Genomic DNA, 72,089 nt, shown 5'->3' on the forward strand with positions numbered 1-72,089 from the left:
AAAGTATCTTGGCACGAAATCCGAATCCCAACAGGAAATCAGTTATTTCGAATTTTCTCTGCAAAATTTGTGTTGTTTTGGCCATTTTCAGGGGTTGTACTTTAACGAACTCCTCCTAGATATTTATTCAGATCAACACCAAACTTGGTCAGTGTAATCTAAAGCCCTTTGCGATAATAAATTGCGAAGATCTTGAGGTTTCGTTAAAGGGCGTGTCCATGGCGGCCTGACAAATTTCGATGTTTCACCATGAAATAGGATGTTGTTGTAACTCAGGCATAAAATGTCCAATCCTCCCCAAACCTCACATGTTCGATAAAAGTCCTGCCCTGAACACATCTGAAGGCCAATATTCCATTATAATGATAGCGCCACCTGCTGGCAACAGGAAGATTGGCACATATATGGAATAAACATTGATATATTCTACTTATATTTATGAGTTTAAACGCATATTTCTCACCATTCACCTATTAACTAAAGCCACTCGCTGCCGGTGAGCCCGGGTGCAATGTCCCGTTCATCGCTGCTTGCAGCTTTAATTATAAATGTAATTACATAAATTAAATACAGATGTAATTACATGTCGTTTTTTTTAAAAAATATGAGTACAATGTAAAAACATGTATGTACACAAAAAGTACATTGAACTAAATTATTAATTAAAATGTAAGTACATAGTAGTTAAGGCCACTTAATATAAAGTGGGTCCTACTCTTCTCACCATTCTCACCAGAATACAATACATGGTCTGCGGGATTTGCATCGTGAGGTCCGCCCCACTGTGTGTGTAAATAACGAGCAGCATGAACAACTCACATTCAAGCTTTCACATTGAGCCAAGCACATCTCTCTTCTTGCTTCATTGGTGTGTTTTCAGCATTGAATCTTCAGTGATCTTGGTGTGACAGCATGTTTCAGAGGTTCGTTTTGGCTTCCTGCTTTTTCTCTCCAGCTCTACATTCCCCTGAGCACTTCAGCACCTCTGAAAGAGCCATTTCTCTAAAAGAGTTTCACAAGTTGTGTTTGCGTCTTTTTAAAGGATAAATGGCTCTTCGTAATGGCCACGTTTGCTGTCTCACATTAATGGGCTTTCAGCACACTGAGGCTGAATTCGTGGATGGTTAATGTTCTCACTGCAGGAATGGTATAGAGTCCCCTCTGCTACACCCCAATCTAGTTTCTCTTCCTGTGAGAGGACTACTATGGCTGGTGGCCAGGGTGATCTCAGGGCTATGGTGTGGGCTACCCCGATAATACAAGCTTCCCAGCATCTCATTTGTGGCTCCCAAATATGACAGCATGTTGATTGCTGAATCACAAACAAGATTGAGTCCTCTGGAGATGAGGATTCTGCTGTGTTGCCTCCCTCTGGTATGCTAGCATTGCCCGAGTCTGATCCTGAGCTGACAGCCATGCTTTTCAGGGCAGCTGAGAGCAGCGGGCTTGAGTGGAATCCTCCACCCTGTCCCTAATGCTCGAGGCTAGACGACTGGTTACTGTGGGCTGCACGTGCTGACCAGCAGCATCCCTTTCTAGTTCCTTCCTTCCCGGAGGTGTATCAATAATTTAGCAGTTTGTGGAAGGCAACTTTAACTGCCCGAAACCATTCTGATGCTTCCTCCGCCAAGGCCAAGGTGCTCAATGACCTGCACGAGGGTGGTGTTGACCTGGATGTCTTGCTGGAGGCACACACTGCTACCGACCTTGCTCTATGGGTGACAAAAGTTACTGTGCGCTCCATGGATCAGGTGATGTCCACTTTGGTGGCCCAGTAGTGCCACCTATGGCTCCCCCTTCAGTATCCTCCACTCTCGCTCGGCCACAGGAGCAGCCTCCACCTCAGCCGCAGCGAGGAGATGGCAGCAGGAGGACGCCTCACCACTCCTTCCCCAAGAGGAGGGCCAGGGGAGAATCCTTGGTTTTAATCCTTTTTTTTTTTCCATCACTGGCCATACGGCCTTCATTAAAGGAGCTGTTACCTCTACCTCTGGGTCTCCAGATACCGTGGATGACAGTAGGCAACGTGATACCTCACCGCTCTTGTACCCCTCTTCCCTTGCCAGTTTCCAGGCAGAGCTGGCTCGAGATTGCATTGCCTTCTCAGTCCCACTTTGCCATGTCTCGGAATCAGATGAGTGTACGCATTCCACCCTCACTAAGAAACGCTAAGCATCCCATGTTGAGGCCATCTGTTCCGCCTCGCTACCCCACTGTGGGTACACCTGTAGTTCCTCTGACTCTGCTGGTTTGGTGTCTGGGAGCCTGGCAACAGCTCTTCAGTCCATCCCGCTGGCTTATCTGAATGATCAGGCTTGTCTATGCGATCCAATTTGCCCAGCGTCACCCCAGGTTTCAGGGTGTTCATGCTATGATGGTGGGCAAGGATGTTTCTATAATGTGCACAGAGTTCGCAACCTTACTGGAAAATGGCACGATAGAGCTGGTCCCTCCAACTGACATCAAGTCCGGCTTTTACAGCCCCTAATTAGATTAGATTAGATTCAACTTTATTGTCAATGCACATGTAAGGTACAAGGCAACGAAATGCAGTTAGCATCTAACCAGAAGTGCAATAAGCAGTAAGTACAGAATATACAAGGTCTATAATATGTACAATAACTATACAGATAAGTAGTATGGACATAATTTACAGATTTTAAATACTATAAGCATGATATACAGGTAGGTGTACTATGAACATACTATACAGATGGATTATGTAAAAATGTATGTACACTATAGGCAGAACTATGAACATAATTTACACTAGTGCAATGGACAGTACAATGCATAGAAAATATTTCAGTGTGCAAATGGATTACTCAGTGTTTCTGGATGAACAGACAGTAGTGCAAGTAATAACAAGTTTACTGTTTTTTTCTTGTTGTAAATAAATAAATAAATCAGACAGACACAGTGGTGATGTGGGGGAGGAGTCTGTGTGTGTGGTGGTGTCAGAGGGCAGAGTTCAGTAAGGAGACAGCTATAGGGAAAAAGCTGTTCCTGAATCTTGTGGTCCTTGTCCGGAGGCTCCTGAAGCGCCTCCCGGAGGGCAGGAGGTTAAACAGTCTATGGTCAGGGTGAGAGGAGTCCTTAAGAATGCTGCGAGCTCGACGTAGACAGCGTTTCCTCTGGATGTCTTCAATAGCAGGAAGTGGTGTCCCTGTGATGCGCTGGGCAGTTTTCACCACCCTCTGCAGTGCTTTGCGGTCAGCCACTGAGCAGTTTCCATACCAGACTGTGATGCAACTGGTCAGGATGCTCTCGATCGCACACCGGTAGAAGTTCACCAGTATGGCTGAAGACAGCTGGTTCTTCTTCAGTGGCGCTGGTGAGCCTTCTTGACCAGGCTGGAGGTGTTTGTGGTCCAGGACAATTCCTCCGAGATGGTGGTGAAGCTGGAGACACGTTCAACAACCATACCATTAATGTGGATGGGGACATGCGTGCCTCCTTTTTTCTTCCTGAACTCCACAGTGAGCTCCTTTGTCTTAGTGGTGTTAAGGAGCAGGTTATTGTCAGTGCACCATTTGGCCAGGTGCTGTACCTCTTCCCTGTAGGCAGTCTCATCATTGTCTGTGATGAGGTCAATCACCGTGGTGTCGTCTGCAAACTTAATGATGGAGTTGGATCCATGCACAGGCTTGCAGTCGTGGGTGTAGAGGGAGTAAAGGAATGGGCTCAGCACACAGCCCTGTGGTACGCCGGTGTTAAGTGTGATGGTGGTGGAGTGGGTGTGGCCTGACCGAACATGCTGAGGCCTGTTGGTCAGAAAGTCCAAAATCCAGTTGCAGAGGGAGGTGTTAATGTCCAGGTCTCCAAGTTTTGTGGTCAGCTTGGAGGGAATGACGGTGTTAAATGCTGAACTGAAGTCAACAAACAACATCCTAACATATGTGTTGTTATTGTCCAAGTGTGTGAGTGCAGAGTGCAGCACTGTGCATACTGCATCCTCTGTGCTCCTATTTCTGCGGTAGGCGAATTGGTGTGGGTCCAGTGTGGGTGGGAGGCAGTCTTTGAGGTGTGCCAGGACCAATCGCTCGAAGCACTTCATAAAGGCACATTGAAGAGGAGTTTTTTGGTACTGGCACAATGGATGTGGACTTAAAACATGTTGGCACAGTTGCTTGGGTGAGGGACAGGTTGAACTTGTCTGTGAAGACCCCTGCAAGCTGCTCTGCACATGCCCTAAGCACACGTCCAGGAATGCCATCCGGGCCAGCAGCCTTGCGTGCGTTGATCCAGCTCAGTGCAGTGTGGACATCTGTGGAGGTGAGTTTAAGGGGTTGGTGGTCTGCTGAGGGTGAGATTTTGGTGGCCGTCTCCTTGCTGTCACTGTTGAAGCGAGCATAAAAGTAATTTAGCTCGTTCAGGAAGGAGACGTCTGTGACCGTTGGAGTGGAGTTGCTTGACTTGTAGTCACTGATGACCTGGATGCCCTGCCACATGCGTCGGGGTCAGAGTTAGAAAAATGTTTCTCTACCTTCAGCTTGTAGCAGTACTTGGCCTTTTTGATGGATTTGTCCTTGGCCCTGGATTTACTGTAGGCCTGAGCGTCATCTGACCTGAAGGCAGTTTGCGGGCTTTCAGCAGAAGTCGCACCTCCTTGTTCATCCATGGCTTCTGATTAGGGTATGTTGTTATCTGTTTTTCTGTTGTAACACTGTCAATGGTGGTGTTGATGTGATCCAGTACAGAGGAGGTGTAGATATCAATGTCAATGTCCGTGTGAGAACCACAGGCAGCCTGAGAAGCAAACATACTCCAGTCAGTGTGTTGAAACCTGTCCTGAAGTAAAGAGTCTGCTCCAGTTGGCCACACTTTGATGGTCCTCACTGATGGCTTCACACGATTGATGAGGGGTGAATACTTAGGGGTGAGAAACAAAGAAAGGTGATCAGACTGTCCGAGGTGGGGGAGGGGGGGTCACGATGTAAGCTCCATTAATGTTTGTGTATACATGATCCAAAGTTTTGTCTCCTCTGGTGTGGCAGGAAACATGCTGGTGGAATTTGGGGAGCACTGTCTTTAATTTGCAGTGATTAAAATCACCCGCGACAATAAAAGCAGCCTCTGGGTGAGCAGTCTGTTGTTTACTTATGGCTGCATGAAGTTCGCTCAAAGCAAGCTTGGCATTAGCATCCGGTGGAATATAGACTGGGGTTATTATGGTGGAAGTGAACTCCCGTGGCAGATAAAAGGGTCTAAATTTAACCATTAGACACTCTAGGTTAGCTGAGCAGTGTCTCCCAACAATGACAGTGTTCGTACACCAAGCTTTGTTGACATAAATGCACAATCCACCACCACTTGTCCTACCGGAGTCATCTCCCATTCTATGTGCCCGGAGCGTGTAGTGCCCGGCTAGCTCAATAGCATCATTGGGTACGTCGCTGTGTAGCCATGTTTCTGTGAAAACCATGACATTGCAGTCCAAAAGTAATTTACTGTTGGTGATGCGAAGTCGTAACTCATCCATTTTGTTCACCAGTGACCGCACATTAGCAAGGAAAATGCTGGGTAAAGAGAGCCGGAGCGGTGTTAGCTTTAGCTTAGCTCTTAGACCTCCGCACTTCCCCCGCCTTTGTTTACGATCTCGACGCCGCCTGCGAGCACTTCCGCCCGGCCGGGTAGAGTGCTTAGCCTCGGGTGTTCTGACGATCTCAGGGATGAGTCGAAGATTGGTGATAAAACTGTTGGAAAAGTCCTCACCGATATCCGAAAGCTCCTGTCGGGTGTAGGATGTTAAAGCAAAACTGTTCAGTACGAACAGACCCGAGATGAGCATGAATAATACTGCAAAATTGCAAAAACTGGAGAGACGCTGAGCCTCGCGATGTGTACGCGCCGCCATCTTGGTCAATTAAATTCATAGTATCCAAGAAAACTGGTAATCATAATAATAATAATAATAATAATAATAATAATAATAATAATAATAATAAGGATCCTGAGCTGACAGCCATGCTTTTCAGGGCAGCTGAGAGCAGCGGGCTTGAGTGGAATCCTCCACCCTGTCCCTATTCTGAACATACTGCAGTCTCTGCAAGCTTTTGTTAGGGATCCCAATGAGAAGTGCGTTACAGTAATCCAGTCTGGAGGAGACAAAGGTGTGGACCAGCTGTTCAGCATCTGCTAAGGTTAACATTGGACGGAGTTTTGCAATATTTCTGAGATGGTAGAAAGATGTTTTACATAGGTTTTTGAAATGGGCTTCGAAGCGGAGTCGTGGATCAAATCTTACACCAAAATTTGGTGACAGGTGTGGAGAGGGGAATGACATGATCAGTGATAGTTATACCAGTAATGGAGGAATACTTGGTTTGACGTGGTGTGCCAACTAGAATTGCCTCAGTTTTAGAGCTGTTTAGCTGGAGGAAGTTGTGCTTCATCCACACCTTTATCTCCTCCAGACAGGCAGTGAGTGTTGAAGATGAAGATGATGTTGGTGAAGTTTTCATGTACAGTTGTGTGTCATCAGCATAGCAGTGAAATGACACTCCATAGCGGCTAATGACATGGCCAAGATGGATCATGTAAATGATGAAGAGAATGGGGCCAAGGACTGACCCCTGAGGGACTCCGCAGGTAACTTTGTGTGGCTGGGACCTTGCACTTCCAAGTGAAATGTAATCTGTTCTGTTAGTGAGATATGATTTAAACCAGTTAAGAGCAGTGTCAGTAAATCCAATAGTGTGATGCAGCTGGTTTAGAAGTATGCCATGATCCACTGTATCGAATGCAGCAGACAGATCGAGGAGTATGAGCAGGGATAGTGAACCTGCATCAGCTGTCATCCATAGGTCGTTTGTGACTCTAACCAAAGCTGTTTCTGTATTATGTGCAGTGCGGAAACCAGACACATTTTTTTCAAAAAGATTATTGTGTTTGAGATGATCCTGGAGGTGGGAAGCTACAACTTTTTCCAATACTTTGGAGAGAAATGGGAGATTGGAAATGGGCCTGTAATTTGCAAGCACATCTGGGTCAAGGGTGGGTTTTTTGAGAATTGGTCTGATTATCGCAGATTTTAGGGCATATGGCACAGTACCAGTTTGGAAGGAGTGGTTTATTATAGTGGTAATCAGAGGACTTAGGACAGAGGTGTTTATTTTTACTAGAGCTATAGGAAAAGGGTTACGGGCACAGGTGGTAGGTTTCATCCGGGTTACGGGCACAGGTGGTAGATTTCATCCTTTCAATTATTGTCTCAACCTCTTGCTGTGAAAATTCTGGAAAACGATGTAGGTGCTCCAAACTTACAGGCTGTTAGTGGATAGTCAGGGTGGATAGTGGTGAAGATTCAAAAAAGTTAGAGTAAATTGAGTCTATTTTTGTTTTGAAAAAGTCCAGGAAATTATTACAGTGCTCTTCTATAGTTTCTGTAAGTGAGGGGGTTTGTGGTTTGAGTAGATGGTTTATGGTGGAGAACAGCTGTTTGGAGTTTCCGGGATTATTTCTGATGACATTTGAATAGAAATTTGACCATGCCTCCATAAATGACTTTGATTAGTCCTTTTGATGTTCCAGAAAAGCGAGCTTGTGCACAGTGAGACCTGTGCTTTTAATCTCCTCTCAAGGGCACGCCCGGCTGCCTTCATTTTTCGTAGATCACTGGTATACCAGGGTGCTGATCGGGTGAAAGTGACTGTTCTGGTTTTGGAAAAGGGTTAAGGGCACAGGTGGTAGATCCAGAATGCATGAAGGGCATGAAGATCAAGAATGCTTCTGAGGGTGTTATTATAATAGTCCACTGAGTCCATGTGTGGTAGACAGTTTACAGAAAGGAGATGCTGGAGATCGGATGCCATAGTTTCTTGGTTGATGTTTTTCAGATTTCTGAAACAGATTTGGCATTTGGGCAGGGCCGGCTGCCAATTTGCTGCCCTAGGCAAGATTTTACCTGGCACCCCATGCATCACAGCCCATATCACTCTGTCATTGTGTTCATGATTTAGCATATATATATATATATATATATATATATATATATATATATATATATATAAACACACACACACACACACACACACACACATTACAGCAGAACTGTTTCCAACACTCATAATAAATCATCATATTAGAATGATTTCTAAAGGATCATGTGATAGACTGGATGTCACATGTGACACTGAAGAATGGAGTAATGATGCTGAAAATTCAGCTTTGCATCACAGAAATAAATGATCGTTTAAAGTATAATTAATTGAAAACAAATTATTTTATTAACAAATAATATATTACAATATTACATTTTTTCTGTATTTTTGATCAAATAAATGCAGGCTTGATGAGCAGAAGAAACTTCTTTCAAAAACATTAAAAATAGTAATGTTTCCAAACTTTTGGCCTGGACTGTATCCCCCCAAAACTGCACAACTGTAGAGTAAAACATTAATAAAAAAGTGATAACAAAAAATGTGTCTTAAAACTGACATGATTGTACAAAATCACAGTCTGGGGACTCAGAACTCAGAACAACTGCTAACATTAAGTTTAAGGTAAAAATAACTGCCATGAAATTATAGTATCTTACTCCTATGCAATAAATTGTTCTTTCACTACATCTCTTTACCTCTGTCTTTATCCTCTTCTCTTCTTTTTGGCACTGTATCTATCGCAGACTTTGCTCATTTATAATGTGTCATGTAAATTCGGCCTTCCCTCACAATCAGGAAACTTTCACCGTGTCTAGAACTGGCGCGAGCTGCCAGGCACGTTTCTATGAGCTGTGTGTTAACAAAAGCAGTGCTGTCTACATTGGATGCGGCGTCGGGCACGCTACACAACAAATTACCAACAACTGATCCTGCGCGCGCTCTGTTTCTGACGCACTTCAAGCACTCGATGGGCGGGGGAAGATTGAAGAGCCGGACTTTTTTTTTTTTTTTTTTGCTTTATTTGGTAGTATTTCGAATTAATGGTTTTTAAATAGTAGCCTATTATAAAAAAAAGAAAAAAAAAAAAAATCACTCCTTCACTCATTCTGGCGCCCCTATGGATGAGTGGCGCCCTTAGCATTTGCCTATACCGCCTATGCCGCAGGCCGGCCCTGCATTTGGGCTTGATGAAGCTGGACAGTGAAGACATCTTCATGGAGATGGCTTTATGATCAGAAACTCCCAGATCATACACAAGAAGATTGCTGATATAAACAGAGTTTGTAATAACTAGGTTAAGAGTATGCCCCCTGGGATGAGTTGGGGAATCGACAAGTTGTGTCAGATTAAAACAGTCGAGTAATGGAACAATTCTGCTGCAAAACGACAGGTTGAAGAGTTGACATGAATATTCATATCTCCAAGTATAATCATATTAGCAGACATTGTACAAAATGTTAAAAAGAAGATTGGACATCTCTGGGATGAATGATGGGTTTGGTTTGGGTGGCCGATAAATGAGAAGTATCATAGTGAAAAGAGGGTGCTTACATTTAAATGCAAGGCATTCAAACGAAGACAGCTCAGGCAGGGTTATAGAGGACAAGGACAAGATCAGATCACTTCAGTGGATGACAGCCAGACCACCACCACGCCCTGTACTGCGGGCTTTCTGTAAATAGCAGTAACAAGTGGGACAGGTCTCATTTAAAACAGAATAAACATCTGGTTGATGCCAGGTTTCTGTAAGGCACATCATATCTAAACACTTTTCTAGAATATGATCATGTATTAGGCAAGATTTATTTGTGATGTATTGCGCATTTAAAAATTCAATCTTGATATTCGTTGCAGCAGTGTGTCTCTGTATTGGCTGAAATAGAGATCCACTCCACGTTTTCTCCAGTTTCCATCCAAGTCAGTGCGTAGCATTGTCATGGGAACTTCAGTGCTACTAGTCCTGGGAGTGACGGCGCTCTGATGACGTGTTCGAGATGCGACAGTGCGCACGCCAGACCAGATGGATGAGATGTTATGATCAGACCGGGAGAAAACAAACTTTCGTCTGCAACTTCTGTTCACATAACGGGGTCGGCGAAGGAGTCCAAGTTGTTTAATGAGTGATGTACACGATGGAGTGGTATAGTTGTTGAATTTCTTAGCCACGCTTGTGATGCACAGAGAAAAGCCAACAGACACAGCAAGCAAACAACCGTGACCATGGGTGAACACCTTGCGATCATCGGCAGCGATCTCAGACGAAAGCCCCATGGCAACAGGCAGTGACGGACAGACAAGGGAATCCACAGGCGATAGCAAACTGGTAGGTGAACAGTCACTTGAGTCGGTGGAATCCGTACAGAATACATACAAATCCACATATAATTTTCTGAACGTCTTACTAGTCGATAAACATTATGTTATAGGTTATACCATAACAACAACTGTTGGTTAGGGAGAACGAAGAAGCGGCGAACAAACCACGCCAGCGTCCTCTCCCTCTCCATCAGAGCCATCAATCGACATCGACAATTGACCTAATTCATAGTATCCAAGAAAACTGGTGGGTTATGACCAATCAGGGGATATAAATAGGGAGACTAATAATGACATAACAGGTGGCGCAGGTAAATCAATAATGACCAAGACTAGGATAACAAGGGGGGGCGGGGCAAGGAAACGAGACAACACAAGCACATGGCCCAAAGACAAGGCCATGTACACAAAACATGGGCCTGTCATGATCCTGCCTCAAGACTAGAGGAAAATCAGGACATGAAGGCAGAATCATGACAGAACCCCTCCCTTAAGGAGCAGCTTCCAGACGCTCCTAAGACTTCCATGAGTCTTAGGAGGACGGGACGAAGGCTGACGACGAGGGTTCAGGGCAGGTCTGGGTGGTGTAGGGTGGGGAGTGGTCTCTGGACACTTGACAACATCTGTGGACATGACAGGAGTAATCACTGGACACTTGGCAACATCTACTGGACACTTGACAACATCTGTGGAGACAGAAACTGGCTCTGGAACTGCGCTCACTGCGGCTGGCTCGGGATCTCTGGGAACAGGGTCTGGGGACAAGACAGGACTGGCAGGGACTTCCAGGATCTGAACTAGACGTGACAAATAATCTGACAGGGTCTTGGCAGCAATGACAACAGGCATCTCTTTACGAGCCGAAACAGACTGCAACACCGCTTCTGCAGCAGAGTCGGCCGCGGCTCTCTCCTCAGCACTCATGCCTGCTGACTTAGACACAGTTCTTTCTGGAGCCGGTTCAGGATCAGCGCTCACTGCTGCTGGTTCATTCTGTTATGTGGAGGGTAGGGAGGAACTCAATCTCAGACAGGATGCACAAAACACAGGGTTTTATGATCACAAAAGGGGAAAACAAAACCCACGAGGGGGAAAACAACGACTAGGGCAGAGACTAAATGACTTAACAAGACTGGGTTGACACGATAAACAAAGACTCTTAACACAAGAACACTAACTTACAGATAAACAATCACAGGTACCACAACGTCTTCTTTTAAGTTCAACAAAGAGTAACAAAATATAACAATGAACCGCACAAGACAATGAACACAAGGGGATATAAATAGGGAGACTAATAATGACATAACAGGTGGTACATGTAAATCAATAATGACCAAAACTAGGATAACAAGGGGAGGCGGGGCAAGGAAACGAGACAACACAAGCACATGGCCCAAAGACAAGGCCATGTGCTTGTACACAAAACACGGGCCTGTCATGATCCTGCCTCAAGACTAGAGGAAAATCAGGACATGAAGGCAGAATCATGACAGTATATTGTCATTCCTTACCCCACCTATTTGTACTTTTTTATTTTTGTATTCCTTATTGTGTTTTGTTCTGTCGCTGTTATGTTGCACTGCGGAGCTTCTGTCACGAAAACAAATTCCTTGTATGTGTGAACATACCTGGCAATAAAGCTCATTGTGACTCTGATTTTTCAATGATTATTAAACTTTATGAATTAATTTGCTGAAAGCATGTCTGTTTTTTTTTTTTTTTTTTTTTTTACAGTTTTTAAAGTCTTAAAATGTCATTATTAATGTCAATATTACATCTGCACTCGACAAAATATTTAGACCTACCTTGCTTAATTTGAAATCTCCTAAATACATTGAAGTTCTAAAAATATTAAATAAATATCATAGACAGGATACAATTTTAATTTCTAACACATGTTGAGACGTTGTTACAACAAGTTTATATTTAATGTTCAAATAATGTTTTGGCAGATAGAACCTTATAATTCTAAGTGAAAAGTGTTTTTTTTTAGAATTAGAAGGTTATATCTGCATTTGTCCTCTCAGGGAACAAGGTGTCTGTTTCCTAAATTACCTTGACAACTGGTTGATTCTTGCCCACTGTCGATTACAGTTATGCAAACACAGGAATCTGGTGCTCAGACACCTCACCCATCTTGATCTTTCGGGTCAACTTGAAAAAGAGCAAACTCCCCCCTGTGCAGAGGATCTCTTTTCTCGGTATGGAAATAGTTCCCACACAGCTTACAAGCGTGTGCGCAGAGTCACTTCTGCATTTCCTGAGCCAATTCAAAGGCAAGAGATGGTTCCACTGAAACTAATTCAGAGGCTCCTTGGGCATATGGCATCCACAGCGGCAGTCATACCGCTTCAGTTGCTCCATATGAGACTGCTTCAGCACTGGCTTCACAGCCGTGTCCCCAGATGGGCATGGCAACAGGGCATGCTGTGAGTGGCCATCACTCCAGCCTGCTGCCAAACCTTCACCCCGTGGTTTGACTCATTTCACACAGTGGTGCAGAGCTCGCAATGCAAATCCCACAGACCAAGGTACTCAGTATACCATTGGCTCGTTCTGTTACCACTCTCAGGTGAGACCCCATTCATATCATTGCTGTCTGTTTTGACGTAATGTCTCTGTTCCCTCATTCAGGGAAGAAGGGTTAAATACGTAACCTTTTTTTATTGTAACAGTGATTTGAATTGATCTCACTAGTGCTCTCTAGGCAGTGATGGTCAAAGTTTGAGTCTGACAAAAGAGAAAGTTTTTGACTCAAGTATTTGATTTTTGACCTGGAAGCTTTAAGTTTGCACACGTTGGTGTGTAGTTTTGAGATTGTATTTATAGTTGTAAGAAAATGCTGAATTGTTTCATGAATCATGTGTTAGCAATTGAGAAAAACGGTGCACATCTCTACCTAGTAACAGAGAAATGTTTACCTGAACAACTGTGTGACTATGCTGTCAAGGTTAGTCTCTGTCATTTTTGATCTCTGGAGCCCATATGCTTTAGAGCATAAAAACTAAATGAAAGATGAAAGAGAAGTAAATCAGCACAAACAGCAGAATTCCAGATTCTTCAGTGCTTGAACTTCTAAACATGTTTAAAGCACATTCCAGTACAAGCAAACATTATTAGTAGTCCACCAACCACAGCAAAACTGTTTTTTTGTTTTGTTTTGTTTTTTACACCCTTGGGATATAATGACAAAGCAGTTGCTGTTGTGACACACATATAAAATTGTCAAGTCAACTTTGCTCAAACACAAAAAGGATTTGCCATTGAATCTTAAGTTGAAGGGAATGCAACAGCTGTGTGCCACTATATATTAACAAGTGACAACAATTTATATGTCAATCATCTACCTTGGTAAGTATATGAGCATAAATGGGTAAACCAATTCAGATTGTAATTACCTTTTATTTCTAACTCATCAAATAAGAAGAAGAATGTATGGCAAATATTGGTTTATTTATTTATTACCACAAATTATTATATATATATATATATATATATATATATATATATATATATATATATATATATATATATATATATATATATATATATATATATTTTTTTTTTTTTTTTTTTTTTTTTTGCTTTTGTGTCTGTGTAGTAATTTGATATTATAAATGTGTTGCATTAAAACCCTTTAACTGCCTGATCAACCAAATGGTTGATATGTCACTTTATGGTAAACGTAGAAAAGCTAAGCTAATGTTTTCAGATAATCCTTTCTGCTGTCAGAATGTACTATTTGCTGAGAAATATAACTTTCTGTTCATTCATTATAGTTCATATTTTCTGATTTCCATAGTATGTGTATGAATTCCGGTACTTTTGCCATAAAGTGACATATCAACCATTTGGTAGAGGCCAATATTTTAAAAATTATGGGACGTGTTGAAAAAAAATACATTGAGTGTGGTAACTAATGACATAAGGAGATAAGAAATGCAAACAAAACATTTTTCAAATGCTTTTTTCTTGGTGGGGCAGTTAAAGGGTTAAGTCCTGTTCTGACACTTTGTTCTGCCTGGGCTGTGTTTCCCCAAAACAGCATAGGCATAAGCAGATCGTAGAAACCACAGCCTACTGTCTCTGTGATCTACGAAAGCTTATACAATGGTTTTGGGAAAGCATGGCCCTGTATGTTTCATCTAGGTCACAGATGGACAACTTGACATTCAGATACAGCATACTTTTAATGGAGGGGCTGCAAGTTACAAATCAGTCCAAGCATCTTGCATTCAGTCTTTTTTTGATTGTTTACATGTTCATTATTGTTTCTAACATTGGGATTTTGATTCAGATCTCATTGGAAAAGAGCTTACACCAGCCTATGCACATCCTTTTCTGCAACTTGCCGCTAAATGATGTATTAGGGACAGCCATTCTTTTGCCGTACTGGATGAGGACTATTTTAACAGACCCCTCTGAGCGTTACATCACATATGTGGAATGTGTTATGCAAGCTTATATTGGACATGTATATGGAACAACATGCCACACTATTCTAATGATCATGGCCTTTGACAGATATTTGGCCATATGCAATCCACTGCGATACCCAACCATAATGACCAATAATATGGTGGCTAAATTGTCAGCAGGAGCCTGGGGTATTGCATTAGTGCTGGTAGGAATTCTAATCAGCCTCAGTGTTCGTCTTTCTCACTGCAGATCATTTATTCCAAACCACTTTTGTGACAATGCTTCATTATTTAAACTGTCCTGTGAAAGTATAGTGATTAATAATGTATATGGATTAACATTTACTGTGGTTTTACTAACAACCTCATTGGGGAGTGTTGCATTGACATATCTCAGAATAGCGATAGTATGCTTCAAAAGCAAAAACAAAGCAACTAACAGCAAAGCCATAAAAACATGTAGCACACACCTAACTGTTTATGTAATCATGATGGTTTCTGGATTTGTCACCATTTTTCTTCATCGTTTTCCTGACCTCTCTGAACAAAGAAAACTATCTAGTATAATGTTCCATGTTATTCCTCCATGCTTGAATCCCATAATATATGGTTTGCAATCCAAGGAAATAAGACGGGGACTATTTAAAATTATTTATAAACGTAAAGTTAACACCATGTGAAAGTAACTTTAAATGTGCTTAGGATTTAGTGCTAAAGTAAATTTAAAAATTAAATCCTTAGAACACCCGTTATATTTTAATAATGATTTAAATAATATACAGCAGTAATTTGTTTGTGACCACATATTCACATCAGAAAAATAAAGTTAATCCTAATAGCAAGTAATCATGATACATAATATATAAGGAATAATTGATGTAGCATATCTTATGACTATGAAATACATGTAACTATAATGTGAGTCAGTATAATAAAAGAATAATGCAAAAATAAAAAAACAAAAGAAATAAAATAATAAAAAAATAAAAATAAAAGAAAATGACCTGAATTACTGAATTTACTGAATTACCCTCTCGGTCCATTTGACACAGGGCCCCCTCGACCAAACCAGTTGCACCACCCAAAGCAAGGCCCTAACATCTTCCATTATCACATTCGTTAAATTAAATACAGACTTGTAAAAGTTACACAACATGCATCTTTAATCCAAAGACATTTTTTCAACACTTTAAAAAGGACAAGAAGGGCTAGAACCCAGAAGGCACTTTCCTGCATGAACAGACAAACAATAGGACATTTGAAAAACTTTTAAAAAACTTTTAAAAACATAATGCTAAGTAATAATTCAGAATTGTGTGTGTGTCTTTGTGTGTGAATATATATATATATATATATTATATATATATAAGATGGATCTTAGAGCTTTCATGGGTTCACCAGACACCCAGTCACCAGCAGTCAGCACTCATAGTCATCTGATTACGAATGACCAGTACCTGTTCTTGAGTAACACCTCATTATCAACACTACAAAAGCATACGCCTCTCAGGTATTTCTCGTCTGGCCTCGAATGTGAATACAGACTGTTAAAGTTTGAATTGTGTGTTCTGCTTGGATCCTGTCACATCTTCCACTATCACCTCCAATCTCTGGTACCCACAAGACATTAAAATTAGTCACTCATCATTATACATTCTGTTTATATTCATCTATTGCTCATCCGTATTGCTATCTTCCATATTCTGTCAACAAATACCTATTTGAGTTCTCACACATATGTGTAGGGACCCCTTAAGTATGATTTGCTTATAATAATACAGAATATTAAAGGAGTCCTATGATGTGATTTGAAGTTTTCCTTTTCTTTGGACTGTTACAAGCTGTTCATGAATAGATAAGATCCCAGTTGCAAAGACTGGTGAGACGCTGGTTGAGAAATCGAAAGCGATATCGCTTCAAAAGACCAATATATTTTGATTATAAACTAAATGAGTCAGTGCACATTGGCATGCAATTATTGCATCCAGCTGCAGCTGATCACAGCGTGAGTATAAGGCAGCAGCAGGTGCAATGCATACCAGGTGTTCGCTGAGGAGCTAAGCCAGTTACCTGGCCAGCTCAGTGGTGGTACAGCAGCCGTGGCGACAGGACGTAACGTTTCCATTCCCTCCTTTAGGGAACAATGGTTACCATATGTAACCAAGACGTTGCCTTTCAGAAATTGGGATTCCCTACCAAAGCGCCATGGATGCTGCCTATTCCAGTGCCCTTTGTGAGTCACTTTTGCTCTTTTTTTGGTTGGGGCTTGTAACAAGTAGTTCCATTCACTATTGTCAAAGCACTTCCCACTCAGTGAGAATGGATAACACTTGGAAAATATACCTGTTCCACTTGAAACAGGGAAGCTGTGGAATCGCCATCTTTCCTGCAGGAGGTATCAGGAGTAAATATGAACATCCATTTAGGTACATAGGGAAAATTGGAGGTGATTGTAACCCCCTTGGATATGGCAGAAGTCTGCCGGGGAAACACGAGGCTATACCCTGAGGTTATACAGGTGCTTCTCAATAAATAAGAATGTCAAGGAAAGGTTCATTTATTTCAGTAAATCAACTCAAATTGTGAAACTTGTGTATTAAATAAATTCAATGCACACAGACTGAAGTAGTCTAAGTCTTTGGTTCTTTTAATTGTGATGATTTTGGCTCACATTTAACAAAACCCACAAATTCATCTTAAAAAATTTGAATGTGATGGCATGCCAATCAGCTAACCTGAACTTTCAAAATGGTCTCTGACAATCATCGACACTTCACAAGGAGTGTAAGTCACAAAAAAGAATTGCCAATAAGCTGGTTGTTCACACAGTGCTGTATCCAAGCTTGTTAACATAGAGTTTAGTGGATAGAAAAAGTGTGGAAGAAAAGATGCACAACCAACTGAGAGAACTGCAGCCTTATGAGTATGGTCAAGCAAACTGGATTCAATAATTATAGAGAACTTCAGAAGGAATGCATTGAACATTAAACATGAATTACAATGAATTTAATATACAATGTTCATTTAAACACTTTTTGAGGTCTGTAATATTTAATTAAAAAAAATAATAACTAAATAAAAGTCACTCCCACAAAAATATTATTTGTATTTACATTTTCATCACTGATTTATTTGCACTCAATCTTGTGCATTCAGCCAATGTATTGCAAATCTTACAGCTCAATAAAAACAGAAAGAATAAATAATAAAAAATTTCTTGGGAAAACAACTTTGCTACCTCAAAATGCTTCCTCAGATTTGATGGTGAACTTTTGAAGCCAAATATTGTCTAATGAAAGTCATAAATTAGTAGAAATGTGTGTGCTTGATGCATGAAAACAATGATCATTGGTTCTTACGTCAAGCATGTACTTTGAGCTTCCGTTTACCATATTAAATGATAAAATAAAAATGTACATTTCAAGACTGTAAAAAGTAAAAAGTAATTGTAAATTAGTACTTTAAATTGTACTTTAAAATACAAATCAGTACAAATCCCCTGATCCCAAAATCCTCAAGTAAAATTACTCAAGTAATTTACACAAGTAATTTATAGTAATTTTAGATGATAAATACTAATTGAACAGAAAATAAAATCGCGATATAGTAGTTTGCTTATCAATAAGCAAAGGATGGTTTTGGTGGGATTCACACAAAGTTCAGTGTTCTTTCGAGCAGTGGATGATTGACGTCTCCATTCACAGTCAGTAAATAAAGTATATGCTGTGAGTTTAACCTGCTTATTTTATGACTCCTATGTATCAGGTTTAAGTTGCATAAATTTTGTTCTTACACTGGTGTTACATTTGTAGCAATATATTAATAGAACTAAAATAACTATTTAACTATACAGTATTTTATTGTTGTGTGTATTGAATAGTTTACATTAATGATTGGGAAACTTTTTGTTATTGAAATGGCTTGGAAAAGTGTCCCAATCAACCTGTATTCACCCTACTTTTTGAAATCATGATCGCTTTACAGTATGTTGTTTTAAACCTCAAATATTTAATTTAACTGCATTATATTTTACGTATAACTTCATTATAATTCTTCATTAATAATTATTTAGTTTATTTGTAATATTAATTGTAAAAAAGAGAGAAAAACATATTTATGTTAGAAGGGTAGCATGAATGTAGCTTAACTACTTTAACTTATGAGTAGCTTGTTGCTGGTCAAGCTTCAGTTTCAGAGTAGCTTCCCCAACACTGAAGTTGTGAAAAAGTTAGCACACCCCATGAAAACTTTTTTTTTTTTTTTTTTTTTTTCAGTATAAAGCCGCGTTTCCACCGCAGGAATTTACCCAGGAACTAGCGACTTTGGCCTGGTACTTGGTGTGTTTCCACTGCAGGAACCAGGAACTAAATAAAGTTCCGGGTAAAAATGCCCCTCAGAAAGTTGTTGGAAAGTTCTGGAACTTTCGGGGGCGGGACTTTGGCGCTAAACATCCTGATTGGTTGAGTTCACGTAGCATTGGTTGAGTTCAACCACCATTTATCCGGATCAACATTTTCAAAATATTACTGTTATTGTGTCATGCAATGTAATTTTAAAAGTATTTCAGGCGAGAATGTAGTTGTTTAAAGCTCAAATCTGTGGTTTATTTATAAAGACAGGGCCTATTTAAAAAAGTGTCTCCCTGATCTCGGAGACGGTAAGCTCCACTCGATCAGCGGGAGCTCAGTGATCATCTATCCGACGAGAAGCAGCCTCACCTCGGATAGACCTTTTGATATGTGCCGCTGGCTCTGATGTCTCTTTAGTGGTTAAACATAAAATACAATTCAGCTGCGGGGTAAATCTAACCGGTTTTCTTTGGTCTGTATTCAATTTATCTATATGTTAAAATGAAAATAAAAAAGGCAGGTCTATATAATATCTCGTTTCATTGTAATGGCTGTATATAACGTTAAACATATCCCTGAACTAAGTACATTTCTGCAGCTGTTATTATGTTTAAATGAAAACGAAAGGAGGCAGTGGTATTTTATATCCTATTCCGTTTTATTGTAAATATACTGAGGGGAAAATTGCAATAGCCAAAGTGATCTGAGTTCATGCAGCATTGGTTGAGTTCAAACACCATTTATTCGGATCATTTTCAAATATTACTGTTATTGTGTCATGAAATGTAATTTTACAAGTATTTCAGGCGAGAATGTAGTTGTTTAAAACTCAAATCTATGGTTTATTTAAATAAAAAGACAATAAAGACAGCGCCTATTTAAAAATGTGTTTCGCCGATCTCGTAGACAGTGAGCTCCACTCGATCAGCGGGAGCTCAGTCCTCATGTATCCGCAGAGAGCAGCTTCACCTCGGCTAGACCTTCTGATATGTGCCACTGGCTCTGATGTGTCTTTAGTGGTTAAACATAAAAATATAATTCAGCTGCGGGGTAAATCAAAACAGGTTTTTTTTGGTCTGTATTCAATTTATCTATATGTTAAAATGAAAATAAAAAAGGCAAATTTATATAATATTTCGTTTCATTGTAATGGCTACACATATCCCTGACCTAAGTACATTTCTGCAGCTGTTATTATGCTTAAATGAAAACCAAAGGAGGCAGTGGTATTTGATATCCTATTTTGTTTTATTGTAAATATACAGTAAGGAAAATTGCAGTACTTAACCAAGACGAGCTGACTGAAGTTATCAAGTAGCCCAGCAAGCAAGCCGTCATTTCAACGTCTGGGTTAAATATAGACCAGATATAGTCCGGCTATGTGTAACCCACTTTTAGCCCAAATAACATTTAATCTGGATAAATGTATTTTTTTTTGCAAAATAACTTGTGAGATGTATGATATTCCATCATGTACGCAGAGTCTAACGTGATTACAAGTTGTTTGGTTTACTTTATTTTACATGTTATATGTGTAGGCTGTGCGTAGCCACGATTTAGCTCGTATTCAGACCCGGCTATTGTAGCCCACTTTTTGTCAAAACTAATTAATTGTATTTTTTTGCCAGGCAGTGCATGAAATGTTAATATTCAATCATGTTCGCATTGGTATGATATCAAGGTTCAATACGTCATTTCACGGCATGGTAGATCACGATTTAGCTCCGAATTGGACGGGCTATATGCGGTCTGCTTTAGCCCACCTGGCGAAATTATTGCAATCTGGGCTCAGATATAGACCAGCGACCTAGAATATTATTCTTTGAAATGTTTTCGCTTACACAGCTTAATATATATTTTCTGTCAAACATTCATACACAATCTACGATAAAAATATCTAATCAAATGCAATTGCATTTCCCAACCGCTAGATGGCACAATTGAAACACTACTGAGACATGTCTACTGGAACTAATGCCATTGCGTGACTAGATCACTTAAGCCAAATCTCGCGATAAACATTTCCGCCATTTTATTTTACACGAGGCAGCTGTCGGAGAGCAACGGGTGAGCAACAGTCTGAGTGAAAACCTTCACATTTCTACTTCGATCTTGTAAGTATGCGTGTTATTTTTGATATGTTTATTGTTTAAATTAGTTAGCTGTTATAATGTGTAGAAACCGTGACATTTTAACATTAACATTGCAGAGTACTACTTTTCTCCAAAAAGTTAACGTTACCTTGCACGTGTTATTGCAAATGTATCTAAATTCAATGAATGTGGTAAGCATGAAACTATGAAACTTATCATTACTATTTTTTTATTATTATAAAGATACCAGTATTTATTTGTATTTAAATTAGAGTTGATTTAAAGCAAATTCTGTAAGTACTTTACATAAAATTTAACAGCAGCATAGTGAAAAGAAATTAAAAAAAAAAAAATCCTCTCCATTTAATAAAAGGTAGTGGCAAACATAAAGTCTTTAAACTTGTTTGTAAATAATTAAAATATGCAGCATACATTCAGTTTTCAATTAATTTGTTTCAGATATAAATTTGAATGCTGCTTCTCCATGTTTTGTTTTGACTTTGGAGATATAAAAGTAGCTGGCTACTGTCCCAGATGTCCTGAGAGGTCTGCTCTGGATGGTTCATAGTGCATCAGAAGATTAGAAATTTACTTTGGCCTTAAAATGTTAATTTAATAACCAACTGTAGTTTTTGGATATTAATTTTTTGACAGACAGATAGCCAGTGTAAAAACCTCAGAACTGGTGTGATGTAATCCACTTTATTTGATTTAAAGACACTGTTTATTGGAAATTATCCTGCAATCAGTCAACAAAGTACAGCAATTGAATATACAGAACACTTGTCAGTGACTACCATTAAATGTCTTGTTACCAACATTCATCAAAATATATTTTTTTGTGTGTGTTCAACAGAAGAAAGCCATACAGGTTTGGAACCAAGTGAAAGTGAGTAAATGATTACATGTTGTTGTTTTTTATTTTTATTTTTATTTTTTTTTTAAGTGAACTACGCCTATAAGTATTTTTTATGTTTATTAGAGTTATATGAGTAAGTGATAAAGAATGATTTATAATGATAGTTCACTTTGAAATTAAATTTTGATATGTTTAAGCTTACCTTATGGGCATCCAAGATGTAGGTGTCTTTGTTTCCGCAGTAGTTTCAATTTTTATATTTTTAGGTCAAACTGTTCTTGTCTGTCAGTCATATAATGCAGGTCTATATGGTCACCACCTGAAAGAGCATGCACAGAGAAGTCCAAATTAAACAATTCCCCACCATACACACTGATAGCCTAAGACACGAAACGAGCGGTTTGTGTCAGAAAACGAACAGTATTTATATCGTTTTACCTCTTATAACACAGCAACGTCGAAGTGATCTGAGGGCGCGCGTGCTTCGGTGTGTGTGCATTCTGGGCTGGCTTAGTCTAAGTGCGGCGCTTGCGCAAATTAAGCCAGAACGCAGACGCATCACACACCTGGAAGCACGCGAGCCCTCATATCACTTGGACGTGGCTGTGTACAAGAGGTAAAAACGATATAAATACTGTTCATTTTCTCATACAGACTGCTCGTTTCGTGTCTTAGTCCATCAATGTGTACTTACGATGGGGAATTGTTTAATTTGGACTTCTCTGTGCATGGCCTTTTTAGGTGGTGACCATAGACCTGCATTATATGACTGACAGACAAGAATAGTTTGACCTAAAAAATTGAAACTACTGCGGAAACAAAGACACCTACATCTTGGACGTCCTTAAGGTAAGCTAAAACATACCAAAATTTAATTTCAAAGTGAACTATCCCTTTAAACTTGAGGGAAGAACTAAAGTAGAAATGAAAATAAAATCTGTTTTCACCTTCATTAGAATGATAATTTAAAAAAATACTGTATTTCAGTTTCAAAACACATTATGGTAGTAGTCAGACATGTCTTGGGATAACAGTGTTACATAATCAATTATAATGTTAATTTTATTTCCATATTCAGAAGTTATGGATCCCAAATATCTAAGAGAATGGCGTTGCTTGAGAGATCGAGTTAATGCTCTCGCTGAAAATTAATAGGTCATTTCCATTGCCATTTAAGTGAAATTACAGAACTTGCATATATGAGCTTGATAAAAATGAACATTCGAGAAGAAAATTTCAGATATATATGTATATGTGTGTGTCTATATAGCCTATATATGTGTAAATATATATGTGTGTGTGTATATATATATATCGTTACACGCCGTATTGCATCACCACTAAGCGAGCAAAAATGTTCAATTATTGATATTAATTATAATATTGATATAAATTATTGTCTATATTGATATGAATTATATAGTCTCAATCTATATTCTGTTAACTCTATCTATTAAATCATCCTAGCAAAAGTGATTGACTAATTAGTTAAAAAGGATTGTCAACAATGTTTTTTTTGAGCAATAATTCTTTCCTTTTTCTCATTTGGCAGACGCAGTGATGACCAGATTCCATCAGCTATGGAATGTGAAATAAAAAATGCTATTTCTAATCATTTCAAACAAGCACCAGGGAGGGCAGGGGGTGGGGGTTATGGATCTAAAGTAAACAGTTAATTCTTAAAAATTAATTGTTTTACATATTTTCCCAATGTTTTATTTGTTCATTTTTATGTTTGAATGTTGTCCAAGTTGTTGTTGTCTATAATTGTTCAAAATAAATCCCTTTATATTAAATTAATTTGGATGGATTTTAATTTATGAGAACCTGTTATATTTGAGTGAAAAGAATCCTTATGCCTCTTTTTGTTGTCTATTACATGTATATGTAGTGTAATGGATGACTAGTCTATTCTTGGGCTATGGTTAGACGTCTATTAGATTTTCACTGACAGCCCAAAATCAGCCTTGTTTTAGCCTAGACCCATATTGCCTGTCTATTAGACGTATGTAGTTGTTTAGCGGTCTAATTGATGACTAGTCTATTCTTGGGCTATGTTTAGACGTCTATTGGACGTATAAATATAGTCGTTCAATAGCTGTCTGATTGTCTATTCTTGGGCTATGGTTAGACGTCTATTAGACGCATATATGTAGTCATTTAATAGCTGTCTATTCTTGGGGTATGTTTAGACGTCTATTAGATTTTCACTGACAGCCCAAAATTAGCCTCGATTTAGCCTAGACGTCTCGGCTGTGTTTAGACGGCTATTAGACGTCTATTAGAGGCAAAATTGCTTGCTGGGAGGCTACGCTGCTGTTTATAGATTTACTGGACTTGCGTTGTTGCGGACATCACACTCCCGAGACGAATGCACAAAGTCTGAACTAACTACTGAGGATGCACGTCCAAAATCAGCGTACTTTTTTTTTTTTTTTTTTTTTTTTTTTAAATCAGCTGTACTTTGTATTAACAAATGCGCGCAGACCTACGTCACCAGTCTATTCGCCTAATTTTCCCGGTACTTTACACCGTGGTGGAAACGCAGAAAGCAACAGGTCTGGGGGGAAAAAAGTTCCTGGGAAAAAAAAAAAACATTCCTGGTACAAATGTTCTGGGTAATTTCGGTGGAAACGCTGCATAAGACATATGGTTACTGCATCAACTAGTGTCAACAGATATCGTTTATTTTAATTAATTAATTAATTTAATTTATTTATGTATTTTCATTTAAGTTTAGAATTTGCATTTTGTTTGTGCAGCTTAAAAAGAAATGGCATTGGAAAAATCTACTACACATCCACATTTGTTGCACCAAAGTGAATTAAGTACATATTAGTAGAGCATCAATTTAGAGGAACCTATCACCTAGTGTAAGCATCAGTCCTCAATAAAGGAGTTTGAATAATTCAAATGCTATAAACCCCTACAATATACAATATGTAGATATTTGGTACAACATATTTAAAAGTCAAATTTAAATGTTTATCTGCTGAGTTCAGGCAGTTAAATCACTTTCACATCAGTACTGTCAAAATAATGTTCCAGTATCAATATGGTCATGTTTGTCTTTAAGGGGAGAAAGAAAGATAAAAACTTAATTGTCTGGCTACATTTATTTCCAGTTAAAATCAAGTGTAAGATTAAAAAAAATAATAATAATAATAATAAAAATTAACAATACATTTTCTTTCGCAGAGGAAAACAACACATAAAATACCTAATACATTACTATATAATATTGACTTTTAAGTCAAATTTCATGAGTTCAAGAATTTCTTATTTTTCTATTCCAAACTTTAACGATCTTATGCCTTATCTCTTTGGTTTGTAGACCATATACTAAGGGATTTAATCCTGGTGGAATAATGTGAAACATTATACTACCTAGTTTTCTACTTTCAGCGTATTCAGGGAAACGATGAAGAAAAATAAAAATGGCCCCAGAAATAAACATGATTAAATAAACAGCTAAATGGGTGCTACATGTTTTTATGGCTTTGCTGTTGAGTGCTTTGTTTTTGCTCCTTATACAAAGAACAGCAATCTTGACATAAGTTAGAAATATAGATACTGCTGACAGACATGCTACAATTATGGAATAAATAACTCCAAATGCATTGTTAATACCAACATTTTCACAGGACAGTTTAAAAAGTGAGGCATTATCACAGAAAGGGTTTTCAATTGTTGATCTGCAGTGAGACAGACGAAGAGTCAGACCTATCATAATTGTCACCACAAGTACTGCCAGCCCCCAGGCTAATGCTGATAGTTTAATAACCATTTTATTTGTCATTATAGCAGAATATCTCAGTGGATTGCATATAGCCACATATCTGTCAAATGCCATGATCATCAATATATAGTGAGATGCTGCTGTAAATACATGCACAAAATAAGCTTGAATAGCACATTCCATATATGTAATAGAACGCTCTGAGGCTTCTCTCAAAATATCTTGCATTAAGCGTGGCAAAATGACTGTGGTCCCTATTACATCATTTACTGGCAAATTACAGAACAGAAAATGCATAGGGTCATGCAAATTCTTCTCTGTTGAAATCATAAATATAAGTGTAATGTTTGATACAATTGCAAAAATATAAGCTAAGAAAAGCACTATAAAAGCAGGGTAGGAGGAATGATGTGTAACTCTGAGTCCTTCCACAAAGAGAATGCTGTATCTAAATGTAAAATTGTCCATTGCTTGTTGTACATAAAACCTGCAAAAACAGTAACAAACAGATATCACATTGATTAATATCATATTTACTTGAACTGTTTAATTTAACATATTACATATTTCAAAATAAAGCCCTTCCATTGTATTATGTATGATTTTATTTTGTACAACTTCATATGTAAAGCATGTTTAACAACATACAGTACATTGCTTGTTGTTACTACTGTACATAACATGACAACAGTACTCAAAAAAGTACAAACTTAATACAAAAAAAAAAATAAAAAATAAAAAAGCAATAAAGAAAAACTTTAACTACACACATTCACAAGGTGCCTGATTTATAGATGCACAAACAAAATGTTGCATAATTTAAAGAAATATCAGCTGATAGCTGTCTATACACATTAATGTTAACATTTAAATGTAAATACTGCATCTTGCCTCAGTCTCCTTAAGATCCTCCTTATAATGATTTAGTCACACAGTTATCTGTATAAATGTTTTATGGCCCTTATCTTTTAATTTGGGGTTTATATGAGTCTTCTTTTTCATCAACCCAGTAGGGAAAACTGATTCATAGCATTTGTTGCCATGAGCAGCAAGACTTTCTATTGTGTTGATTGTCTTTGAACTGCTGTTACTTCACCACACAGACTTTCACACTACACAGTACTCCCTGGACTACATTTCCCATCATCCATTGCACCAATCACAAGTTCACATGATAACAATCACACACACACGCGCACACACACACACACACACACACACACACACACACAGCACAACACAATCATCAGACACACTTTATAAGTACATTTTATTTATATAGCACATTAAATATAGCAAAGCTATCCAAAGTGCTGAACAATGTAAAATCAAATTTAAAGTGAGAAGGAAACGGAGAAGAGAATCAAACAAGACATATAATACAAGAGAAATTAAAATGCTAAGGAGAAAAGATAAGTTTTCAACCTAGATTTAAAAATGATAATGGAAGGTGCAAGGTGGCAGTTCACTGTAAAAAATCCAACTTACATTTTGTTTTGCAAACTCAGTTTATAAAGTTAATTCAACAATTTAACATTAAAAAAGTTGAGACAACACAGAAATGTAAGTTGAATAGGAATTTAGATCAATTTGTTACACCAAATTAATATTTCAAGTTAGAACAACTAACAACTTTAAGTTGGTTATTAATATTGCCCACGAAGGCTGATGAGCATGCGCAGTTCGAATGCTTTTTTATAAACGACGCCATTTTAATTTCTCCTGTTTCATTTTCGAGTCACCTTAAGCGGTCTCTGTTTATTCCCTTATTGTGATCGCTCTGGTATGTGTAGTTTATGTTTATGAATTCACGATATGATTTAAATGAAGTTTATTCACAATATGCACTTTTGTACAACATAGGTGGCGGCAAGTTAGTCAGTTAAATTTTCCTGCCTGGTCTTATTGTTGCCTCAGGTCAGACGTCGCCTATTATTTCTGCCTGACAGTGTAAATTAATCTCTCCGGTAGGTGCTGTTCTTTATATAATATTTACCATAAGAGTTGAAATGTGTTTGTTCAAAATATGTGATTTTGTATGCCGTTTTAGAGTTGCCCTAGGCGGCGCCCAGTTAACGTTGGTCCGTCATTGTTATCACTCCGGTAAGCGGTGGTTCTTTGTGTATCAATTTAAGCCATGATTTAAATGAAATTTGTTCACAATATGCACATCTTTACAACGGTGTAGGTGGCGGCAAGTTAGTCATTTCAGTTTTAATGCTTTGTCTTCGAGTTGCATGAGAAGAGTCAGACGAGCGTGAGGTTTTTTTTCCTCGCGGTGCAATAGCTCTGGCAGGTAATGTTCTGTGCAGGCTATTAGAATAATTAAAAGTAAGGTCTGAATGTATTTGTTCACAATATGTGCTTCTGTACAACTGCTTAACTTAGGTGGCTCCAAACTGGTCAGTTCAACCTGCTTTGTCTTCGAGAAGTCTTTAAGTCATTCGGTGGCTTTTTTCCCGACAGTATCATGACTTAGGTAAGCAGTGTTTTATAAATATTAAGTAAAGGGATTTAATTATTGTTGAGGATATAGAGTTTTCTTTATTTGTTTATAATATGTTCATTCTGTACAGTTGTGTGGGTGTCTTTGAGTTTTGAATAAGGTTAAGTTATAAGTGCATTAATAATTTATTTTTTTTAAAACCAATGTAACCGTATAAGATAAGCTTGTGTGTTTTCGTCTCATAGATGTATTTTCTTCTTTTAACTTCTTTTAAATTTATGTGCCTATGTTTGCTTGGCGTGCTATAAATCTGTATGTTTTAAAAATGCAAATAACTTAAGAGCTATTTTAAAGCTTAAATTCATAGTTTTTTTTTATATTCATTTAACCAACTTGCTTGCTTTTAGTACTTTAAAGGGATAGTTCACCCAAAAATCATAATTATGTCATTAATAACTCACTCTCATGTCGTTCCAAACCCGTGAGACCTCCATTTAAGATATTTTAGATTTAGTCCTTTAGCCCTTTAGAGCTCTCAGTCCCTCTATTGAAGCTGTGTGAACGGTCTACTGTGCATGTCCGGAAAGGTAAGAAAAACATCATAAAAGTAGTCCATGTGACATCATAGGGTCAGTTAGAATTTTTTGATGCATCGAAAATACATTTTGGTCCAAAAATAGCAAAAACTATTACTTTATTCAGCATTGTCTTCTCTTCCGTGTCTGTTGTGAGAGAGAGTTAAAAACAAAGCAGTTTGTGATATCTGTTTCGTGAATGAATCATTCGATGTAACCGGATCTTTTTGAACCAGTTCACCAAATCGAACTGAATTGTTTAAAACGGTTCGCGTCTCCAATAACTTTTTAATGTGACTGACACTCCCTCTGAGTCAGAACAAACCAATATCCCGGAGTAATTCATTTACTCAAACAGTACACTGACTGAACTGCTGTAAAGAGAGACCTGAAGATGAACACCGAGCCGAGCCAGATAACAAACAAAACATTGACTTGTCGGTTTTCGGATCACCAGTAGTTATTTCGGACAGTTTGATTCCATAAACCGGTTGAAAAAAAAAACGGTTCACTGTTTCTTTTGCGCTCTATGTAATGACGTCATTGGTGACGACTGCAAGCCTTCGGTTTACCCGCACTCATAACATTAGCACAGAATCAGTTCAGAATCAGTCACCAAAAGAATCAGTTCAGGCGCTCTGTGTGTCGGTTTGAGTCACGCTGAATCAGTCAGTGTACTGTTTGAGTAAATGAATTACTCCGGGATATTGGTTTGTTTGAACTCAGAGGGAGTGTCAGCCACATTAACAAAGTTAACAGCTTAAACGCGCAGTATGGAATTTTTGGCCACCAGGGGTCACTTAATCAAAATAATAACATAAGACGTACTTTGATGACGTCGGGAAAGAGCGTAAGGCTCATGGGAGTTGTTGTTCATTGGAATACGCGCTCTGTCGCTCCCTATCATTCCTCACTCATTCTAACTTAGTATTTTGACAATCACGTCTTTTCGAAAGGAAAGATATAGACGGTTTCAACGGCAACAACAGAAACAAACGTTACTGAGCATGAGCGCTTTTGTGGACCTAACTTAGTCTCCAAAAATAAATAAATGTATGGGAAACACATCCCACAGCACAACCACCTGAGCACTACTTCAGTCTACTCATCACCTTGCCTTTAACTGTAAAATGCAAGCGAGTTCGGCATCTCTCTGTAGTTTCAGCTTGTCACAAAGCTCTCTCTATCTTGGAAATGCAAATCCAATATTTACCCGTGTCTTGTTGCTTCTGTTGTCCCAAAACCATCTCGGGTCATTTATTTCACCCGTGCGTTTGTGATTCACAGAACGTGCAGGCAAAGCATAATCATGATCCATAACTAAGTTATTGATTGAGGTTTAAATACGAATATGAATATAAAATATAATAGTCTCAATCAAGGCTACTACTTTTTCTTCTTCGTCTCGTCTTTGTTTCTGTTCACCTTTGTATTTGGTGGTTCCGCAGGAACTTAGATAAACTAGCCGTGTCTTCTAATTAAACTATAATTTTCTCCGGATTTGAAAGTTCGTGGAAACTGTCTGGATGATTTAAGTACACAACTAAAAAATATATATAACGTAGATATAGTGATTTCTGCTATTTTTAAAGCAGAAAAATTACATATTGCGTCTTTAAGTAATTTGTGGATTAATGCTTATTGGAGACGCGACCCGTTTAAAACGATTCAGTTCGATTTGGTGAACTGGTTCAAAAAGATCTGGTTACATCGAATGATTCGTTCGCAAACCGGATATGACGAACTGCTTTGTTTTGAATTCTCTCATAACAGACACGGAAGAGAAGACAATGCTGAATAAAGTCGTAGTTTTTGCTGTTTTTGGACCAAAATGTATTCTTGATGCTTTAAAAAATTCTAACTGACCCTCTGATGTCACATGGAATCTAAATCTAAAATATCTTAAACTGTGTCCTGAAGATAAATAGAGGTCTTACTGGTTTGGAACGACATGAGGGTGAGTTATTAATAACATAAATTATGATTTTTGGGTGAACTATCCCTTTAAGTTATTATTTTATATTGTTCTCTAGCAATTAATTAATGTATCCCTGGTGTTAAAAAATAAAATAAAATCATATGTTGTTGCCAAAATAATTAGTTCTAACGTTATTGTATTTTTTTTTTTTTTTTTTTTTTTTTTTTGATTAGGTTGATGCAGTGCAAGATATGCAGATTTGAACACCCTGCCCAGGAGGTCCTTTTGAAACATGACCAATTGTGCCACTACCAGGGAAGATACTGCCAACTACCCTGCCTCTACACAGATTGCATCTGCTCCTTTAAAACCACTGGTTGAAGTCTCACCTTATCTTCACGTGAGAGTCACTTAACATTGAATGGTGAATTGTGTGACTTTAAGGAAATTTGTAAAACACCCTATTACTCCAAACATATATGGAGCCATTTAAAAAAAATCATGAAACTTCATGATCACAGAAGTCAAAAACATTGCAGCTTTTCCATTACAGACTTTAAAGCAAATATCATTATTCAAAATGCAGAACCAAAAGACAGCGAGCCACAAACTGTTGTTATGCACACACTTTTATCACCATTGCAGTTAATTTTATATTGCTTGTGATAGATATGAAGGGCAGATATGAAAGCCAATACATTTTTGACTGGACCCGTTGTTATTTTTGCACATTATTTTGGACTTGAATTTTGTGATAGTTAATTTAATTGGAAAAGCATCAAATAAAAACTGTGTAGAAGTTTTTAATTTTGCAACACAAATGTGACAAATAAGCTCTTAACTTGAAAAAAAAAGTTCTATTGTAATTAATTTTATTGCGAATGAAATTACTTGATTTGGTTTGTGATTTAAACTTGCTGTTCTACAAAAAAAAAAATAATCATATTGATGAAAAAAAAAATTTGATTCTGTCCATTTAAAGATTATTTTGAAGACCAATGTTGTACTGAGTAGCATATAACAAATTAATTCACTCATATTGGATTGGCAGTTTTGTGCTTAACTTTAAACTTCTTGAGTAAAACCTAAAGTTCTGAAGCTGCACTGTAAAAACCAAAAAAAAAAGTTGAGAGCTCAAAAACCTTTTTGAAGTTTTCAACTTTTTTTTTTTAAAGCAACTTCAACTATCAGGTTTTGTAAACAACTAATTGACCTTTAAGTTGAGTAAACTAAAAAATCTGTTGAAGTTGGTAGCCAAACTTAAAATTTTAAGGCAACAAACTTCAGATTTTTGAGTTTGCTCAGCTTAAAGGTCAATTTAGTTGTACAAACTTTTGTGCATGTTTAATCAACATAATATATTAAGTTAAGTGAACTTTTAGTTAAACTTTTTCAAATATATCATTGATCATTAAATAAAATAAAATTGGGCTAATCACCCTTCCTTGTGGGGTACCATTCAGGATACCATATGATGCTGATGTTTCTTCACCTATTCTTACCCGAAATGTACGTTCAAAAGAGCATCCATTGTTGTTCTTTTTTCCCTAAAACCACACTGAACTGGTGTAAATATTTATTTTCCAGAAAATAATTAAATCTTCTTACTAACATTTTCTCCATTACTTTACATAATGTAGATTTAAGAGTGATTGGCCTGTAGCTATTAGATTTTGTTGCATCCTTACCTGGTTTCACTACTGGTATTACTATTGCACTTTTCCAATCTTTGGATAAATAACCTTCATTCCATATATGCTTATATAAATCCAACATTGTTTTAATTGCTATCTCTGGTAAAATTTTTTAGCATACTGTAAGTAATCATGTCTTTCCCTGGAGTTGTATTCCTTGAGTTGTTAATAGCTATTTTTAACTCAAAAGCATTAAACTCCTCATCCATAACTATTTTCAGCTCCTTGCTTTTTCACACGAACATTCTCATATATTCTGCTTAATTCCTTTCTTCTATTCAAAAATTTGTCACTTAAATTTTCAATACTATGGACTATGGAAGTTTTAGCTAGAACTTCTGTCTTCTCTTTATTTGTTTTGGCCACTTTCCCTTCCTCTTCAATTACAGGAATCTTCTTACAACTATTAACACCATTAATTTTCCTAATCATTCTCCAAACCACATTCATTCCAGTTTCTCTCCCAATTGTATTACAGAATTCCTGCCAAGCCTTTGTCTTTGCGCTTTTAATTACCTTCCTTGCAGTAGCCCTTTTTTTCTGATATTCTATTACGGTATCTTGAGTTATTACTCTTTTTAAAATCCGGAATGCCTTATTCCTCTCTTTCACTGCCACTGAGCACTCTTCAGACCACCATGGCACATTTTTCTTTTTCTTTCCATTACCTGTTATTAATGGTATAGTCTGATTTGGTGCAGAAATTATTCCTCCTACTACCTTATTATATTTCTCTTCAATATTTCCTTCCATCTTAATATTTCTGAAATTTTCTTCACACAACATATAAAACTCCTCCCAATTTGCCCGCCTAAATCACCATCTTGCAAGTTGACCCATATTTTCCTTTTGAACTGTACTCTGGATCTCACATATTACAGGCCAAGGATCGCTGCCCAAGTTATCGTCAAGTACACTCCAAGTACACTTACCAGCTAAAGCTGCTGACATTATTGTCAGATCCAAACATGACATACCACCTTTTACTATATCCATTCTTGTTGGTTTCCCATCATTCAAGGACACTAGTGAGTTTTCTTCCATAAATTCTTCTATGATTACCCCATTGTTATCTGTATTCTTACTACCCCAAAGACCATTATGTGCATTAAAATCCCCACATATGATAAATTTGCCCTGAATATTGCCCATCATTTCTTTTAATATAGCATTACTTATTTCTTTACATGGATTGTAGAAATTTGTAATTCTGATTCCTTCATGTTTTCCCAATACTTCTATGGTTACACATTCTAAACTTTTACTTGTGAATACTCTTTTATATGCTATGCTCTCTTTAATAAATGTTGCACATCCTCCACCTCTTCCATCTTCTCTGTCTTTCCTTTCAACTACATATCCATAAATCTTAAAATCCAAGGAGCTATTTAACCATGTCTCCTGAATACACATGATATCTGGCAATTTTCCCATTTCTACGATGTTTTTTAAAACCTTGCCCATTTGATATTAAGCTCCTGGCGTTCCAATGTAGTAATAGGAAAGACAAATACCTAAGTATTTTTCTGAGTCATATCCAAAGCAACATTACCTTCCTTAGCTTTCAAAATCTCATGGACTTCCTCTGCTGTAACACCTGCTAACTTCAGAAACTTATTAGCACACCCAACAATAATCTTTATCTTATCTGACTTCCTTTCCGCTTGCGAGGTACCATTAACAACCGCACAAATAAAGCCACAAAATCTATTTTGTTCATCACAACATGTTGATCTGGTTTATTTCTCACATCATTTACATCTTTCTGAGGAGAGGATTCTGCCATGGTTCCTTGCACATTAGTCCTTTTTGTTTCTACTGCACCTTTCACCTTTGGAGTTGCTTCCGCATATGTTAAATGTTGTACTGTTTTTATTTTTCGTACTGCACTGGCTTCTTGTTGTACTGGGCATCCTGCATATGCTGCACTGTGTCTTCCCCCGCAATTACAACATTTTATCTCTGCACCTTCCTCACACTTTCCATAATCATGTTCTCCCCCACATTTTGCACAACGCTTTTTCCCTTTACAGACACTAGCAATATGACCCATGCGTTGGCATTTGAAGCACCTTAAAGGCGGAGCTACATACTCTCTCACTGAGAAGCTTACAAATCCTAGTGTTACTCTTATTGGCAGATTATTCCCTTCAAACTGTATCATCACGCTCATGCTTTCACATTTTTTATTGTCTTTCCACATCTGTAGCCTTCTAGCAGAAATGACTGTGCCTCCACTCAGACTGCCTTTGATATCATCCATACTTACATTAAGAGGTACTCCCGAAATAACACCTTGAACTTTATTGCCTATTTCTGTGCACGTTATCCGTGCCCCTTCTAGCATTTTCATCGTCATTATTTTTTCCTTCTGCTTCTGATCCATGCATTTAATCATTATTCTTCCATTGCTAAGACAAGATACAGCTTTCACTACTCCTATGTCTTTCTCGATTATTTTTGATAATTTGACAGGATGGGCTTGCTGTTCTGTCTGCTTAGCAAACGTAATAATCACTTTGATTTCTTTTCCTGACATCTCTTTAATAGCTTCACTTCTCGTATGTTTTGTTTGTTCACAATCAGATCCATCACCCAAACTACTCTTTTTTTTTCTTTCCTTTTATTGTATCTTACTTCCTGATACTCCATATTTTGACCATTATCATCATCCGACGTGTCTCCCCACTCCGCTCCTCCTTCCGCCATTTTTCGACTCTTCCCTCTATCTCACTCTACTACTTCCTCAGCTTTTATAGCACCCATGGAGCACACTATGACCCCCTGGTGGTGAGGAAGAAAACTACACCCATTAAAACCTTGTACAGTTCATGACACTGTTACAGCATATAAACTCCAATAAATGTGCATTTATAAATAAATACATTTACTTACAACTTTGTCCAAGCTCTACAATGAAAATGTCATTTCCATTATGTCTGGATAACATTTTGAATGGAAACAAATTCAAAAGGACTCGTTGCGGTCCATCCACAGGATTATTGAATTCTGTGCTGATCTTCAGTCATTTCTGTTCCAAAAATACTCCTTCCGGTTTGTCACAAGTTTCGGAAAGTTTTTTTCGAGTATGGCTCTGTGTGACGTTAGATGGAGCGGAATTTCCTTATATGGGTGCTAAGGGCACATCTGCCGGAAGAGCGCGCGCTCCCGTATAGCAGAGCAGAAAGAGGCTGAGCACAGACAATCACTGATCAGAGCGAGAGCCTCGCGAAATGTCACAAAAGTAGTGTTTTTGGTTGCCAGGGCAAGACAAACCTGCACAGATAACCAAAGAAAAACAGCATTAAGGGACCAGTGGATGGAGTTTATTTTTACAAAGCATTAACGGAGTTGTGCAAGTGTTTGTGCTTGTTCCCTGCATTTCGAAGATGCTTGTTTTACAAACAAGGCCCAGTTTGATGACGGATTTGCGTATCGTTTATTTCTTAAGGATGATGCAATCCCAACGAAAAAGGGTCACGATCGTGTGTTGGAACCGCAGGCGGTGAGTAAAACTGCTTAAAATATCTCTGCCTCCTTGTTAGTGCGTCCGCCTCCCATCGGAGACCCGGGTTCGAGCCCCGCTCGGAGCGAGTCGTTGCTGCTGCTACTGCTCTCGTTCAGTTTCAGCCTCGGGATCTGATTCTGGATCATAAATAAACGGCTGAATCTGAATGTTAGCCATGGTTTATTTTGGAAGATGGTTTTTTCCTCAATGTAATGTCAGAGTCGTTAAATATGTTTTTCAACGGCTCTGGGTAATATCACAGCTTCCAAACGCTCTCAACGCAAAAGCCTACTGGCGCTCATGATTCTTTAGCTCCGCCCACACGTCACGCCTCCAGTCGGTCATGTTTTTCTGGGAAAAATCGGTACAGACTATCTTTCTCTTATGAATATAATAAAACTAAAGACTTTTTGGAGTTATGAAGGATGCAGTACTACTCTATAGGTACTCAAGATTAACAGGATATTGAGTGAAAACGAGCATTTCACCCCCCCTTTAAATGACACAACACAGAATTATGACACAATAAAAGGAAATTTAATGTGTCGATCGTTATTGCATAACTATTAATACAAGATATATGCTATTATTATTTTTATTCTAAAATATATAGATCTGAACGTATGCAATTTACTTACGACCGTATATTCACCACATACTGTATATTAACAGATATTCATGCAGCATTACACTGAGATCTGGTGAGGCACTCAAATGACTAATGTTACGTTACTTCAGAAAACTGAAAGAAGAGTTTGTAACGTTACCTTCAGAACTTCATCTGAACCTAGACTGTAAAAAATCAACTGAAACAAGCTTATGTCAGCGATAACAAATTTAACGTTAAGTTAAGCGCTCCAAAATAACTCTGAGGGAGGTTCTCATTTATGGTGCTCATTCGTTACGAACATTTGCATACAGTAACTTACATACAGAAAATATGACTCTTTAGACCATTCTTACCTTTCTGAGACAACAAATGTAATTTTACACTTTAAGCCAATAGATACGAATATTTTACTTACCAAAGTTGTATTCTTATCAAATGTCCAAACTTTAAGGAGAACCTGACTAGTATGACTAACGAACATCTTCTATCTTCAACAGCCTTCACAAGAATGACGAGATCTTGCGATTAAATGATGGTGAGAACATATTACTATTGAATTGAGTCAACACATTTTTTAAAGTTGTGAGTACAAATCATCTAGTTCAGTCAACTTTCAAACTAGTTGAGACACTGAAAACTTATTTTTTTTAGTTGAATGAACAAATTCAGTAACTGCAAGTTGTGTCAACTTAATAAAAAAAATAATTGAAACAACGTGATAAATAAATAATTAATTATAATAATTAATAAATAATTTTTTAGGTACTCCACTAATAATTTGGGGCAGGTGATGAGGAAAACTTGCCTAGCTCTACAGAAAAATAACTATTCTTTGAGATATGAGCTGAATAGGGGTGTAACGGTTCACAAAATTCACGGTTCGGTTCGATACGATTCACTGGTGTCACAGTTCGGTTCGGTACGGTTCGGTACATTTTAGATACAGCAAAAAGAAAAAAATTGGCAGATAAATTTCCTTGATTTTTTTAAAAAATGTTTTATTTATTAAAACTAACAAGGTATGTTTTTGTTTTTTGTTTTTTTACATTGAACAACGATGGAGCTATTCTTTACCCATCTTCTATTGTGTTTTCTTAGCAGCATACTGTATAAAACAAAAACAGCTCCTTATAAAAAAAATGAAAATGTTATATTGTTTTAGTAGTTATGTACAAATACAAAGATGTAACTTTTTATATGGAACTCTATAACTCTTTAAATTGAGTGTGTTTTTACTCAATTGGTTCTCTATAGGGCTCATGTTTTTTGGAACAAAGCAGGAATTATGGTCTGGCTGAAATGGGCCCGTGAAGGAATATTGTAGGCTAACGGGGCTCAATTACATTAAGCATGTTCTTAAAACCTGCGTTTTCCACTACAGAGTGCGCTCGCTCACTCAGTACGTGCTGAAGGCTCGTTGCAAAATGGCTAAAGGGTCTTTTACACAGGACGCGGTATGTGCGGCGCTGGACCCTGGGCTCAGCATTGCCCTTCAGATACAACGCGATTTGCGCTGCACTATGCCAAGAGCAAGTAGGTGGAGACCTGTTGGTTATTGGAGGACCTTCTATTTCTGGTCTGTTAAACGCATTGGCCATTTTGCACGAGCCTTCAGCGCTTACTGTGTGAGTAAGCGCCAGACTGAGTAGCCTAACATAAACATATAAGTTGGTGTTTTTTTTCTTCTTCGGGGGTGTCAGGGGCGTTGCCAGTTACGTCGTTTGGGTTATTGGTCTACCATGTCTCATTATATTTCACATTTTTTTATTTATTTTCCAAATATAATTAATTAGTCCAACGAACGGTTCAATACGAATACGTGTATTGTTATACCCCTAGAGCTGAACCATCGTAAGGCTGTGCCCCTGATACCGATTGGACTGCTTCTCACTCACTGCCAAGTATTGTTCTGCACATATCCCTCCTCTAGCAATAGCTGCAATACCAAGCCATTCTGTGTTTGTTTTCATAATCTTGTCTTAGTTTCTAGTTTTCATAGTCTTGTTTTAGTTTATAGTTTTCATGATCCTGTTTCAGTTTATAGTATTCATAGTTTAGTCTTTTTCTTGCTTTTCCCTGTTACTCATGTTTTGACGCTTTGCTCTGGATTCTGGATACCCCTCTTGCTTAGCCCTCTGGATATTGTTTATTCATCGTAGACCAACGCTTGCCCTAGGATTATTCTTGTGTCTTTTTCTCTATATACCCATTTGCCATTATTTGACCCAGGCCTGTTATGACCACGTCTCTTTCCAATAAAAGCTTGCACATGGATCTGCACAAGTCTCACGTCTCGTCAGCCCCATTACAGAATACTCTGCCACACAAGCAAATTTTGTTACCCTTTAGGCAGGGTCCAGCATCACTGGAGAACTATATTTGAGAATATTTAGCAATCGCACACTATTTAGATTTACCGGACTGTCTTTTGATAAAGTTTTTTTTTGATGGCAATAACTAACCTCCAGTCTAAGCTTAGATGGGAGGATCCATGCTCATCACTCTCTCAGTTTATGGATTATTCTTTGTTGACTGTTGGCTTTTCATTCACTGAGGGTGTCGTGGAGGAAGAACGCACCACCGCACTCACTCATATAATGGCAGCCACACTAGAGCACAAGCGCAAAATGACAGTAACGGTGGAGCACGTTTGCAAAATGGCTGCCACAGCTGATCTTCACGAGTCAAGTCAAGTCACAGTTGGTCTTCCAGAGTCTCGTCACATCTCAGCTGTACTTCCAGAGTCTCATCACAACGGATCGTTCAGAGTCAGGTGGTCAGCTCTTCGGTATCACAGACTGGCATCCAGCATGGAGGATCCACCGCCGTTGTCAGTAAGAGCAGCTGGTATCCCTATACCAGCTTGCTCAACCCCTCCTGTTCAGGAACTAATTCCCCAGTCTGAAGTGCTTCCCATGATGGGGATTGCTTTATGTTGCATTTGGGCTGCGTACACCACTACTGAAACTCTAGAGATGGTGGCATCCACAATGATTTCTCCAGAGGTGGCAGCTAATGCTGCAGAACTTTCTGAGGTAGTGGTGCTTGCTAGATGGAGTAGATGGCTTCTGCTGCAGTTTATCCAAAGGTGGCGGCACATGCTGCAGAACCTTCCAAGGTGGCGGCGCTCGCTTCAGTTCCTTGCGTGGTGGTGCCCAGCAACTCACTTTCAACTCATGTCACTGTTGAAGGAATTATTAATAAACTCCCCCTGTTTTCTTTGGGTACCACTGTAGAACTTCCAGAGGTGGTGGCATCCACTACAGAACCTCGAGAGTTTCCCACCCATGAACTCTCGTCCTGTCACGGCTATGGAGGCTGTCTATGAACTTCCATTCTGTCCCTTCATGGCTATGGAGGCCGTCTCGGCTGTCAATGCCTCAGTCCCTTTGACCATGAATGCACTGCCTGTGTTGTCTGTCTCTGCTTTCTCTAGGCCCAAGTCCCTGCCATGTGTCCTGGCCCCATCTGCTTCACCCTGGTGGGCTCCAGTTCCATCTGCTCTGTCCAGGTTGGCTCCATTTTCACCGGCTCCACCCTAGTGGGCTCCGGGTCCGCCGGCTCCACCCTGGTGGATTCTCGTTCTGTCTATTCCATCCTGGTGGTCTCATGTTCTGTTGGCTCCAAGCCAAACTTTTATGTTTTAACAGACCATATTGCTTATGATATCTCTCTTTAGATAAATAAGATTTGTAAATATCCAAACAAAACATAAACATTTTGTGTCCAATGTGATATTTATTTGTTCTATTAATAAACTGAATGGACAGAATAGCTGATAATTCACATACCAAGTGTTAGTTTGCAATCAGGTTTTGTGTAATGCTAACTATATTTCTTTCAGTATACAGATATAGGTATCACTTTACAATAAGGGTACCTGAATAATAATGTCCAAATGCCAAAAGTAATACTTAATACATTAAATAATAATGATTATTAAAATTGTTAACTAATTATTAATTTTATGAAGAGCTATCCTATAACTGGAGTCATATGGATTCATGCATGAATAACGGCAGGCTTAATTACATGTTAGTAGATGTTTGATAGTTAATCCAATATAATAAAATTTGGGTAAACTAAATCAAACAGCAATTTTTTAAAGAAATTTTATAAAATTTAATAAAAAATTATAATAACTTAAATAAAAAAAATTGACTGTGTTGCTTAACTAACTTGTGTTGTTATCTTTGCCTTTAAACTCACTCGGCTATGACTTATAAACAGCTAAATAATAATAAATCCTCAAAATCCTGAAGAAATGCCCGGAAACAGTTGACTGTCCATCCAGACACAGGCTGTGATGATACTATTCCTCTGATCTATGACTTCTTGAAAATCCACACCACGTCTCTTAACCAGGCTAAATACTCGCTATGTTAGTGTCACAGTGTCTGGTCTGTGTATCCCTGGGTGTCCACTAGTGGTCTCAGTTCCCCATAGTCACCCCACTGTAGGCACTACATTTCCCACAAGCCTTTGTCCGATTCATCACTGCTAATTGCACACCTGTTAATTGCACTCAGCTGTTTCCACTTTCATCATTTTCATCTTTCCATATATACACGGTCTGTTTCATAAAGTAGAGTTGGGGTACTCGAACTTGGACTCGGACTCGAGTCCGGACTCGAGTCCAATTTTGAATGAACTCGGACTTGTCACGCACTCGGGTGAATTTGTACTCGGACTTGACACGGACTTGAACATTTTGGACTCGGAAAATATTCCGAGTACAGTCGAGTCCGCGTCACGTGTAACAATAAAACCAGCATAAAATTGAAATGATAAATTAATGAATGTCTCCCCTTCTGTCATTTTACTGCACCACACCGGCAGGCAGAAGTCTCATGCTTGCAGACGAAACACACGCACCACTCACTGGATATCAGTGTGGATTAGTGATGGGAAGTTCGATTCTTTTCCGCGAACCGGTTCTTTCGGACGGTTTGATTCAATAAACCGGTTGAAAAAAAAAAAAAAAAACAGTTCACCGGATACATAATCCATTGCGATGTATTTGTTATTAAATGAACTTACGTTTTGTCAGATTGCCCTTCATTCAAGCCCTCGGTTCACCCGCACTCATTACATTAGCACAAAATCAGTTCAGAATCAATCACCAAAAGAATCAGTTCGGTTCAGACGCGCTGTGAGTCAGTCGGCTTCACGCTGAATCACGAATGCGCAGTATCATCAGCTCCTCGGTTCTCGAATCGGACGCGTCCGAAAGAAACGGTTTTCGGTTCAGTTTACTGATGATCTGAAAACTGATACAACCGGTTCTTGACTCGAGAACACGAATCGCTCAAAACCCGGGTAGGAAAATCTGACGGTAGGATAAAATGTCAGGACACCGGCACGTGCTGCAGTTCAGTATCATCAGCTGCTCTACTCATGTTCATGTTCTGTTTACTACAAACTCAGTTTGTGAATCTGTCATCATTAACTATAAATACAGTACAGATATTTCATAAATCATCCCTTATTCATATTAAACATGTCTTTAGAGTCTTAATTATTGTCTAACTTCCCTGAAAACCCCTTTGGCCCATACATAATCTACAATATACAGATTAGAAACATGTAGCCCCTATCTTAAAAAAAAAAAAACGTATATATATATATATATATAGTTTTATCACACTTTCCGATGTTTAACAAAATACTTGAAAAATTACACGCATGCGCAGTATCATCAGTTCATTGGTTCTCAAATCGGACGCCTCCGAAAGAAACGGTTTTCGGTTCAGTGTACTGGTGATCCGAAAACCGATGCAACCAAGTACCAAAGACAGCAGCAGCAAACAACAGATGCTGCACAGCTCAGCATTGCAGGATTTGCAAGACCAGAACTGACCAAACAAGCAGTGCAACTTTATGATGCAAGTTCTCCAAGACAACAAGAAATTCATAATGTCATCATTAAGGATCTCCTCATTGGCTGCACTTTACCTCTGTCAAATGTGGGGGAGAGGCATTAAATAACTGAAATGTCATCTTTAACTGGAGGACAATATAGTGTGATACAATAATAAAATAGGTTCATTTGTATTTTCATGCACTTGTAATACAATAAAACCTTTGAAAACTTTTTTGATAGGAAACTAGTTCTGTTGACATAAAATAAAAATGTTCAATGGCAATGACTAGATGTAACAGTGGTATTTTTTTATTACATTTTTATATTGCCATTGGTTTAATGGGTTGAAAGGTTAAAATATTAATAGAATGTAAAAATGTACAATACCAATTTATAATCTTTTTTAATTTAATTACTTCATGGACTCGGGCGGACTCGACTCGGACTCGGCCTTTAAGAACTCGGACTTGAGTCCAACTCGGCCCCTTTTGGACTCGGACTCGGACTTGGACTCGATGTTTGTGGACTTGGTCTTGACTCGTACTCGACAAAGGTGGACTCGGACCCAACTCTATCATAAAGTCTTTGGTTTATGTCACCCTGCTTTCTCTTGTTCCCTAGTGTTTTTCTTGTTTCTTGTTTTTGGACTGCTTTTGTTATTGTTGACCCATTGCCTGTCTGGACTACAATTTTTGGATTCCCTCATTTAAACACTACTATTGGATCTCTCTGATGGGCCCCAACTTATTTACGCCCCTAGGGCTGGGCTTCGGGCCAATTTTCACATCATAGTTCACATGCGGGCCGGGCCTCGGGCCTTTTTTGGGTTATCCTTCTTTTTATATTTTTAGACATTAATAAAAAAAAATGAGAAATTGACGTTGACGATAGAAAAACAAACATAGAATGACATTTCATAACCTCATAACTTTTATAATGTGATAATTACACTGACATATGATTGACATGACAGTCTCACGCACGCACGCACACAGAAGATGTTCCATCAGCGCGACCCACAATTCACCTCATGTGCAAATAATGGAGACTATTAAGAGAAAAATCGCAGATGGCCAACTTAAAACGGTAAAAAAAACACCGGAGGAAAGGCAAACTTATGGTCTGTTTTTCAAATCGTTACAACCTTAAATTATGAGTCAACTGGTTATGCACAATGTACAATTTGCAAGGCTGTGCTAAGCTACGATAGTAAGAAGACGGGATCATCTCATATACAAAGGCATTTTGAGCATGGTGGATGTATCGGTAGCGGACCAACCAGCAGCAGCAAACAAATGAGTGTGAGTGATTTCCTTGCCAAACCAACTTCTTCTAGCGTGAAATCACTGATCCCAGATAAATGTGTGAATGTCTGTTGTAAGGACTTTCGGTCATCTGAAACGGTGGCAGGGAATGGTTTCATCCAGTTAGCGCAAGAGCTAATAAATGTAGGCACAGCGCATGGACGTCTTTCAGCAACAAGTTTACTCCCTGACTCCACCACAGTCTCTCGAAAGTGCAAAGAACTGGCAACTGCTAAGAGAGGGGATGTGGTTGAAGAAATCAATGGTGTCATGTCGTTGATAAATGTGGGCATGACAACTGACATGTGGACGGATGATCACCAGAAAATAAGCTACATGTCAATCACATGTCACTATGTCACACCACAATATGACATGAAGAGCAGGGTACTCACTACAACAAGCTTCCCAAACGAGGCCAAAACAGCAGACAATATTCGAAAAGAGTTGCAATTAGTCTCAGTCCTTGGATTTGATGCCTCTGTGATGAATTGCGTTGTCTGGGTAACCGATCAGGGCGCTAATTATGTTGCTGCTCTTCGCCCATACCGGCGCCTGGACTGTCAAAACCACCTGTATAACACTGTCCTTCGGCATACCTTGAACCCAGATGAGCTTTCAGAAGCAGTCCCATAAGTAGCAGAGACCCTTCAGGCCGCCAAGGCTTTAGTCCGATATATTAAGCAGTCAGGTCTGACAAGCCGGTTGTCAAAAACTGTCAAACAGATGGCAGAAACCAGATTTAGCACCGTATTTCTCACCCTGGAGTCAATTGAGGCAGTCTACGCAGAGTTACAGGAGATACTTCAGAGCCGTGGTCAGAGCCAGCGACTACACGATGTGTCCCCGGATGTGCTGGCTTCCCTGGTGCAATTTCTTTGACCTTTCTACGACGCACAAAGGCAGTTGGAGGGAGATAAATACCCAACACTGAACCTCATCGTGCCCTGGCTTCACAAGCTGAAACACCATTGCCAGCCAGATGTGTCGGACACTCCTTCCCAAGCAATTATCCGCCAATGACACCTTGAGTGGATAATAAAGAAAATCCACATCCAGCCACTTCACAAACTGGCCATATTCTTATGGCCAAAGTTCAGTCAGTTAAGATCAGAGAAGGACTGGGTTAAAACCTTCCACTGTGGATGCTATTCTTTTTCTCCACAATGCCCTTTAAGAGACTGTTCTAACTTTTAGTTTGATTGGTCTTTATTTTCATTTAACTTTTGGAAATTAATGGGAAAAATGGCCATGTTCTGTGGTGCATTTTTAAGGTATGATAACCTGCAAGTTTGTTTTTAATTTATTTTATTTTATTTGTTTAGATGAAGGTCTCATTGCTCATCTTGTTTGCGTGTGCTGTTGCGAGCAGCCTGAGCCTGCCTCAGTATCTCAGAAAATGTTGTTTTACTTAATGTGGTTTAATAAGTAAACATTTATTAAACTAACTGTCTGTGTGATATGCTTGAAGTGTTTTATATCTATTGATTTTATTGTAGCCAAGTAAAGTATTAGCGTTGATTTGAGAGGCTAAATTGATCAAACATGTTTACTCGCTGTCGGCTCGGCTGCTTCATCGCAGTGGTGGACAGTAACGGAGTAGCTTTACTTCGTTACTGTACTTAAGTACATTTTTCAAGTATCTGTACTTTACTTGAGTAATTTTATTTTGAGTAACTTTTACTTTTACTTCACTACATTCCGAAGCATAAAATCGTACTTTTTACTTCACTACATTTCATAAAACATATCGTTACTCCCTATAATATATCACGTGCTCCGAGACGCAAGCGGTGTCTGATTCATCATGAATGAACTGAGTCTTTTCAAAATAAACCTTTAAATCGGATCGCGAATCGCACCAAACGATTCGTTTAGGAATTAGAATGATCCAATTGCAGCTGTTCTGGAGTCGACCACTCACTGATTCAAATGAACCGTTTAGTGCGAGTCTCCAGAAGTAAGAACCGGGAGATCTTGTGAGCGCGCGTGCGTCTGATGTTGCTTAAAGTAAGTTATTAATGTCGAAATATTTGATTAATTATTGTAACTGAAAATCATATTTAGGTAAAAATTTTCAGTTGTTTGGGAACTAAATCTGTTGTAAAGAGTGATCTATTTAAGCCCACTGAAATGCTCGAGTGCAGACACATCAATTTTAGGTGAAAAAAAAAAAAAAAAACTTTAAATAACACAGATTAAATACAATAACTCATGCACGTTCAAATTCCCCGCTGCCATAATGTTAACAGTTTTATTAAAATGTCCTTTGTGACGTCTGTTTTTATATTGTTTATCAACAGTAACGTTATACATATGTATATTGTTTGGATTAACTAGACGAGTAACGTTAGACAGACATGAATGTTTATTCATAACCGTACTGAAAATAAGTCAATATTGTTAGCTGATGCTAACTGTCTAGCTAACAAGCTTGTTGGTGCTAAGTTGAGGTAATTTTTATAATGTCCAAATATTTTTATTCAACCACCTATATATATATATAGAGAGAGAGAGAGAGAGAGAGAGAGAGAGAGAGAGAGAGAGAGAGAGAGAGAGAGAGAGATTACATCTGGGTAGAAAAGAAAGGATGTGATGTTCAGAACATGGTAACTACAGTAATTATTAAAGTGGGAAGAGATGCACCCCGTTTGGCCAGGGTAGTTTTTAAACCATAGACAAGGTTTGAGAAGGAAAAAATAATTATGAAAATATAATTATATATGTTCTTCCTAACTTCAGGCCTTATTATCATGTCATATATAAAGTTACAGTACAGACCAAAAGTTTGGACACACTTTCTCATTCAAAGAGTTTTCTTTATTTTTATGACTAAGAAAATTGTAGATTCACACTGAAGGCATCAAAACTATGAATTAACACATGTGGAATTATATATGGAATTATATTAATAACAAAAAAGCTTGAAACAACTGAAAATATGTCATATTGTAGGTTCTTCAAAGTAGCCACCTTTTGCTTTGATTACTGCTTTGCACACTCTTGGCTTTCTCTTGATGAGCTTCAAGAGGTCGTCACCTGAAATGGTCTTCCAACAGTCTTGAAGGAGTTCCCCGAGAGATGCTCAGCACTTGTTGGCCCTTTTGCCTTCTGTCTGAGGTCCCGCTCACCCCTAAACCATCTGGATTGGGTTCAGGTCCGGTGACTGTGGAGGCCAGGTCATCACTCTCCTTCTTGCTCAAATAGCCCTTGATGCCTTCAGTGTGACTCTACAATCTTCATAGTCATGAAAATAAAAAAAACTCTTTGAATGAGGAGGTCTGCCCAAACTTTTGGTCTTTACTGTAACTTTGATGTTCTGTAAAACAAACTTTAAATTACTTTGTTCTTACTGGTGAAGATCAGATGGTCATCTCTGTTTTCTCTCAGGTACATCACAGTGTAAGCTTCACAGTGAACATTACTCTAATCAGCGTAGTCCATATCAACAACAAAAATATATCTTGACTCCATATAGTGGTTATTTTGGAAAAAATCCCAGGTATTTTGAGCAGTAGGATTATAAAAAAATATGTGCTAATATAACATTAAATTAAGTAGCCTATATAAAATTGCAAACATCTATCTTTCAGTACTTTTTTACTTAAGTACAAAAAAAATTGAGTACTTTTGTACTTTCACTTGAGTAAGATTGAAAAAGGAGTACTTTTACTTTTACTGGAGTAATATTTTACTATACGTATCTGTACTTTTACTCAAGTACTTGATTTGTGTACTTCGTCCACCACTGCTTCATCGTCATTAAAAAAAAATGCTCCAAACATTTATCTAAATTAGCTAACTTAATTAAGAAATGAAAAAATTAAAGAAATGAAAAGAAACATAACAAAAAACCTGACTTATTTAATGGCTGCAAATAGGGCAGGCTGCCGCTGTGTAATGAAAAAAAAAAGGGGCTTGTGTCGGACTCGGGCTGATAATTCTGATGAGCTGTCGGACACGGTTCGGGCTAGGGACTCAGCATCTCGGGCCATGTCCGGGCTTGGGCCTAGATTTGAGGCCCGTGCAGGCCTCTAACCTACACCATCATTCTCAATGGGATACCCCAGCCACAACTATCTCTCCACACACAATGGCCGACTCTAGGCCTGTGTCTCCACACAAGATGGCCGCCAGCCTATGCCACTGCACAAGATGGCCACCAGCCCAGCGACACTGCACAAGGTGGCCGTCAGGCCAGCGCCACTCCACAAGGTGGTCGCTAGCCCAGTGCCTCAGCACAAGGTGATCGCCAGGCCAGAGCCACAGCCCAAGATGGCCACCGGTCCAGCGCCACTACTCCAGATGGTCGCAGAGAACTACAACAGTATAAAAGTGCCATGACAAGTCTCAGTTAGTCTAGTATAGAACACATAGCCAGGTTTTTTTTTTTTTTTTATTATTAAATGAAAAGACAAGAAAAGGAAAAGTGCTGGTGTTAGTTGGTTAAGTGCAGGCGAAAAAGAGGAGTCTTTAGATGTTTCTTGAAAATGAGTAAAGACTCCGCGGTACAAATTTAGAGTGGGACGTCATTCCACCAGCTGGGCACAGTCCAGGAAAAGGTCCGTGAGAGTGATTTTGAACTTCTTTGGGATGGCACCACAAGGTGTCGTTCACTTGCAGAGCGCAAATTTCTGGAGGGCACATAAGATTTAGCCAGTGAGTTTAGGTAAGTTGGTGCCGTGCCAGTGGTCATCTTGTAGGCAAGCATCAGTACCTTGAATTTGATGAGAGCGGCTACTGGTAGCCAGTGTAACCTGATGAGGAGAGGAGTAACGTGAGCTTTTTTTGGTTCATTGAAGACAATCCTCGCTGCTGCATTCTGGATCATTTGCAGAGGTTGACAGTACATGCAGGAAGGCCCGCCAGGAGCACATTACAATAGTCCAGTCTGGAGAGAACAAGAGCTTGGACAAGAAGTTGGGTTGCTTGCTCTGACAGGAAGGGTCTAATCTTCCTAATGTTGTATAAGGCAAACCTGCAGGACCGGGTCGTTGTAGCAATGTGGTCTGTGAAGCTTAACTGATGATCCATCACAACTCCTAGGTTTCTGGCTGTCCTCGAAGGAGTTATGGTTGACGAGCCCAGCTGTATAGAGAAGTTGTGATGAAGCAATGGGTTAGCTGGAATCACCAGGAGTTCTGTCTTCGTAAGGTTAAGCTGGAGGTGATGGTCATTCATCCAGCTAGAAATGTCACTCAGACAGGCTGAAATGCGAGCAGCTACCGTCGGGTCATCTGGCTGGAATGAGAAGTAGAGTTGGGTGTCATCAGCGTAGCAGTGATAAGAAAAGCCATGCTTCTGAATGACAGATCCTAAAGATGTCATATAGACGGAGAAGAGAAGTGGTCCAAGTACTGAGCCTTGAGGAACCCCAGTAGCAAGGTGGTGTGACTTTGAAACATCACCCCTCCAAGACACACTGAAGGATCTGTCAAAGAGGTAGGATTAACCCACAGGAGAGCAGTTCCAGAGATGCCCATCTTTCTGAGGTTGGACAGGAGAATCTGGTGATTAACAGTGTCAAAAGCAGCAGACAGGTCCAGTAAGATGAGTACCGGGGATTTGGAAGCTGCTCTTGCTAGTCGCAGGGCTTCAGTAACCGAGAGCAGAGCAGTCTCAGTTGAGTGGCCACTTTTGAAGCCAGATTGGTTGCTGTCCAGGAGGTTGTTCTGTCCAAGGAACATGGAAAGCTGCTTGAACACAGCTCGCTCAAGTGTCTTTGTAATGAATGGAAGAAGGGATACCAGTCTGTAGTTTTCAAGAAGCACTGGATTTAGAGATGGTTGCTTGAGCAGTGGGATTACCCGCGCCTGCTTGAATGCTAAGGGAAATGTTCCAGAGTGAAGAGAGGAGTTGATAATGTGAGTAAGCGAAGGTATGACTGAAGAAGAGATCGCTTGAAGGAGGTGAGTGGGGATCGGATCAAGTGGACAAGTAGTGGGATGATTGGACAGGAGAATTTTGGAGACGTCCATCTCTGAGAGTGGGGAGGAGGAGGATAAAGAGTGTGTCGGTCATTGTGAAGTTGTCCTCAGTCTGCGGTGTGGAGAATTGGTCACTGATGGATCTTGTCTTATTTGTGAAGAAAACTGCAAAGTCATCCACTGTAAGAGTCGATGGAGGAGGTGGAGGCGGCGGATTAAGAAGAGAAGAGAAAGTCTTGAAGAGTGTCCGAGCATCACAGCAGCTGTAAATTTTGTTGTGGTAGTAGGATGTTTTAGCTGTGAAGACATTTGCAGAGAAGGAAGAGAGGAGAGATTGATACACACTGAGGTCAGTAGAGTTTTTTGATTTCTGCCAATTCCTCTCTGCAGCACTGAGTTTAGAGCGATGTTTACGGAGACCCTCGGACAGCCAGGGAGCAGATGGGGCAGTGCGTGCTGGTCTAGACAACAGTGGGCAAAAGTTGTCCAAGCAAGATGTTAAAGTGGAGCAAAGAGTGTCCGTAGCACTGTTCGTGTCCAGAGCAGAAAACTGAGAGAGTGGAGGAAGTGAGGATGAAACCACAGCAGATAGGCGAGATGGAGAGAGTGAGCGTAGGTTCCGTCGAAAGGTGACCTGCGTTGGAGTGTGTGCCACTTCAGGAGTAAGTGCTAGGTTAGCAGTAATGAGGAAGTGGTCAGAGGTGTGCAGTGGAGCAACTGAAGAGGTGTCCACAGAGCAACAGCGCGTGTAGATGAGGTCAAGTTGGTTGCCTGATTTGTGAGTCGCTGTAGTAGACACTAGCTTGAGATCAAATGAGGTGAGCAGAGTTTTGAAGTCAGCAGCCTGGGGTTTATCTAGGTGGATGTTGAAGTCACCAGAGGAGTACCATCTTCAGGAAAGTTTGATAGCAGCACATCCAACTCCTCCAAGAAGTTTCCCAGTTGACCTGGGGGACGATAAATGACCACAAAGTGGATTTTAACAGGGTGGGTTACAGTAATGGCATGTGATTCAAACAAACCAGTACCTGTAGGTGATGGCTGAAGATCAAATTTCCATTCTTTGGATATAAGGAGGTCTCAGTGGTATGAGGAGTGTGGGAACAAGTGAAATTAGTGGAGAGGGCTGCAGGGGTGGCAGTATCTTCAGGTTTGATCCAAGTGTCTGTCAGTGCCATGAGGTTGAGACCTGAATGAGTAGCAATAGAAGAAATTAAGTCTGCTTTGTTAACTGCAGACTGGCAGTTCCAGAGACCAACTGGAATAGAGAGCGTAGTAGTAGAGGTCAGAGGGACATGGCGCAGGTTTGTCAGACAGGCCTTCCTTCGACGTACATAGTGTGCTCTCCGAGTGTTAGTAGTGATAGTAGAGATCTGAAAGCACATAGTGACTACAAGTGTAAGATATATTTGAGAACAAGCTATACAAAAAGTAAAGAAAGAGAAAAGCAATACTCAAGTGCCCTGTCAGTGTCCTTGCTCAGCGGAGTCGCGCAGGTAGAGTCGATTGTCTTTACACTCGTCAGTCTTCAAACGAGGAGGGTTCACACGAGGGCTGCAACGACCGCTGCCGCGGTGAAACGTGCAGCTTTTGTATTTGCCTGATTACCTGTGATTGAAGTCAGCTGGCCACGCCTTACTATTTAGCAGATCGAAACTGGGCAGTCCCGCGATAGGAAAACGCAAACCCAAGCGCCACTTTAAGCACGTATTTACCAGAGTAAGACCCAAACATTTTAAAACAAAAACTTTCCTAGCAATGACGATCAGACAGTAGTCTAGTGAGAAAACGACACTAAACACTCACAAGCTACTGTCCTTCTCTGTTGCTCGACTGTTTCTTCTGTTATGTGTAAGCCAGGTTAAAGAGATGGGTCTTTAATCTAGATTTAAACTGCAAGAGTGTGTCTGCCTCCCGAACAATGTTAGGTAGGTTATTCCAGAGTTTAGGCGCCAAATAGGAAAAGGATCTACCCCCCGCAGTTGATGTTGATATTCTAGGTATTATCAAATTGCCTGATTTTTGAGAACGTAGCGGACGTAGAGGAGTATAATGTAAAAAGAGCTCATTCAAATACTGAGGTGCTAAACCATTCAGGGCTTTAAAAGTAATAAGCAATATTTTAAAATCTGTACGATGTTTGATAGGGAGCCAGTGCAGTGTTGAAAGGACCGGGCTTATATGGTCATACTTCCTGGTTCTAGTAAGAACTCTTGCTACTGCATTTTGGACTAGCTGTAGTTTGTTTACTAAGCGTGCAGTTTCTAGCAGTTTTACAAATGCTAGAAATGTGGCCTTCTAAGGAAAGATTGCAATCAAATAGCACACCTAGGTTCCTAACTGATGATGAAGAATTGACAGACCAGCCATCAAGTCTTAGACAGTGTTCTAGGTTATTACAAGCAGAGTTTTTAGGTCCTATAATTAACACCTCTGTTTTTTTTTTCAGAATTTAGCAGTAAGAAATTACTCGTCATCCAGTTTTTTTATATTAACTATGCATTCCATTAGTTTTTCAAATTGGTGTGTTTCACCAGGCCGCGAAGAAATATAGATGCTGAGTATCATCCGCATAACAGTGAAAGCTAACTCCATGTTTCCTGATGATATCTCCCAAGGGTAACATATAAAGCGTGAAGAGTAGCGGCCCTAGTACTGAACCTTGAGGTACTCCATAGAGGACTGTGTTGGTCCTCTGCTCCGTCCTGGGGGGCTTCTGTCTCATCCGCACGGCTGTGGTGGTCCTCTGCTCCGTCCTGGGGGGCTTCTGTCTCATCCGCACGGCTGTGGTGGTCCTCTGCTCCGTCCTAGGGGGCTTCTGTCTTGTCTGCTCAGCTGTGGTGGTCCTCTGCGACACCCTGGTGGGCTTCGGTCCCATCTGCTCAGCTATGGTGGGCTCCTGTTCCACCTGCGCCATCCCGGTGGGCTACAGTTCCACCTGCTCCACCCTGAATTCCTGCTCTGTTGGCACTGCCCTGGGCCTCTGAACTTTCAGATCCACCCTGGTCTCATTGTTTGTTTGTTTGTTTGTTTTTTTCACTTCCTGTTTCTGATCCCCCTCTATGGACTTGGCCCTCCGTCCCTCCCCCTGATCCTCCACCAGTCCACCTCCCTTCTGGTCTCTTTGTTCTTTGGTTTGTTTTTGTGTACTGAGAAGCATCATGTTCTTGCCCATTCGTGACCAAAAAAAATGCATTCAGCACCCTGTTGAGAACAAACCAGGTGTAGTAGTGCACAGTCTGCCGTATAGTTTACCTGAACACATGACAAAAGTGGCTCAGACCGAATTAGAGGCGATGCTGCTCGAAATGGGTATAATAAAAGACTCCAACAGTGATTGGACAGGCCTGATAGTTTTAGTTCCATAGACAGATATATCTGTTCTATTTTGTGTGGATTACTGCAAAGTCAATGCTGTGTAGAAATTCAACATATATCCAATATTGACAAATTGCTTGATGGCCTGAGCACAGCTCGCTTTAATTTGACAGTGGATTTAACCCTCCGAGGTCTAAGGGTATTTTTGGGGCCTGTAGAAGTTTTGTCATGCTATGACATTTGTGCTTTTTTCAGTTGCTTTTACACATATAAATGACTAAAGTCTAATATCACTGTAATCAGCACAAACTGGGCTATAATAATATGTGAGCAGCATGTATGTACATGATTGTGTTTTTGAGAAAAAAAATGTTATGCGTGGTTAGTGAAAAACTAAAAATGTTAAATCACTTGAATAAGGCCATAAAACATATAAAGAACATTGGTTCCCGGGACTTTTGATAACTGGAGCTTGTAGCCTAAATTTTTTATTTCTAAATGATTTGAAAATCACAACCTGGTCTCACAGAATTCCGTGAAATGTCCACGGGCCCTTAACTCAAAATCCGTGAAGCCATCACGGAATTGCCCCAAATTCCGTGACACGGCCACGGATATTTCTCCAACGCAAGTCAATGACACTGACCTTCCGTGGTCCACATACGGAGACCTGTTTCAATGACGGAGTACAGAACACGCTCAACGGACGTGCTTTCTCATTTGGAAACACAAAATTTGAAGTATTTGTTTCTTTTCCAACATCAAATGCCATAATTATGTTAACCAGACAGCTGTTGTAGTTATTGCATTGTCCCGTCATCATAAAAATTAAGTTTGTTTCAGTTAGATAACCAAAGTCCCGTGATGGCACCACGGACCTTAACAACCTGACCTCACTCACTTGTTTAGGAACTTATAATCTTTTCGTGGACTCTGTTGCAATGGCATGTAATTAACTTGGCATTTTTTCTCGTCCTGTCATCGTAAAATCCAGTTTGATGGCGTTTTACACACATTTTGGCTATAGTCAGAACTAAAATCTGTGATAGGAGCACGGAGTGAGTCAGTGCTGAGATCACAGATAGCTCTAACGCAAGTCAATGACACTCATCTTCCGTGGTCCACACACGGATACTCGTTTCAGTGATGGAGTACAGACCTCACTCAGTGGACGTGCTATCTCATCTGGAAATGCAGATATTTTTTTCAACACCAAATACCATGACCAACCTGACTGTTATTGTAACTACTGCATTGTCCTGCCATCATACAAATTCACTTTGATTCTGTTAACCTAACTAAAATCTGTGATACGAGCACGGAGTGAGTCTGTGCTGGGATCACGGATAACTCTAACGCAAGTCAATGGGACTCATCTTCCGTGGTCCACACACGGAAACCCAGTCTCACGGCAGTTCGTGATTTGGTCACGTAATTTAATCTATTTATTCGTGGCAGGCACACATTTATTTAGTTGAATTGGAGGCATCTTTTGTGCATCAGCACGATATTTTCTGATTAATTAATTTATTTTTATTTATTTTTTTCCACAGGACAACACAAGAAACTCACTGAAACTTGAAAAAAAAAAAAAAAAACGCAGCTTAACTTAACAAAACTGAGCAACATACTGTATTGCTGGTGACAAAAACACATATTAAAACTTTTTTAGCTGTAAAATGCGCAATGGTTCTTTTTTTACTTTTTTTATTTATTTTTATTTTTTACATAGTCCTAGATTTTTTATTTTTTTTTTAATTACATAATTCAATATCAAGTCCTTGGCACATAACTGTAACACATTTTCACATTAAGAAACAGTTTAGTTTAAATAAAAAGAACAACAAAAAATAAATAAATAAATTATTTATTAGAGATAGACCTACAGTTTTTTTTTTTTTTTTTTTTTTTTACTTTAGACTCTAAAGTTAAAAGTTTTTATTAAGCTTATTGTAAAGGCTGCTTAAAAATGCTGTCGCTGATGAGCCGCTGATCGCTGTCAGATTCTGTGATATGAATGTCCGCATTGGAATGTGGCTAATGGGCTTAGAATGAGCCCTGCTCGGCCCGTGTTCTGGCTTAATGTAATATTTCACCGGTAATAAGACCGAAATAATATAAATAAAATAAAGAAATGAATGAATACAATGATAAAATCTAAAAAAAGTTGATAGATGTAGCGTTATAGTTTAAAAATTATTAATAAACAGCAAATCAACACAGCTTCAAATAAATAACCGAAAAACACCTAAATAATAATAATAATAATACATAATTAATATACAGCGCCGCCCCTCCCACCACGCGCATCGCGCGCCGTGCGTCAACCCATTCTCACTCCCGATGCGTCAAAAACTGAAGCACGGTCAAGTTTACGCACGGTCACGGTTCATGTTTATCGCTTTGAAATCACGTTCAAGAAGTCTCATTCAGCACACATCGCGATACTTGCCATCAGTTTACAAGAGCCGCAGGTTGGGTGAGTTATACAGTCTATGGTGAGTAGTAGGAAATATGCTCTTTTAATGCCTGTTATAAAATGTATTCTGTCTTCTTTATTAATTAGATGAGCGCCATATGTTTACTCTCTGTATTACATCGGTCATCCAAGGCTGTCTTTGAGTTTCATTGTGTTTAACTAAATGAACACAGCTGCTAACTGGGGTGATTAAACTCTTATCTGTCACGTGACGTGCCATAGACCTGGGATCCGTTTTATATTAATTTCAGGTTCAAAGATGTAAGTTGTATTTGTAGTAAAATCATGGTAACCATGACACCTACAATAGTAGGTAAAACCCAGTAAACAAGACATTTACCATGTTTTTTTTTTTACCACAGTAGCTGTAGTTTTACTATGGTATAGTAATAGCACAATAATCACCAAAATGACTATGGTTGTACCACTGTAATGGTAGTGTTTTAATGTGCTTTTATATGACATATTTCACAGTAATCACATTTACTGTACCATGCTTGTAATACCTTTTTAATGTAAATTAAAAAAAATAAAAAATAAATTAAAAAACATTTTTCCCATCTTGCAGTTCAATTCATATTAGTTTATATCTTAAATATTTTGCTCACAGATCACTATTAACATTCTGTAAATAATTCTGTTTTATTTTCTTTCCCCTTGTATTTATTTTTTAGCTGAAAAGATGTAAAGGAAGCAGTCACCCCAGTCGTGTTTGTGGAGAGGTATTCCTTCAGAAATGGAGAAGACGCGAAGCTGCAGAGGCAGGTTGGTCTGTGATAGTTCGTCCCTTTTATCAAACATTCCTGCTGTTATCATTTGCACAGCATTTGTTGTTTTTTAAACTGTTGTACGGTCCAAATACCCACACTTGCCATCTTTGCACATGTCCTTTATTTGGCCCAAGTGAGCATGAAGATCACAAGTGTGTGTCGATCTTAACATGACAAAGTTTGTTTCAACTATGCATTTTAAAATAAACTTCTAAATGTCTTTTCAATAGTCCCTATTAAAGATGACAATTTAATTCGTGGTGCGTCTATTTTATTAAATAAAGTCTTTAAAATGATCCCTAAATACAGTCGCACATCAAAGTCTTAATAATTCAGTAATTCAATTTAACACTTGTATGATATTGTACAAGCCCCTGGACAATCTCATCTGACACTATCACAATATTGAAAAATCAGTTGCCCCACACAGTCAGAAAGTTTATATTGTTCATTGGCTTCTCATTAAATTACTTCAAATAAGCCCCATCAGTTCATGTTCCCACTATACGTGATCTCCATGAGTAGAAATGCTAGTTTAATGTGTCACATGATATATATTAAATATTTGATTAATTTGTCAGAACCAGATCAATTACACTACTGATAACAGTCCTATTAGCATGAATTCATTTTTAAACCAACTCATATGAATATAGTTTGCTATTAATAACTTGCTTTTAATAATGGATGCATTTAACATTTAATTATACAGCATCTTTGCAGAGGATGCTTTCATGGTCTAAAAAAAGAAGGAAAAGTTATGTATAAGTTAAAGTATATAGTAATGTATAAGTTCAATGTAATGAAATAATATTTCCTTTCTTTCTGTCTTACAGGATTGTTTGCAGATAATGCTGTTCTTCTTTTTTCAGAAGTTTTTGGTGAGCCAACCCTCACACACCTTCCTAAAAACTAAAAGAGCTATTACTGAGTCTCAGCAAATCAAGCCATGATCAGCTCTTCCCAGATACATTTTTTTACTCATCAAATGCTCTGGTCTGAATCTTACTTTAAATTAACTTAATTATATGTTTAATGAGCAATATTAATTGCACACAGAGTAAGTAGAGATTATCTTGTTTCACAGAAAAGAAGGAAGGCCAAGGAAATGATTTGCTCAGGATGAGGAATGAAGATGGCCATCTTGTGCTCAAACAACCAGAAGTCCACTGGTATGTGTGTGTTGAAGCAGTGCTGTGTTATGTGTTACAGCACTTTATGATGATCTCTCACGGGACTGGTCATGTCAGTCGTGATTATTCTTTCCAATGTTTCTATATTTATTTTATTTTATTTAATACAGCTATTATAATTATAGCATGTTAGCAAAGTGTGACTGGAACATTTTTAATCTAAAGTTTTTTAAAAACACCACCTGTTATTCTTAAAAGCATACAAGTGTCATAAAAGTGGTTAAATTGCCACCAATTGAACACCAATTGACATTATTTCATTGTTTTGTAAATGTTGTGTTATAAATTGTGAATTGATAATTGATTGGTTTGAAGCCAGGCCTTAAACTGCACAGAATAAAACACATTTATGAGAGAATGTGTTTTTTCTTCTTCATATATTATTTTCAGACATGAGCACTGGCATAAGCATTTAACGAACACATACAAGCGTGCACTTTGGCAGAATTCAATAGTCATCAACAGCCATTAGGTAAATTGCCTGTAAGGTAAAATTGCGCATCAGAATGGACAAATTTGTTTTTTAAGGGAGAAAAAAAAGAAATTAAAAAAAATACCAGCGAATGAACATGTACAAACTGTCAATAGTCGCCAGTATCAGTATTGAAGGAGAAGTGCTGGATTTTCGTTTTTTTTTTTTTTTTTTTGCCCTGCAACTCACTTGAAGAAGGGTAGGCGTGATTGGAGAGTGTGTGCAGAGGCTCTAGCAGACGACCGCGCGGACAGGTGCGTGTGGTCAGTTGGCTTCAAAAGCAAAATTGCACATGTGCAGCCAGACAGAGTGAAGAAGCTCATTGCTACTCGAACCTGTGCAATCCGTCAATAAAAGAATATAAAGACAGTCAGATGTGCAATAATTCCGGGGCAATTGCAGAGCTGGCCATCAGCCTGCGCATTCAGAAGTATAAACTGAAGAAGTCTGCGTCCACGCTGCTGTGTCTGCGTCCGGACTGCTCATGCGGAAAGTATAATAGGCGTTACAATCGCAACTTCTTTGTGTTACTCCTTTCAAGCTGAATCTCACAAAATTGGTCAGCTCCCGACAGCATCAGGTGTTTTATTGATGGGGAGTAGAATTGTTTATTTCAATGAATGTAATAGATTATATATCATAATAGTTAGGCTATAATATTATAAATCAGGTTGGTTTGTATTGCTGACGTAATATGTAAATTATATGCGTAGTCTTGCACTTAGACCATAGTGCGGCTAGCTGGAAAAAAAGGTTGAGAACCACTGATAAGGCTGCTGTCCCATTTTATACAGGAATTGTTCATTTAGGAATTGTTAGTTCTACTTATATTGTTAACAAGTTCATTTAGAACTTTTTTTACTTATAAACTCCTTGAGAATTTAAAGTTAGTTTAATAATATTTAAATTCAAGTAAAAAAAAAGGTTTTACTTGCTTAAATTATTTTTATTAATTAATAATATGTTATCATGTTTATTCTTGTAAAAAATATGTGTTTATTATTTAGGAAAACAAGGGAAAAAATAAGGGACAATCCGAATATTTGTTTTGCTTTACCTATTTATGTAAGCTACAATTATTCAAATAATAATAATAATAATAATAAAATAATGTCATTAAAAATACCATTGGCCTGAGTAATTTTGACCATTATAGAATTGTGACTTTGAAGATTAGTCATTTAGGTGGTAAAAATACTGTGAAATTAATAATGGCATGGATTTTAGAGCATAACAACTGAAGGTTTATGAAACATTAGCCAATAAAGCATTTTTTTAAACAACATAACTTGAAGTTGTGAAATAAAATATTATTTCAACCATACAGCATGTGAATAAATAAAATGCATAATTTTCATAACATTTTATTATTCATAAAATGCATAACGTCTCTGGTGTTTGGATATGATATATGGGAAGTCGTGGCCTAATGGTTAGAGGGTTGGACTCCCAATCGAAGGGTTGTGGGTTCTAGTCTCGGGCTGGAAGGAATTGTGGGTGGGGGGAGTGCATGTACAGTTCTCTCTCCACCTTCAATACCACGACTTAGGTGCCCTTGAGCAAGGCATCGAACCCCCAAATGCTCCCCGGGTGCCGCAGCATAAATGGCTGCCCACTGCTCCGGGTGTGTGCTCACAGTGTGTGTGTGTGTGTTCACTGCTCTGTGTGTGTGCATTTCGGATGGGTTAAATGCAGAGCACAAATTCTGAGTATGGGTCACCATACTTGGCTGAATGTCACTTCACTTCACTTCACACTATATGTACTTCAATATAATGAGCTCCAAGTTTAAGAATAGTCCTAGACCTCTCTCTCTCTTTAACAGCATTAGCTCAATGACATACGTCTTCCTTCCGTTAGAATTTTCCTGCCTTGCTAAATGTTGGTCTCATGATCAATAAGTTCGCCTCAATCTGATTCAGTAAAGTCAAACTGCAGACAGTGAAGCCTCGGAGACCCGTGCACTGTGAGGCGGGAACAGAGGACTCCGCTTGGTCTTAAAGCCTCCCGCAAACATCCACGATCACAAATAACAATGATTTTCGTAAAATAATGATTAATTATTAATTGATGATTTGTTATTATCATTATGTTCTTGTGAAAATAAAAATATGGGCTGCGAGAAAATTATGAACTGTAGTGCAGGCATGTTTCAGCCCAGTAACACAACGTTCCTCAGAGCCAAAACACAGACCGAATTCTGTTCAGCTGGATGGGGGTTGGGTTTTGGATAGTTATCCATGGCTTGTGGCGGTCGAGATAAAGGTGTGAATTGCTCTTTCATATGGACAATGTCTTATGAGGCTTTCACTTGCTGAACCGGTTTATATAGTTTGTGCTGGCTCTCTCTGACGAGAGAAATGCAACATTCACACATTACACTATTCCTTTTCGTTTAAAAACATTTCAAGCTTTCTGTAGATATATTTTTAATGTACCTATGTGAGACACCACGATATTATGTTAATTAAAAATTATACATTCATTATCATGAAAAATTAAAGTGATGAGACGGCGCCTCCCTGTCATTAATGCACATTAATAATTTTTGCACAAACACTTGAATGTGAGCTTCTTATCGCGAGTATAATTCGTGCCAATAGCCAACATATTTAGCTTGATCAGAAGGTTGACTGCAAGAGTCGAGCGGGATGTTAAGAGTTTGTCTGTTTCTTTTACTGATTATTTTCGGGTTAAAGCATGTTTTAAACAGATTCAGAACAGATTGCTTTCGCAATAATGCGTTCAAACAAATGTAATCTCACAGTGCTACATTATCAGCATGCTATCTGATTTTGAAATCTTGAAGTTAATAGATCTGTTTAGATAAAATAACTGACAAAGATGTTATTTTCATCACAAACAAAATTTTCACAGCAGAAAGCAGCAATTAAAGATTAGTTTGACATGTGATATAGGGAAGTGATATAAGTTTACACATAGCTTAAGCCACTTTGAAACTCTCCTGTTATTTATTATTATTATTATTATTATTATTATTATTTTATATGCTATGTTATGAACATAACATTTCAAACATACTGAAATACTTTATTCACGAAGTGAAGGCGGAGCGTGTTTCTGGTATCAATAGCGTGTTTCCACTATCGAGCTAAGACCAGGCGTGCTAGTGCGTGCCAGGGCCAGTTGCGTTTCCACTGTCACTTCCGGGGCTTGATCGTGCCTCGCCGGGGCTTCCTCGGGGCCAACAGCCAGGGTTTCTTGGCCCGACGAAAACCTTGGGCCAAAGCGGGACAGCTGGGGCTAGAGGAGGAGTTATGAACAAAGGCGGAGTTTCTCCGCCTCTGGAGAGCATCAGCGCGGATCATTTCAGAAAGATAACAGCTGTAACACACAGCATTAAAGACGTTTTAAAATAAGTTGAGCTCAAAACTCACTCTTAGTTAGCAGCTAATAATCACTAAACAAGGCAGAAATATTTATAAGTGATGTAAAAGACTATGCACGCTAAACATTAACGTTACCATAGTAAATATGGTAAATATGACTGCTTGAATAAATCAGACGTCAGCTTCTTATTCTCTATTACAATTGTGTATTTATTAAGTAACATTTTACCTGTCGTCTCGTTTCGTGAGTTTAGCTCCATGTTGCATATCATCAAAATATAATAATGATTTTTGTTTGGGAGCTTTTATAAAAATAGAGAGTCTGCGCTGAGGATCATTTCATAAAGATAACAGCTTTAACACCTGCATTAAACACTTTTTTAAATAAGTCGAGCTCAAAACTCTCTTTCAGTCAGCAGCAAGTGTTTGAAATAACTTGATCCAATGTGGATTAGAATCACCATACAAGGCAGAAATATTTATAAGCGATGAAAAAGATATCCAAGCTAAACATATAGTAAACATGGTAAAAATGACCGCTTGAAGAAATCAGACGTCAGCTCCTTATTCTCTATCACAATCGTGTATTTATTAAGTAACTTATATTATCTGTCACAAGCCTCGTCTCGAGAGTTTTTCATAAAAAGCATATAGCCTAATAATGTTTTTTGTTCGGGAGCTTTTATGAAAATAGAGATATTATCATTCATATTAAATATGATGGCTACTGTGGCTAATAAACAGAAACAGACTCGACTGAATAAGCAGGCTATTTTCATGAGCGTTAAAAATAAATAAATAAAATAGAAATAAGTGTATTTATGTGTGATTAATTTTGAGTCCTGATAAATTAAATCAATATGATCAATGTATCATGTATTCTATATAGATGCTTTTGAATTTGAATATATAACAAAGCATATGCAAACAAACGGCTGCTTTTTATCATGTTCATTTTGTGATCGCGCATGTTCCAGTGGCTTATTTCTTAGTTTTCTGATAACTTATCTTTCATGGTGAAATTTTGAGGTTGCATGACGTTGTTCTGAGAGGCGTGTAAAGGGCGTGTTTTAGTGACGTGCAGCGGTGCTTCAAGCTCCACTATGGAAACCCTGCGCTATTCTGGCTTCGGTGCTACTGGCCCGGGGCTATGAGCCCCACCCGGCCCGCTTTAAGCCCTGGCTCCGCTGCGCATCACTAAAACACGTCCTTTACATGGCTCTCAGAACAAAGTCATGCAACCTCAATTATTTCACCAACAAAGAGAAGTTATCAGAAAAAGTCACTGGAACATGCGCGATCACAAAGCGAAGATGATAAAAGCGGCCGTTTGTTTGTATGCTTTGTTATATATTCACATTCAAAAGCATCGATGTAGAATAAGTGATACATTGATCATAAGCTATTGATTTAATTAATCAGGACTCAAAAATAATCACACATAAATACACTTATTTCTATTTTATTTATTTATTTTTAACGCTTATGAAAATAGCCTGCTTATTCAGTCCAGTCTGTTTCTGTTTATTAGCCACAGTAGCCTTCACATTTAGAATGAATGATAATGTCTCTGTTTTTATAAAAGCTCCCGAACAAAAACATTAGGCTATTATATTTTTTTATGACGTGAGCTAAACTCTGGAGATGAGGCTTGTGACAGATAATATACATTACTAAATAAATACAGAGAATAAGAAGCTGACATCTGATTTCCTCAAACGGTCATATTTACCATGTTAAAATCATTATTATATTAAAAATCATTATTATATTTTGATGATATGCAACGTGGAGCTAAACTCACGAAACGAGATGACAGATAAAATGTTACTTAATAAATACACAATTGTGATAGAGAATAAGAAGCTGACCTATGATTTCTCCAAGCGTTCATATTTACCATGTTTACTATGGTAACGTTAATGTTTAGCTTGCATAGTCTTTTACATCGCTTATAAATATTTCTGCCTTGTTTAGTGATTATAATCCACATCGGATCAAGTTATTTAAAACACTTGCTGCTAACTAAGAGTGAGTTTTGAGCTCAACTTATTTTAAAAAGTCTTTAATACTGGTGTTAAAGCTGTTATCTTTCTGAAATGATCAGCAGCGCAGACTCTCTACTCTAAAATTACTTTAGTTGTAAATTACTAAAGCTTTTTTTTTTTTTTTTTTTTTTTTACATCGTGTGAATGTTGTTGATTATAATGAGAGAACTTGAGTTTAATCGTGAGGATGTTTTATTCATTCTTTAGAGTTTCAAAGTTTTAAGCGTGCTGGTTTAATTTTATTCGTTTCTTGTTTTAGGCAAATTAGGCCTAAATAATGGGAACGAAAATATACAGTGCTTCACATTTAAACATGCAACAATTTCTTAATCTCAATTTCTCAATTTCTGAATAATATAACGCATAATTAATATAATATAAATAATACTGCACACCTTTTAAATGTGTCCAATCTAAAATGTGGTTCAATACCATGTAGCTTAGAAAATATAAGCACAGACTCTTTCTCGTTCTAAGAAATGCACATAACTTCATAAATACCAAACTTTCATCTGTGAATATTAAATATTAAATATTTAAACTATAGTGTTTTTCTTTCATTTTCCTTGACTGAAGCCATCAAATGTAACACATCATCGAGGCAAAACTGACGTCTATTTGCGAAAATGTGCTTCGATGCGCTTGTTTGATAACTTGTGGTTAAAGCGCCACTCAGTGGTCAAAAGCTGCAAATGCACTTTATACCGCCGCCGCGGCGGTATCCGTGGCATTAAAAGAGGCGTTTTCGATGTCTACTTAGTGTAAACTGAGCTCTCTGCCCATTAAACAACTTCATCTGGATTGTTTGTTTCACTTTGACCAGGTCTGGGATCTGTCTGAAAATGGGATGTTAGGACTGAGAGATCCGCTGGCTGAGAAAAAGCTGCACCGCATCAGTGCTGGATATCAACCACAAACTGTTTCCAGACACGAGAGAAGAAGATCACGATGGGGAAATGAAACCAGTTTAGATGTGATGATAAGGAATCATTATTTTCTTAAACAGTATCACATGTCTTATATGTATCACATGAACTGTATCACAGTTGACTAGATGGGACTGTGACTTTTAAGGACATTTCATCACTCATCTGTGTGAACTGATTAATATATGAGGTTAATGTATTTTTGATGATGAATAATTATTTTCCTTGAATCTTATTTGTCTTGATGCTACTTCATCATCTTTATAGTCTATGCTTCAATAAAATGAATATGGTGAATATTGTGTTTTGAAGATTCTTGGTAAATACATCATTTTACTAGGTAGGCTTATATGTGTTTTTTTAGACTTGTAAAAGCTACATATTAATTATTGGGATTATTTTTTACTTAAGACATACAGATATTTGATCAGATTAATGACATCTGGGACATCAATACACCAGAAAGTTATTATTGTTTATATTTAGTAACAAATGCTTTAATCAAAAGATTTTAAAAACAGTTTAATTATTTTGCATTGAAGCATAATTATTTGAAAGTTGACTTTTTTTGTATTAAAAACACTTTTTTTTTATTGATCGGATGAAATATGCTAATTTTTTGAGATAGGAATTTTGGGTTTTCATGAGCTGTATGCTGAAATCATCAGTATTAAAACAATAAAAGACCTGAAATATTTCAGTTGATGTGCAATGAATCTAAAATATATGAAAGTTTAATTGTTATCATTAAATTATGGAAACTAATGAACTTTATCACAATATGCTATTTTTTAGAAGTACCTGTATATGAATGAATTTGTCCTTGTGTAATAGTGAAGTATCACAATGTGTATACATTGTCCTTGATTATTGCTTAACAGTGGGGAATAGATAATGGCATGTTGTTGCAGGTTCATCCATTATATTTATTGCTGTTTACTTCAAAAATCAAATAAATAATCTATTATTTTTATTATTTAAACATTTCTTTATAATTTTGTCAATTTTTCATCAGATGGCCTCACAATGTCCTGTCAAAAGGTATACTAGTAATGATGTAAAAATAGTTGGTCTGTGAAAACTGTCAGATATAAATGTGACTCAGCTCAGTTTGTTGTCCATGACGAGGAGAATACATACATGTAGGTTTTACTGCCCTTCTACCCCAAGGGGCCCAGTAGCACCCTCTGGAAGATCCAAAAACTGTACATTTCAAATGGCTGTAAATCAGAGTCCAATTAACATATCAAAGCGAAAATCAGCAGGATTACTACTTATGCTATGCTGATAAAATAATGTTGGGCACAGTTTTCAGAAGTAAATGCAAAGGTGGCATAAAGGCATTTTAAATATTGCTCACTCTAAAATAGTAAATTTCATCATGCCTCTCAAATATATCATAGTGGTTTACACATTGAACATATTTATATGTCCAGTTTACCATTAAATATATTATTTATTTATTTCATTTTGCTAATAAAACGTTTTAAACTACATTACCCATAAGCCTCCGTCGTTCTATCTATGGAAAGGGAAAACTAGGCGCTGTTTTTTGTAGTTCATTGAAGTTATTCTTAGGGTTAGTGTTAGGAAATCGGTAAAAACGTGATTTTTCTCAACATAGAAACACTCAATGTTGACTTAATATATTTACTAATGTGATAATAGCAGCAAAACATACTTTTGTAACATGATGCGCTGTTTAATATGGGTTAAAAGATAGTCCAACCACAGTCAGTCCTGCGGTGACAAAGGACACTCACACCCAATGACATCAAAGCTGAGCAGCGTCATCACACTTCCTTATCCATTTATGGTCATTCATGAGCGCTGTCTTCCGTTTTTCGGCTAAAGGGATAGATTGGTTAACAATAAATTAAATTTGCCACCTATTAGATAGTGTTTTATTAACGTCTACACCTTCGTCCAACAATAATGCAAATACAGAAATTATTGTTATTCAGCTTGACAAAAATTTGGCAATATTAATGTGCACATGTGTATGTACAACTACACATGTGATGTGAACTGCACAGTCACAGTTGTATCTTATCTAACCAATAGATTCATTTCATTCAATTTAAAAGATACATTTTTTTTCCTGACCAGAGAAAGAGCATTTACTAATAAAATGTAAAGAGTGAAATTATTAAGTTATTAAATTATTCACATTTGTTTCTGTGATTTGCCTTGCTTTACCAATTGATCTCTAGGAATAAAAACTGAAATAAAGCATAATGAACATACATAATTTGTTAAGAATTTTCCAGTATTTATTGATATGTCAAACTCATTTAAAGACAAAGTGCGCATATAACTGCACTGTCACCAAGCTCATTTTTGAAGAATAAAACTATGAAGAATAAAAAGGCAGTTATGTTGTAAACGTTAACAATTTTCAGTATGCAAATACTTTTATTAAAAAATATAACATTATAAATATGGTATATGTCTTTCAGAGAACATTGGAAAAAAAAATATATTGACCAAAAAGTGATACAACACTTCCATACACACAAAATGTTTCAAACTCACAAAATAACATCATGAAGACATGCATGTCAAGAGTGCAATATCATCTATAAAACTCCATCAGCACAGCATCAAATAAACACTGATTGTCCGAACAATGGAAGAAAGATAAAGTGTTCAGGAAAACAAACACCTGCTACATAAATGTGCATAAATATAACTTTAACAATAACATCATTCACTTCATGACTGGAACTAGGAGATGGATGTGCATGAATATGTCCTTTACTAAAACTCCTGAAGAGAACTGATGCTTTTTTATGATAAAAGCACCAGAAGTAAAGTTTACTGTATGAAGCTTGAAAAAGAGAACACAATGCTTTATCAATATGATAAATACTATTTTTAACTATTGTTGTCATCACTGGTTCTGTATACAGTATAGTATATGGGTTGCTGGAAGGTCACAATGTATTCATTATAAGCTTAATTAAAACAAAGTTACATCTTCTGCAGAAATCAAACCACTGCAACGTCTTAAGTCACTGATCCAGGAACCATTTCTGTGTGTGTGTGTGGGGCTGGGGGGGTAGAGAGGTGAGTCCTTGTGCATGATGGAGAACGACAGTGTTATCTGCAAACAATCCTGTAAGACAGAAAGAAAAAAAAGAAATATTATTTCATTACATGCAACATTACTGTGTTTTTTTAAGACCATGAAAGCATCCTCTTCAAAGATGCTGTATAATTAAATGTTAAATGCATCTATTATTAAAAGCAAGTCATTAATAGCAATATCTACTCATGGAGATCACCTATAGTGGGAACATGAACTGATGGGGCTTATTTGAAGTAATTTAATGAGAAGCCAATGAACAATATAAACTTTCTGACTGTGTGGGGCAACTGATTTTCCAATATTGTGATAGTGTCAGATGAGATTGTCCAGGGGATTATACAATATCATACAAGTGCTAAATTGAATTACTGAATTATTAAGACGTTGATGTGCGACTATATTTAGGGATCATTTTAAAGACTTTTCCCCTGTCCAGATACCCACACTTGAGGTCTTAATCACTTGAGAGCTTGTGTACGTGTCTATGAGACTGTCCCCGGTCTTAATAATGCCAAAGCGCAGCGTCCTTAACTCACACTAAACCTCTCCAATACTGCTCCGGAGCGCTATACAACACAGTGTATCCCATCATGCATCATGTTTTGGAATTAATCGTGAGACTTTTTGCAGAGATCTCACAGGAGGTCACGCAATCCTTTCCAATGTTCATGAAATATTATTATTAATAATAATAATAATAATAATTAGAAATTGAGAATAATTTAGTAGTAAAACAAAATGTTGCACGTTTTCTTGGTGCACAGAAAAGTATATTTATTTTGTACATCCTTTGTAACTTCTTCTTATCACTTAATTAGAAGCACCACAAAATTAAATTGTCATCTTTAATAGGGACTATTGAAAAGACATTTAGAAGTTTATTTTAAAATGCAAAGTTGAAAAGAACTTTGTCATGTTAAGATCGACACACACTTGTGATCGTCATGCTCACTTGAGCCAAATAAAGGAAATGTGCAAAGATGGCAAGTGTGGGTATTTGGACCGTACAACAGTTTAAAAAAAACAACAAATGCTGTGCAAATGATAACAGCAGGAATGTTTGATAAAAGGGACGAACTATCACAGACCAACCTGCCTCTGCAGCTTTGTGTCTTTGTGAAGGAATACCTCTCCACAAACACGACTGGGGTGACTGCTTCCTTTACATCTTTTCAGCTAAAAAATAAATACAAGGGGAAAGAAAATAAAACAGCATTATTTACAGAATGTTAATAGTGATCTGTGAGCAAAATATTTAAGATATAACTAATATGAATTGAACTGCAAGATGGGAAAAATGGCCCTCATCTGATTAATAAAGAAGACAGAATACATTTTATAACAGGCATTAAAAGAGCATATTTACTACTACTCACCATAGACTGTATAACTCACCCAACCTGCGGCTCTTCTAAACTGATGGCAATTATCGCAATGTGTGCTGAATGAGACTTCTTAAACGTGATTTCAAAGCGATAAACATGAACCGTGACTGTGCGTAAACTTGACCGTGCTTCAGTTTTTGACGCGTTTTTGAGAAAGGGTTATTGTTGTTTTTTCGGTTATTATTTCGAAGCTGTGTTGATTTGCTGTTTATTGTCCGTGGCTGAGTGAAAGTGCGAAGAGTGGATGAGGTTCTGGGAAAACACACAAATCCAAGCACAAAACAACACTGAAGCCAGACGGGGGGTAAACACAACACAAGGTCATATGATCGGAATACTTTGCTGGATCTCAGAAACGCACTGGTGACCCGTGTTCTTTACGACGGATGTCACCCTCCGCTGATTTACCCCATCGCTGAGTGCGTCATTCGGCTACCTTGCTGTATCTCTAACCGGAGGAAGCGTCGGAGGCGCCGGGGCAAACGTGGAGGCGTCCGAGTGAAGATCAGGAGAGGAGCGAGTGGTTCTTCTGTACAATCAGGTCTTTGCCAGCTCTCTGAAGCCATCCTAGGTCGGAAGGATCTCTACCTGACTCGACGTTCGTGGGATTCAAGGTACTCTTGTCACGTACACATTACCCTGCATCCTCAACCCCTAATGTCCGTTAGCTCTGCTAAACCTAGACTGCGTGTCCACAGCGGTGGGGTGAACTCGCTGAACATCCGCTCTTTGGAATACTCTCGCTGCTCCCAGTCTGCGGCCTTTTTAAATGCAAAAGTGGCCCTGGTCAATATCAGGTCAGTGTCTAACAAGACTTTTATTTTGAATGACTTTTTTTCCCGTCACAATCTGGATTTTCTGTTTTTAACCGAGACATGGATTAGCGCTGGAGTTGGCCAGTCGTCTGTTTTTAGTGAACTTTGCCCAACTAATTGTTAATTTATTAGCATGCCGAGGTGCGTCGGAAGAGGAGGCTGTGTGGCTCTTGTTTTTAGGAACAATTTTAAATTACGGACACTGTTTGCAGGGACTTTTTCCACTTTCGAACTGCAATGTGTAGTTGTTGAATCTGTTATGTCACCATTGGTTTGTGTACTGATCTATAGGCCCCCTAAGCCTTCCTGACAAAGACTTCCTGACAAAGACTTTATAACTGAATTCTCTGACTTTCTTTCTCATTTTTTGTCACTGTATGATCATCTCCTTATACTTGGTGACTTTAATATTCATGTTTGCTGTCCGGATAGAACTATGGTTAGCGAATTCTCTGGTGTAATAGAGGCCTTTGGCCTTACGCAACATATAGATAAAGCTACACATAAACTGGGACATACACTTGATTTAATTTTATCATATGGTTTTAATGTCGATAATATTGTGATTGAAGAGGCCACTTTCTCTGATCATAAGCCTATTACATTTGACATCACCCTTTTCAGTTCCCAGCAAACTGTCAGAGTTCAGGATCATTACTGTCGCCAGATACATTCTCTTACTGCAACTCAGTTTTCTGATAGTTTTTTGAGTGGAAATGTTGCATCTATTATTGCAACAGAGGCATCACTCTCCTCTAGTCCGGATGAATTAGTCACCCTTTTTCACTCATCTTGCTCTTCCATACTTGAATCTGTAGCACCTTTCACATACACTCGCTCCAAAATAAAATCTCATTACTGGTTAGATGAGAATACACGCTCTCTTAGGCAGGCCTGTCGTAAAGCTGAAAGGAAATGGAAAAAGGATCATCTCAATGTTTCTTTTCAAATTTTTAAATCTGCATTAGCTTCTTTTCAGACAGCAGCAAAAATAGCCAGAGCAAAGCACCTCTCTGATTTGATCAGTAAACACTCAAACAGACCTAAAATTTTATTTAGTACAATAAACTCTGTTATCAACCCCTCAAATTCCCCATGATGTTGTTGATGTATCTACTGATACCTGCGAGGAATTTCTTAAGTTTTTTACTAATAAAATTGAGAACTTTAGATCAGTGTTTACTCCCACCTCATCTGATACTCCACCTGGTTGCTCAGGGGTTCTGGCTACTTTTAACCAATTTCAGCCCATCTCTCTCATTGAATTGAGGAATTTAGTATCACATATGAAACCTACTACTTCATATTTTGATTCTATCCCCTCTTCTATTATAAAGGATGTTTTTGATGTAGTCGGTCCCTCCATTCTGGTCATCTTAAATCTATGTCTTGCATCCGGCACTGTCCCTACATGTTTTAAGCGTGCGGTTGTCCAGCCCCTGCTCAAAAAACATGATCTCGATGTTAAACTCTTAAATAACTACCGTCCCATTTCCAAGCTTCCTTTTATCTCAAAAATTTTGGAAAAAGCCATTCTGTCACAGCTGCTCCCCTTTTTGACCACTCACAATATACTAGAACCTTTTCAGTCAGGTTTTAGATCATTTCATAGTACTGAAACCGCTCTGCTCAAAGTAACCAATGATCTTCTCCTTACACTAGATTCAGGTGATAGTGCCATCCTGATATTATTGGATCTTAGTGCCGCCTTCGACACTATCAATCACAACATCCTCCATACTCGGCTTGATCAGCAGGTGGGCATTAGGGAGACTGCATTACTTTGGTTCCGTTCCTATCTCAATGATAAGACTTTCTCAGTATCTATTGGCAAGTTTTCCTCATCCTCTGCTTCTGTTTTATATGGGGTCCCTCAAGGATCCATCTTGGGTCCTATGCTTTTTAGCCTGTATATGCTCCCACTGGGTAACATCATAAGGAAGCATAACATCTCTTTTCATCTCTATGCAGATGATTCACAGTTGTACTTGCCTCTAAAATCTAAGGATTACATACAATCTCTTCTGGCCTGTCTCCAAGACATTAAAACTTGGATGATTAATAACTTTCTCCAGTTAAACAGTGACAAGACAGAGGTGATTGTGTTTGGTTCTCCCAAGGCAAGATGCACTGTGGTACAACATTTAGGTAACTTCACTCCATTTATCAAACCCTATGCTAGAAATTTGGGTGTCATTCTTGACTCAGAACTCTGCCTTGACAAACAGATTAGTTCTGTTGTTAAAAATAGTTTTTACCAGCTCAGAATGATTTCCCGCCTGAAGTCATTCCTATCTTTTAACGATCTTGAGACAGTTATCCATGCCTTTATTACATCACGGCTGGATTATTGCAATTCCCTCTACTTGGGCCTCCCACAATCATCACTTAGACATCTGCAGTTAGTACAAAACGCAGCAGTGCGTCTTTTAACTGGCACTAGGAGGCGCGAGCACATCACCCCCATTTTGGCATCTTTGCATTGGCTCCCAGTTCCTTTTAGGATTCAGTTTAAAGTTTTATTGTTTGTTTTTAAGGCACTTAATGGGCTCGCCCCGACCTATATCACCGACCTTGTACAACCATACTCGGTTCAAAGGTCACTGAGATCCTCAAACAAAGGGCTCCTGCTTGTGCCGCGCTCACGGCTTAAACAGAGAGGTGACAGAGCCTTTGCAGTTGCTGCCCCACGTTTGTGGAACCAGCTCCCCCAGGATATTAGATCTGCCCCCTCCAT

At 38.4% G+C, this 72,089-nt stretch overlaps 2 protein-coding genes and 1 long non-coding RNA gene across 4 annotated transcripts; 2 read left to right on the top strand and 1 right to left on the bottom strand.

Moving 5' to 3' along the window:
- Positions 1-14,358: 14,358 nt before the first annotated feature.
- On the top strand, positions 14,359-15,300 carry LOC127985980 (olfactory receptor 13H1-like). Its single transcript, XM_052588201.1, has one exon. The coding sequence runs from the start codon at positions 14,359-14,361 to the stop codon at positions 15,298-15,300; it is 942 nt and encodes a 313-aa protein (XP_052444161.1).
- A 7,977-nt stretch (positions 15,301-23,277) lies between these two features.
- LOC127985982 (olfactory receptor 146-like) lies at positions 23,278-26,128 on the bottom strand. Of its 2 annotated transcripts, XM_052588204.1 has the most exons (2): positions 25,220-26,128; positions 23,278-23,450 (listed from the first exon to the last, which is right to left on the bottom strand). In XM_052588204.1, exons 1-2 carry the CDS (start codon positions 26,126-26,128, stop codon positions 23,406-23,408), a joined length of 954 nt encoding a protein of 317 aa, XP_052444164.1. In that variant the 3' UTR covers positions 23,278-23,405. The 2 variants fall into 2 exon arrangements, with proteins under 2 accessions (XP_052444164.1, XP_052444163.1); XM_052588203.1 differs by lacking the exon at positions 23,278-23,450 and having other exon boundaries at positions 25,190-26,128.
- A 1,004-nt stretch (positions 26,129-27,132) lies between these two features.
- On the top strand, positions 27,133-31,726 carry LOC127986030 (uncharacterized). Its single transcript, XR_008160735.1, has 4 exons — positions 27,133-27,443; positions 27,524-27,956; positions 28,049-28,139; positions 30,833-31,726. It is a non-coding gene; the product is annotated as an uncharacterized LOC127986030 (long non-coding RNA).
- The last annotated feature ends 40,363 nt before the right edge of the window (positions 31,727-72,089 follow it).

This window comes from Carassius gibelio, chromosome B21 (genome assembly GCF_023724105.1).
Source record: "Carassius gibelio isolate Cgi1373 ecotype wild population from Czech Republic chromosome B21, carGib1.2-hapl.c, whole genome shotgun sequence".
Classification (NCBI taxonomy): Eukaryota; Metazoa; Chordata; class Actinopteri; order Cypriniformes; family Cyprinidae; genus Carassius; species Carassius gibelio.

Coding starts and splice junctions, on each gene's coding strand:
- LOC127985982 (XM_052588204.1), bottom strand. CDS start 26,128: ATGGACAATTTTACATTTAGATACAGCATTCTCTTTGTGGAAGGACTC. Junction 23,451..25,219: donor TAAGGCATAAGATCGTTAAA/GTTTGGAATAGA, acceptor GAAAAAGGAAAG/AATTATTGCTCAAAAAAAAC.
- LOC127985980 (XM_052588201.1), top strand. CDS start 14,359: ATGGACAACTTGACATTCAGATACAGCATACTTTTAATGGAGGGGCTG.